This window comes from Littorina saxatilis, linkage group LG8, assembly GCF_037325665.1.
Source record: "Littorina saxatilis isolate snail1 linkage group LG8, US_GU_Lsax_2.0, whole genome shotgun sequence".
Lineage (NCBI taxonomy): Eukaryota > Metazoa > Mollusca > Gastropoda > Littorinimorpha > Littorinidae > Littorina > Littorina saxatilis.
The window spans coordinates 36,390,806-36,462,894 of NC_090252.1; the positions used below are offsets into that span (position 1 = coordinate 36,390,806).

At 41.8% G+C, this 72,089-nt stretch overlaps 2 long non-coding RNA genes across 2 annotated transcripts in view; one reads left to right on the top strand and one right to left on the bottom strand.

Annotated features, from left to right (window-relative positions):
• Positions 1-34,580: 34,580 nt before the first annotated feature.
• Positions 34,581-41,401, bottom strand: LOC138972291 (uncharacterized). The gene is made up of 3 exons (XR_011457537.1): positions 41,257-41,401; positions 36,254-36,287; positions 34,581-34,663 (listed from the first exon to the last, which is right to left on the bottom strand). It is a non-coding gene; the product is annotated as an uncharacterized lncRNA (long non-coding RNA).
• Positions 41,402-60,725: 19,324 nt separating this feature from the next.
• Positions 60,726-72,089, top strand: part of LOC138973422 (uncharacterized) — a 13,780-nt gene continuing 2,416 nt past the window's right edge. Inside the window, exons 1-6 of the long non-coding RNA XR_011458016.1 lie at positions 60,726-61,002; positions 61,761-61,907; positions 65,635-65,811; positions 67,036-67,161; positions 69,203-69,291; positions 69,820-72,089. The exon at positions 69,820-72,089 is cut by the window's right edge and continues 2,416 nt beyond it. This is a non-coding gene — a long non-coding RNA (uncharacterized lncRNA). The remainder of the gene's footprint in view (positions 61,003-61,760; positions 61,908-65,634; positions 65,812-67,035; positions 67,162-69,202; positions 69,292-69,819) is intronic.

The window sequence follows — 72,089 nt, forward strand, 5'->3', positions numbered from 1 at the left end:
CCACTTGTTAAGTGTTTCTTGTTCACAAAAGCACTAATCAAAAAATTGCTCCAGGGGCTTGCAACGTAGTACAATATATGACCTTACTGGGAGAATGCAAGTTTCCAGTACAAAGGACTAAACATTTCTTACATACTGCTTGACTAAAATCTTTACAAACATTGACTATATTCTATACAAGAACCACTTAACAAGGGTTAAAGGAGAAACAGAATCCGTTAGTCGCCTCATACGACATGCGGGGTGCAGAGAAATAAGGATGTGGAAAAGAAGACTTTTGGTAAGTGAAATAAAGGTGATGGATCCAGTCAGGTAGAAATAAGACAACAAGAAAAGAATTGGAAAACTGCAGGGAATAGTAGGGAGAGTTTTCTTGGAAGGAAATATAGGTGAAAGGACTGGTAAGGCAGAAATAAGACAAAAGAAGAGAAGAAACAGAACCGTTAGTCGCCTCTTACGACATGCTGGTTAGCATCGGGTAAATTCTTTCTAGTCCCAACCAATATGGGACTCCCCCTAACCCGCGGGGGGTAGTCGAAGACAGAAAAAATGACTTTTTATACAGTTCAGTTCGAGAGTGGGGAGTCTGTTTGTCAAGTGGTCTTCGTCTATGGTAAGGGTTTACAGAAGCAACGAGAGGAGGCAGACGTTCTAGTAAGTATGGTGACACGCGTGCTAAGAGCTAGAGCAGCTAGAGCAGCCTTTCTTGGACATTCACCAAAAGTCAACAGCGTGTATATAGTAGCTAGGACACTTTTGTGAATTATTTCCGCAGTCTGACTTTGGTGTCAATTACAAAAACAAACACAAACTTCAGTAAAAATGGGTGAAATAAAATCCCATTGTACACGCTGTAAATGTTTGCTGTCTTCACATTGAATAATAAACTTGGCCAAAATATTATTGCAAAACATTTCGCACCCAAATTAAAGCATTTAGTTCCCGTGTAATTTCATTAAAAGGTTAAGTTAAGGCCGTTAACTTGACTATCATGATCACTTTTGGGATTAAAGATATCTTTTACAGGTATCACGTGACCGCCGCTCAAATAAGGGTACCCTCAAAATCGACCAGACAAAAACGGAAGGGCCCAATTAAAAATCGACAAAAAAATCACAATTAGCAAAACTCTGCAACTTTTACATATTAGAAGAAAGTCCAATCAATTATCTAACCTGAACAGGTTGCTTTGTTTAGCTACCTTGCGTATTTCGTGTGCTATGCTATTCCTACTGATGCAGGTGTCGATCTCAAGAGCGGTCAAAAACAGGACTTTTTGTGTCATTTTTCAGGGGTGTCATAACAAAAGCACTAATCAAAAAAAAAATGTTTGTGCGTCTGCCTCCTCTCGTTGCTTCTGTACTTTAGCAATCACTCTGAGGATTGTTTTGAAACGTTCAGAATAATTTATTAACATACTAGAGATACTTCGAGCGACATTTTGGATCGTTACAGATATCTTGTCAGATGTGACGCAATGTTTCAGAAAAAAGTTGTTAAACTCGTCATAGCATAGTTCACTTATGTCCCAAACATTCTTGACTTTGCATGTCTACAGATAAATGATTCATACCGATACTGTGGAAGTTTCATTGTACGTAAACTACCCGACAGAGAAAGAATTCTCCCTCTCGCCGAGAGTAATAGACTTCCATGAAGGCTTAATTTTGACGTAATTGATTCACATGCGGGACCTGATGTGAGCCTGATCGAGAGCCACGCTTCCCTGCCCGAACAATGATGATTTTTTTTTAAACTGCAGTTTTGGATTCCTTGCAAGAGGGTCGATACAACTTGGTATAATCTCAAATGGATATAATTATGCCTGAGGCATGACTGAAAAGCCCTGAGACCTGCGCGTATGTTGAAATGTCAAGGACAGTACCTTTAACATAGTTACACGAGGATCTACACAACAAGGAAGGTACCTTTGACTGGCACTTGCAAAAATGGCGGGTGACCTTGCATTCGTGCACGATCTCGAAAGGGCATTCACAAAGGGTGTTTTAGGTCTAGCCCTCACGTGAAGAACAGGACACACTGGAAACGTTTAGTATGGAATCAATTTCCACCTCAGAAGATAACTTCCTGGTCAACAAGGTAGTTGGAATGACTCCAAAACTCATGATTTACAGGTTTCTATTGAGAGTTGAGCCGTCACACAGAAAAGTAGCTGCCATTGTCAATGTTGAGGAGGCACAATGATGACATCGATCGTATTAATTGTTATGGGGGCGAGGACGCCCCCATTCTATACGGATAGTTTCGAGGTTGACCATGGGCAGCGCCATTTTGTTGTGAAATACGTCATCAGTTTGTGTACACAGGAAGTTGTGACATCCGTCACCCTATGGGAGGGGTGGAGGCAACATTGTTCATCTGTAGAAAGTTGTGAAATCCGTCACCCTATGGGAGGAGTGAAGGCAAATTTGGTCATCACAGAGTTTGTGTAACACAGGAAGTTGTGAAATACGTCACCCTATGGGAGGGGTGACGGCAAAATCGCAAAAACATGATAGGTCGCATTGTGCAGGGTCAACTGCAATTCATATCTAATTGTATTTGAGCGACTTATATACCGACATTTTTATTTCTTATTTTCAGCACAGGTGTAGGAAAAATCATGAACCAAAATGTTATTTATTTTCTAATTTAACATTTTTTTTACAAATATGACCATGGTCTTTTAAACATACAGTGACATTAAACATTGTTATGTTAAAAAAAAAGAAAAAAGAAAAAAAGCTTTTGTGCACAAATCAGAAAATACATTGTACATTTTACCTACAGGCCAAACAGTGTCTGTTGGCGGCAAAGGACCCAGCAAGTTGCTATTTTTAGATCGATTAAAAGTTGTCAAGAACAGGCGCTTACATTTGGATGTGTCCACTGATAGTAGGTTTGGTTGTGATCAATCAGAATGATGTGGGAATAAAAATGTATGACAGTTTGGTATGATGACATGTAATTCAAATATGCTGAAATGTAATATTATACATGATATAATATTATTATGGCTGTTGCCATGACCATGAACCCCAAGAAAGGTTTAATGCTATGTAAAATCAAAATACCAAAATCAAGCACCTACTAATCTGGTCTACGGTGCGGGAAGATTGAGGCCAACTTCGCCGCGTCGCGCTCATTGGCTCAGTATTGAACTTGCGTCAAGGCCGATGCGCGTAGATTCCCAGAATGTTTACTTTCGGTTAGATTCTTCGACAGCATTCGCAGAGGTGACTGCCGTTACAGAGGTGAGTAAAACTGACCATCGAAAGGAAAATAAGATTCATATTGGTAATACTAATAACATACTTGCACAAGCATGTATCTACCAAAACTGCATGGGAGCACATAGTTGGAAAGGCGTGGTGAAGCGATCAAATCGAATCGTCCGTCAGTCAGTGCACTGATCAGCCACCACGATTGAACGTCACTGTCTGTATTTTGTATGTAAGCAGAGCTTCCAAACTAGTTAAATCCTGATGTAGTTTACAAAAACAAAACAAAATCTCATTCCTGTTCCATTGTTATTCTTGTAGTTGTGATATATTCTAGTGAAACTGAAAGTAAGTGTTAAAAGCAGAAAAGCCGGACTGAATCAGGTAATTGGGTTGGGAAAGTTTTGCTAAGAAATCCTGTTATTTCCCTGGGTTAATAAGCATCTCTTTGTCCAACTATTTACACAATTTATTTGACTAGTTTGTGGTTTCAATTGAAATTATTGTTGTATTTATTTCTAGACTGCACGAACTTGCATTGATTGCATTTCATTGAGACGGGCAAAGTTAGCTACATTGGTGCTCAGTGATTTACAAGCATGTTTTCTGTTGCTATGTAAATTCTCCTGTCTTATGTAGAACACACACACTTTGTATTACATTTTTTTTTTTACAATAATCTCTCTTGGTGCTGGGTACAAATATTTTAAAAGTTTTCAGGTTCATGTTATTCTCTAGTTTCACTTTTTGTTTTACGCTCGACACGTGTTTGAATCTGTATCTGTCTGCAACTGTGAGTAAGTACACCTGAATCCAACATACTAAAGAGAAATAGAGAGCTTCAGTATTTAGTCTGTACTTTAAAAAAATTGTTATTGCTTGCATTTTTCTTCCGTTGTATTTTTTATGTCTTGAAAATAATAAAAATTGCTTTGAAAATGTATTGTGTACCGCAGTCAGAAGTAATTTATTACTTTTGGGAGTTTAGTAACGTGATATCAGCTTTCAATTACTTGTTCGTTCACTTATATTGCTTTCAGATTTAACACACAAGAAACAGCAGCACGGTTTTCGTTGCGAAAAAGGGCATTGGCAGTGCTACGCGATCGAATTGTGTATTATGTACACGCGGTGTTCTTCTGGAAAAGACCGAAGCGACATGTGACGTCAGTCGTTCAGCCCGCGAGCGGTGGGAGGGGGGGGGGGGGGGTTCACATGGTTTGTTTGTTTGTTTGTTTGTTTCAGACCCACACCCATATACACACATTTCACATGTAAACCATTTGTCCGCCCCCTGTCGATATTTATCGACTAAGTTCCTTGTTATGCTAATGCTGTTTGTTTGAATGAATCACAGCATTCACATTTTTATGGCACAGAAGCAATAAGGAACAGAGGCGTGTGTGTGTGTGTGTGTGTGTGTGTGTGTGTGTGTGTTTGTGTGTGTATGTGTGCGTGTATGTGTGTCTGTGTGTGTGTGTGTGTGTGTGTGTGATTGTGTGTGTGTAGGTGTGTGTGCGTGTGTGTGTGTGTGTGTGTGCATATGTGTGGGTGTATGTGTGTGTCTGAGTGTGTGTGTGTATGTGTATGTGTGTGTGTGTGGATGTGTGCGCGTGTGTGTGTGGATGTGTGTGTGTGTGTGTGTGTGTGTGTGTGTGTGTGTGTGTGTGTGTGTGTGTGTGTGCATTTGGGGAGGAAGGTGCATGGGAGGGGAGATTATTGACATCTTATCATGAAACTAATAAACCAATCAATAAATGAAAAAAACACCTCACCAATCTTTTAACCAATTAATCAATCGATAAATCGGTCAATGCAAATCGGCTAATAAATGAATTAATCAATCAGTCAAAACACCAATTCAATAAATACATCACAAGATCATTGGGCCATTCCTTTCTATACATCTATTGTTTTTAAGAACGACAGAAGCAAACAAATACACCATTTTGCGTAATAGTCGGATTGAACGGAGGACCAACAAGTCTGACAGACGACGTAGTACGGACAGCAGTGAAAGGCAATACTCTGCTACGGTTACCTGTTACAACAACTCCAAACCCCAGCAGCAGAGTTCGGGACATTATTTAATCAAGGGACACAACACCTCGCTGACAATTTATTACGGATAGTTTTTCCGGAGTATCGAATCCTTGCTGCTCACACACAAAAACACCACATGACACTTAATCTTGCCTCTATGTATAGTGCCTTTTCGCCCAAATTATCACATACAAAAGCTTGTGACTTACTTACTTTGGGGCGACGTTAGGGATTCATTTCACGACTGTCTCATTGAAACATGTACCTGCAATTATATATGTGGTGGGTTTTTGTGTTTGTTTGTTTGTTTATCATATATATAACCATATAATAAACAGTATTGAAGAGTTGGCAGTTGTGTTACTCAAACAATGCAGTCATCATGGGTGCAAACAGTCTCATTGTACAACATTCACATGGAATATTATACTGAATACAGAATACAGAATACAGTATTTATTGAGCCAAGTGACATTAAAAAAACATTTAAAGCACAAGGAATTTAGCGTAGTGTTGGTAAAATCACGCACACACACACACCCATACACACACTGACACACACACACACACGCCCACACAATCACTGACATACACACCAACATACACACGCCCACACTACAGCAGTCACGATCACACCATCACACGCAGGGCAGACATGAGGTAAAACAAATGACAATCATCTATTAAAAGAAAAGGTACAAAGAGTGGTCTAAGATGCTGGAGGAAGGGTCTACACAGAATACAATTTTATAATCTAATGCATAGTTAGAACTAGCCCATCCCCTCCACCCACCCACTCATGAATGACTAAAATAATGCAGCTAAAAATATAGAAAAAAAAATAAAAATCACGCATCAAAGTCCCACTCAACCCCCCCCCCCCCCCCCCTCCCCACCACCACCACCACCACCACCTAACACTGAGTCACAGGATGTGGTGAGCTCACCGCCAGCAGGATCACCGACTGCGAAGCTGCCCAACTGAGGGATGGGATGCGTTAAGGGAGGAAACAGCTTGGGGGAAGAAAGAGGACTGGAGACGTCGAGTGCGTGCCCCTAGGGATCGGAATCGACGACCTGAGGGCAGGCGCTCGAAGAGGGGATGGCCAGGGTGGGACTCGTCGGCCACAATTTTCTGGGCTCTGGACAGCATGCGCTTGGCATAGAGGGATGCTAGGGAGGGCAGCTCACAGCCGACGATCCTGCTAGCAGTGCGCACCACACGCTCCAGCTTGTTCTTGAGCAGCTGGGAGGTGTTGCCGTACCACACTGTGATGGAGAATGTCAAGATGCTCTCCACCACGGCCCTGTAGAACTGGACCAGGATGACCTGGCTGAGGCGGAACTTCTTGAGCTGGCGCAAGAAGTAGAGGCGTTGCCGCGCTCGCTTGACGATGGCGTCAACGTTATCATCCCAGCACAGGTCGTTGGAGATGGTGGTGCCTAAGAACTTGAAAAAGTCCACCATCTCGATGGGATCGCCGTTGATGATCAGTGGAGCCACAGGGCCTTTTTTCCTGCGAAAGTCCACCACCATCTCCTTGGTCTTGGTGGCGTTCAGCAGGAGATTGTTGTTGTCGCACCACGACACCAGACAGTCGACCTCCTGGCGGTACACGGTCTCATCACCGCCGGTGATGAGACCTTCGGCTGTGGTGTCGTCAGCGAACTTCACCAGCTGAACTGAGTCATGAGAGGCGACGCAGTCGTTGGTGAAGAGGCAGTAGAGCAGCGGTGAGAGGACGCACCCCTGGGGTGCTCCAGTGCTCAGGACCAGCGTCTTGGAGAGGAGGCCGTTGACCTTGACTGTCTGGGGGCGCTGAAGGAGGAAGTCAAGGAGCCACAGGCAGAGGGAAGGGGCAAGGTCAAAGAGGAGGAGCTTGTCATAGAGTTTTTGGGGGATAATGGTGTTAAAGGCCGAGGAGTAGTCCACAAAGAGGAGGCGGGCATAGGAGTTGGGGGTCTCGAGGTGCTGGAGGATGAAGTGGAGGGCAACGGCGACAGCGTCGTCCACAGACCGGTTGGCCTGGTAGGCGAACTGGAGGGGATCGAGCCTACCGCTGATGACGGACTGGAGGTGCTTGAGGACCAGGCGCTCAAGCACTTTCATCACCAGGGAGGTAAGGGCCACCGGTCTGTAGTCGTTCATGGCCGACGCTGTGGGCTTCTTGGGGACGGGGATGATGGTTGAGGCCTTGAAGCAGTGGGGAACAGTACAGAGCTGGAGGGAGGAGTTAAAGAGGTCAGTGAGAACAGGTGTCAGCTGATCCCCACAATGCCGTAGGGTAGGGCCTGAGACGCCGTCTGGGCCAGCCGCTTTCCTGCTTTTCTGTTTGCGGAGAAGCAGCCGGACATCCCGCTCACGGACAGTGAAGGGGGGAGGCAGGGGGGACGAGGGGTCGGGGAATGACGCCGTCACAGGGGTGTGGTTGTCGCGGTCAAAACGAGCGTAAAACTCGTTAAGTTTGTCAGGGAGGGTGGGGTCGTCGGCTACTGGGGGGCTCTTCTTCTTGTAGTTCGTGACCGCCTGGAGCCCGTGCCACACAGCACGAGAGTTGCCGGACTGGAATTGCTCCTCCAGTTTGCACTTGTAGTCCCACCTCGCCTTACGCATCTCCCGCTGGAGGTCGTACTTGGCCCGCTTGAACTGCGCCTCGTCACCGCTCTTGTGGGCGTCGTCCTTGGCCTTCAGCTGCTTCTTCAGGCCGCCGTTGAACCACGGCTTGTCGTTGGGCCAGGACCTCACCTCCTTGGTCGGGATACAGACGTCTTCGCAGAATGCGATGTAGGACGTCAAGACGTCGGCCTGCTCGTGAACGTCGACGCATGGCTGTGTGAGCGCCGCCCAGTCTGTACAGTCAAAACAGCCTTGCAGCTGCTCGATGGAATCTGAGTTCCAGCGTTTAATTGTTCTGACGTGGGACTTGGCTGTCTTCAGCCGCTGACGGTAGGCAGGGAGGAGGTAGACCATGACGTGGTCGGAGCGACCGAGAGGGGGGCGACTGATGGCGCGGTACGCACCACTGATAGTACTGTAGCAGTGGTCGAGTGTAGCCTTGTTACGCGTGCCAACCTTGACGTGTTGTTTGTACCTGGGGAGTTCCTTGTTCAGCTTCGTATGGTTAAAGTCCCCCATCACCAGCACCCGACAGTCAGGAAACCTATTCTCCATTGCAGACACTTGCCTAGAGAGTTCTTGAATGGCTGTAGCTGCGTGTGCCTGTGGGTGAATATACACGCCGACCAAGACAAGGGAGGTAAACTCTCTCGGCAAGTAGAAAGGCTTGCACTGTAGAGTTATCGTTTCTTTCAATCAGCATACAACTTGCAAACAACAGTCCAAACATCACCAACACCGAGTCGCCCTTGCTGTGCGGCGCCATTTTGTAATACTCTTATCCCAAGTAAAGACCTTAAAAGGCAAGAATCCGTTTCGATGAGACCAAGCCTAGTTATAGCAAAAGGCCACGAAGCTTAATTTAGAGTTTTCAGCACGAACAACTAGAGCTACTTCTGCCGCGCGCCAATGTTGGCCTTTAACAGATCTGTGTGAGGGTTAAAAGAGTACTCTGAACGAGAAGGAACTAACATCAGACTGGCACTTGTGTGCCTGGTCTTGCATTCGTGCACGGTCTCGTAAGGTGTCTAGCCTTCACGTGAAGAGCAGGGCACATTGATAAAATCTATTATGGAAATAATTTAAATTGGAAAAGATAGCTTCCTGGTCAACAAGGTAGTTGGAGTGTCTCTAAAATCCTTGAATTTTAAGTTTTGATTGGATTTGTGCTGCGACATAGAACAATGTTGAGTAGGCTGCTTGTTAGAATGAGTCACACCATTCACATAATACTGGCACTGAAGAAAACAGGAACAGAGGTTTGTGTGTGTGTGTGTGTGTGTGTGTGTGTGTGTGTGTGTGTGTGTGCGTGTGTGTGTATGTGTGTGTGTCTGTGTGCGTGTGTGCGTCTCTGGGAGTGAGGTTGTTTGTGTGCGTGTGTGTGTATGTATGTGTGTGTGTGTGTGTGTGTGTGTGTGTGTGTGTGTGTGTGTGTGTTGGCTTTTAACAGATCTGTAGGGAGTTACAAGAGGATCTGAACATGAAGGAAAGAATATTTAATTGGCACTTGCAACATGGGCGCCTGGTCTCGCATTCGTGCACAAGTTATCTAGATCTTTCAAAATAAATGACTGTCCCTGTACTTAGTTACACCTATTTTCTTGTCAAAACAAATTTTAAAAAACACAAAAACTTTACATTTATCAACAATTAGTTTCTTCAAAAAACACTATGAAATGTAACTAGAACAATAGGTAAATCAAAACAACAACAGCAAAATTTCAACCCGTCCCAATATGAAACACAGGAGAGGTAGAAAAACAGGAAAAAAATCATATCTACTTTAGATCTAAAAATAACCTACACAATACCAAAGAAACTACAATGGGAAGAAGGATAACTTCCTCATTGGGCATGCTTGGAAATGAGAATGGCTAAATACGAGTTATTCCCCTTTGCTACATGCTGACCAGGCTGTCTCCTGCTTTGTCATGACTCGTACAGTCGATCTTTCTCATGCTGTGACTTGCTTTCTTTTCCCATTTTCGGTATTTAAAACAGCAACAACAACAACAAAAAACACACACACACACACACACACACACACACACACACTGAAGAAGTTTCCATTCTGAATCGGTTATTTTATTTGGTGCTATATGTTTGCTTCACATTGTTTCTTCTTTTACATTGCTTTAGGTATCCCAATTCGCTAAACACATCCATAATGCATGCATGGCTCATTCGAAAGAGGGCAACTGAACAACTGATGCCCAATAGCAATAAATACTGAACAACTGAACAATAAATAGCAATAAATGATGAAAGCGCCAAGTTTTTAAGTTCAAAGTAAAACCATGTGACTGGACAAAGGCACAATTACAAAATACAAATAAAAAAATCGAGGCCCATTTTAAATTAAGTTCTCAGCTCATGGGGAAGCATAAGGTGACCCTAGAAACCAAAATTAGGAGACCTCCCGCCCCCAGGGCAGACTAAAAAAAAAGGGGGCGGGGGGGGGGGGGGGTGGGCGGCTAATTTGTGAAATAGTATAAAAGGAATCAAAAAGTGTATAAAAAAATCGTATAGTATATACAATGTCAGACCCTAAAGAAAGTTAGTTAGTCATTGCTTGGGCAAAACAAAACAAAATAGTCTGTTTACGGTATCCCGACCAACCCTATTTTTTCTCCGCCGACCCTAGACTTCTTTTTGGCATTTGGAGAAAAAGAAAAAGAAGGTTGCTGTCATCACGGATGAAGCGAGGGATTGCTCGTTCTAGAGGACGACAAGATTCAGAAGATTCGGGAGGCGGAGCCACCGCGCACGAAGAAAGAAGTCAGGTCTTTCCTGGGCCTTGCCAGCTTCTACAGACGCTTCATCCCGCACTTCGCCGAAATCGCACTTACACAGACCAACCTTACCAAGAAACTACAACCGACCGTTGTAGTGTGGACTGATGAATGCAGCTCCGCATTCAACACATTGAAGAGGTGGCTCACCAGTCAGCCTATACTCCGGCTACCAGACTTAGAGGACTTCGTGTTGAGGACAGACGCTTCAGGGAAAGGTCTTGGGGCAGTGTTGCTTCAGGAGACTGAGGGGTTTTTGCACCCTGTTTGCTTCGCCAGCCGTAAGCTGACCTCGGCCGAGGCAGAATATGCAACGGTAGAGAACGAGTGTCTCGCCATCGTCTTGGGCATACAGAAGTTCGAGGCGTACCATAACGGACGACCTTTCTGTCTGGAGACGGACCATCAACCTCTGCAATATCTTCAGGTTGCAAGGTTGGCAAACGCCAGACTTATGCGCTGGGCGTTGATCCTCCAACCGTACCAATTCACGGTACGCGTCATTCCGGGCGCCAACAATGTTAGAGCGGATTTTCTCTCTCGCCCTGTGGAGGAGAACATGGCCGGGAGCGACACCGAGCTTTCGTCTTGAAGAGGGGAGGTGTGTCACGAATTCGTGACAGGGATCGAGAAAGGAACACTCTGTGGGGTGCCTTTCTCAAATTGCGACGAAAAGCGCCTGTGCTTGTACGGGCTATTTTCTGCTGACCGAGCTTAGCACTGGAAATACGTTTTCTTCCACGCCTGGCTGGCATGCGAGGGGTGATATTTTGATACAGGCGTTCCACGTGCGTGATTTTGCTTGCTTGGCGAAATCGACTGTGACTGAACTGGATACGGGACACGTGGAGTCACGTGATGTTTTTTCCAAGGTTGTTTGGGGAAGACATGAAAGGACACTCGAAGACAGGGCAGCGACAGAGAAGGATCGTTTTCCTCCATCCTAAAGTTAGATGGTCTTCTACACGTTGTGATATATTATTTTAAGTCAGCGTGCCGTTCTGCATGGTACAGTAGGGCTTTACGGAACTACAAAGGAGAAAACACTTTTCGCTGTTTTACCTGTGCTGACGACAGGGTTGTCAGGTTTTGATTCTTGGCTGAGCGGGGGGACTTTTCCTACGCATAAAGTAATTCAGCAAGAAGGGGATGGCGGTATTTTCGTTGACGGACGGAAGTCATTCAAAAGGGAGCGGATTCGCTTAAAGGAGAGCTACTTACATTAGGCTGATGAGGTAATAAATCATTATTTAACGCTGTTGACGAGTCTGTGTTTGTGGAATGAAATACTCTCTGTTGTTCTTTCCAGGTTAGCGCATACTTTGCTCTTTGTGACGCTAAAATAATAATAATGTTTTTTTGCAGATATGGAGAGAAGGAAGGAAAATGGTTGATTTGTTGTTTTAAAAGTTCGTTTGTGCAGGCCCACGTGCTCTATGAAATATGTAAAGGTGACATATTTGAAGGTGGAGGGTGAAGGGTTGCGTGGCATGTTTAGTGCACCAATGCTTTTTGTTCCTACTTATTTCTTACCTACTTATCGGCGGGATGCTGTAACCGGAACGTCCGCTGTAACCTGGTGTTCTGGTGTACTGGTGGTTGCTGTCGCTGTCGTCATCCTACCATTCTACATGTCTGCTATTTTCTGGTAGACTACGGGGAGGATCTTCAGCGACTGAGTGAGGCGCCTGATATCTCCACTATTCCCTGCTGTTTCTACGCCAGCCGGCACTATAATACTACAGCCGGCGTGATAATATATAAACAGGCGTCTGAAACTTATACTTTTGTTGATTCTATCTATTTGTATGACTGCGAGAATGGATCGTGGTGTTGTTAGTTAGTTAGTAGTAACTAACCGTTCATAATCACCTTTTGTGATATATTGAAACGTGACACACACACACACACATACACACACACACACACAAACACACACACACACAAACACACACAAACACACTCACGCATACACACGTGATCACCTCACAGTGACGTAAACACTGGTTCTGATACAAACACATTTATTGAAGCATAGCAAAACGAAATAGCATATAATCAGATGATAATACCTACAACATGAACAACTAATAGAAGCATTATCTTAAAATAACGTGAAGAAAAGATGTGTTGCTTATATGTAAACAAGTCGCGTAAGGCGAAATCACTACATTTAGTCAAGCTGTCGAACTCACGGAATGAAACTGAACGCGGCACTGCATTTTTTTCTTCAAGACAATACAGCTTCGTCAATCCCCGCGAGAAGGAAATCCCTCACATTCTACGTGCAAAACAACGTGAAATTGACACGCCAGAATAGCGCGGTAGCGTATTGCGCTACGCGGAAAAGCGCGCTTTTCTGTATGCTTGTTAACTTTCTGAGCTTGTTTTGAATACAACATATCATATTTACATGTTTTTGAAATCAGGAAATGATAAATAATCAGATGACATCATTTGTGGATCGATTTCTTAAATTTTGATCGTAGCTCTAAGTAACCTGTTTTTGTTAATTGTGATAACATTTTAAGAGTATACATGGCATATGTATATATTTTTAGATTCAGAATTTGATAAAGAATACGATGCAATCAATTTTAAATATGTTTGCTCAAATGCAATACCAAAGTCCGGGCTTTGTGGAAGATTACTTAACCAAAATTGCAACCAATTTGGTTGAAAAATGAGAGCGTGACAGTGCCGCCTTAAGTTTTACAAAAAGCCGGATATAACGTCATCAATCATTTATAATAAAAAAATGAAAAATACCCCAGGAACTCGCATGTTAAGTTTCTTGAAGATCGGTCCAGTAGTTTCTCTGAATCGCTCTATACACGCACACGCACACACACACACACACACACACACACACACACACACACACACACACACACACACACACACACAGACACACACACACTCACACAAACACACACACACACACACACACACACATACACACACACACACATACATACACATACATACACCACGAACCTCATCTCGATTATCCCCTTCTATGTTAAAACATTTAGTCAAAACTTGACTAAAATGTAAAAAGCAATAGAACAGTTGGTTTGCCGTGTACATGCAGTAACATATCTCCCATTCCCCATGTAAAGCTATTTCTTAAGTAGGTTTGTCTGCAGCATGTCTGTGCACTTTTTATATGTATCAGCACTTTAAAAACTATGGCAATTACTTCATTAGGACTCGTTAGGCCATTTTTTGAATAACGGTTTTTTACTTACGATATCAGGGTGCTTTACTAATTTAATATATAACTATACACATGTGTTCACCTGGTCATAACGAGCACCTTTTCAAACACAATATACAAACGTATGTACAACAAAAGAATCTTCCCATTCCATCAACAGCCACTTACAATAAAAAGCGAAAAACTAAGCTTACTACGAACTTAAGAAAACTCTCTTTGTGAATACCTGCATGTGCACTGAAACATATTTTTTGTCTCACATTTATGTTAGTTTTTCCCCCAAAAAGTTGTGATATATAGCTCAAATAATGAAACAGGTAAACTCAAGCATGCATGTACACATTACTACGAATGGGGGTAGGAACAATGCATATACGTTATCGCGACAGTCGTAGAGTACAAACATACAATAATTATGTATACATAATCCTTACCTGCTGTATTTGGGAAACTGAGTAATCTGTACTCGTGGCAAAAATTAAAGCTATATGCGCTTTGACCAGAAAACGCAATTATTTGACGCCATCACGGAAAACGTACTATTTTCTCGTTATCTTCAAGGGATGTAATTTTGAATATATATAGGTTACACACTCCGAGTCCTGAATATCTTGGATATTTTCCCGAGGGTCGATTTTCAGGTATTACCAAACCTTTGGCAAGGTAATACCTGAAAATCGACCCGAGGGAAAATATGCAAGATATTCAGGACGAGGTGTGTAAGCTATTTATCCCATTACTCCGACGTTTTCATTAAAAACACTAACTTTTTCCACTAATACCTGCCCGTGCCTGTTTTCAGCTTGCCAAAAGCCTCCGCAGTCGAAATTCATGTCAATGAATTCATGCGCAAAGCTAGTTCCCATTTGTCAGCATAATGGACGGCGTCATTCGACTTGTATGTTGACATTCAGTCATTCATATTGCTTATAAAAAGGTCTGCTATCTGCTTTTACATTTTGAAAGTCATTTTAAAATACCCCTGTGTATATTTGACATCGGCTTTCGTTATACTCAATTCGGCATACCGGGTTTATATTTTTACCAGAATTGCGCACGATAATGGCAGCGCAACAAATTCAGTTCGGGCCGTGCTGGTTTGATCGTTGACCCAAGTCAGTTCGCATGCAGTGTTACCGTGTTACAGTGTTTGTCAGTCGGGGATAGAAATGTTGGCTGTCATCGCGCTGTTCTGTTTTCACACGTGGATCATAGTCGGTCGCGGTACATCGCTTTCTACTTTGTCCCGGTGTAGGATCCGGTCCGGTCCCCCCTCTGAAGTAGTCCCCCGGGGGACCAATTCGTGGCAAAAACTGCTCTATAATGGTCCCCCCTTAGACATCCAGCCTCGTTTTTCATGTTACAATGTTAGTAATGTTACCAGCAATTTTAGAGAAAAGAAAGGAAAGAATCAGAGACTGGTTTCATTTCTTCTTATCAGTATTTATTTATTATTCATTTTATTTCATGTCATTTTTCTTTTGAACGGCATTATAAATCAGATCTATTTTATTTTCTGCAAAATATAGTCAAACAAAGAGATTGCTGTCTGTGCACTACATAATACCGGACGAAGATATAGATTGAAAATGGCTTGAATGCCTAAGAAAAACGAGGCTGGATGTCTAAGGGGGGACCATTATAGAGCAGTTTTTGCCACGAATTGGTCCCCCGGGGGACTACTTCAGAGGGGGGACCGGACCGGATCCTACACCGGTCTTGAGTTTGAACACCTAAGGTTGGCTACATCTAACGCCTCACATCCTCTTCTCTTTCCCATATAGTTTAACTGTATCTCCAACTTCTTTTCGTCTTCTTCTTTTCATTTTGATGCCACTCCCTCATTTGTCGCTGAACCCCGCAGTTTACTCAACTCGGATTCACACAAGCCCGTCTAGCAGACGACAGTTTGAACAGTCTTGAACAGCACGGTTGCAAGCAGATTCAGCTATCAATCGAAGCAATACACTTAAAGCCAAAGCAAATAACCAAATGAGAAAACCTAACGTTTGATTTGACTTCATGGTGACTCTTCTGATTATTTTTTTGGCGTTGGAATGGATCTCAACGGGTTCCTAGCTACGACAACCTTTCCAGAGTTATGCACCGCAGGCATGCCTTCGACAATCGATGTCAGTTTCAGATTGAGTTTTCGAACTACCAGGTGACTGGGTTGTGTTTTGATTGCTTGCTCTCTCTCTCTCTCTCTGTCTCTCTCTGTCTCTCTCTGTCTCTCTGTCTCTGTCTCTGTCTCTCTCTCTCTCTCTCTCTCTCTCTCTCTCTCTCTCTCTCTCTCTCATTAATTTTTAAGCCACCAAGCTGAAATGCAATACCGAAGTCCGGGCTTCGTCGAAGATTACTTGACCAAAATTGCAGCCAATTTGGTTAAAAAATGAGAGCGTGACAGTGCCGCCTCAACTTTCACGAAAAGCCAAATATGACGTCATCAAAGACATTTATCCAAAAAATGAAAAACACGTCTGGGGATATACCCAGAAACTCTCATGTCAAATGTCATAAAGATCGGTCCAGTAGTTTAGTCTGAATCGCTCTACACACACACACACACACACACACACACACACACACACAGACACACACAGACAGACACACACACATACACACATATACACAGACAGACAAACAGACAGACGCACACACACACACACACATACACCACGACCCTCGTCTCGATTCCCCCCTCTACGTTAAAACATTTAGTCAAAACTTGACAAAATGTAAAAAGATTTAACTTTATATTATGAAGCCACAATGTGCACATTGAGTTTCCTTTCATCGTTAACAGAAAGTCTTTGGGGGGATATTTGCAGAGTGACACGATTAACAATGCCATTGCCAAGAACTTTCATTTTAACCCAACCATTCTCAGCAATGTTTTTTTAATTCAAAGAACAATTTAAACGGCAGTTCAAGGGGGGCATTGTCCACACCTGCTGTAGACTAAAAACGCAAATGTGTGTGTGTGTGTGTGTGTGTGTGTGTGTGTGTGTGTGTGTGTGTGTGTGTGTGTGTGTGTGTAAGAATATGTATGAATGTGTATGTGTGTGTGTGTATGTGTGTGTGTAAGTGTTTTCCAGGGGGGGGGGGGGGGGGGGGGTGCTGCCCAGAGGATAAGATAGAGAGTGAGTGTGGGATATCAAATTTGATTTTTTTTCGCAGATCTCATCTACAATAAAACACATTCACCAATGATGTGTTCAGTTCAAGTTAAAAAGCATGCTATTAATATGATTTGAACGGTTAAGAAACGTTCATTGATCGTACGTTCGTAGAAACCAGAACAGTCTCTCGGCCATGGTTCAGCATGAGTCTTGCAAATAGACAAATTACAAAAGTAACTCCGTCGGGATTGTAGGTATTGTGGGAGAGTGACCTTTTGACCCACGTGTTTCCGATAAACCCCTCGCAAAGGATTGTTCCATCCTTTGTTTGTCGGAGGTTTTGCAAGAAAAGAGCACTCTTCTATACCACCTACAAACCCGAAGAAATTATTTTTAAAAAAATTTGTCTATTCAGCGTTTTGTGTTTTTGCCCGCTGTGGTTGTGCCTGCAAAAAGTTCAACAAAACAACTGTCAAGAAAAGGTAACATGTAATGTGTGATTTCTGGAAGGATCGTCAGCTCTTCCGGGAATATCAAAGTGGGTAAGTAATATGTCGTCTTTGATCCCTGTGTATTTCTGTCTCCGTTTGTCTGCCGCCTGTCACTGTCCTTCTTTTTAACATGATGGGAAGAAAAGGTACATTTTTCAAAACATGTTTTCAATAGTTTCCTGCCCTGTTCAGAGTGTGTGTGTGTGTGTGTGTGTGTGTGTGTGTGTGTGTGTGTGTGTGTGTGTGTGTGAGTGTGTGTGTGTGTGTGTGTGTGTGTGTGTTTGTGTATGTGTGTGTGTGTATGTGTGTGTGTGTGTGTGTGTGTTTGTGTGTGTGTTTGTGCGTGTCTGTGTGTATGTGCACGCGCGAACATGCGTGTGTGTGTGTGTATGCGTGTGACAACACGGTTATCATTATGTGTGATTGGGTTTTACTACTGTAGCCAAGTGGCGTACCCCGTCTGTTTGTGTGTGTTATCTCCTGCCCGACCCAGTTGCCTCCCCTGTCCATCGCTATTCCCTCTGTGTGTGTGTGTGTGTGTGTGTGTGTGTGTGTGTGTGTGTCTGTTTGTGTGTGTGTGTGTGTTAGTTACTTTGGGTTTACCTTTAAATATTGCCCTTTGTGCTAGGACATCCCTAACTTAAAATGGTGAGAAGCAGCAGAGTAACCTCTAACCATCAGTGCCTACAGAGTGACTAAATAATACCTGGTTGTCGTTATGCACTGTACTTTATTGTTGTAAACCGGTCGAAGAAGTGTGTTTACTATCGTAGAGTACACTCTTAACCGGATTCATTTCTAATCTACCTTACCTCAGATTTAGGTGGTAGGATCCCATAACTTTCCCATTTTAGCTGGTATTTGAGTATTATTTATCAGCTTTGTAACTGCTTGTAATAAGCCTTATTATGTGTGTAACAGACAGGGCTCTCTGCATCTTTAACGATCCCTATCATTGGGCAGGAATTTTAAGTACAACACCCCCCGTTGGCTTAGACCGGGTAGCCTCCCTGTTGGCTTATCGCCACAGGGAGTCGGAGTGACCACTGTCTTTAAAAGGGTGAACATTGGGCTAGATCAGAAAACGCGATTAGTGACACTGAGCGAGCTGTGTGGTGCTTCTTTTGTGTTGTTGTCGTGAACGTGTCGAAGCTCTGCCCAAATTTGTCGTGAACTGGTCTAGCTGTGTAGTTTGGCGCGAAGTTTGTAAGCGGTCGACTTGTGGTTTTAAATTCCGAGACCTATGCTATTGTGTTTCACGACTTAGGCGTCAGCAGCAGATTTGGTGTTTACGTTTCAAGTGTGCTCACTGAGAAGAATCTGTAAGTAACTAAATGCTTTATTCATTGCTTATGGTTTATTCTTATGTTTCATTTTATGCTATGATGTTTGTGTGGTGAATGTCGATTTCCCTGTTAGGCTAAGGGAGACGACTCCATTAGATTCCCCCTGTACCGGAAGTGTAAAGCCACGCAGTGGCGGGTAAGAGGAGCAGAACGAAGCGAGACACAGACCAGACAACACCAGACAACACGGAATTCTTCGACCTTCTTCGAGACTGAGGAAGTTCGAGTTGCAGCCTATAACGGTAAGTCCGTTAGAGGCGCTTCAGCTTAGTTTCCCCCGGGGAAGCTCAGCACTATGAGTTATAGGGCAGCTGTCGGGTTGCCTGGTCTCAAAAATGCGCGGAGTCGCGTGCAAAAACGCGTTTAAGAGTTTTCCGAGTTGATTCAACTAAAGACTGTTGATTTGGTCAAAGAAGAAGACACTTTCATCATTAGTTTGAAACCATTAAAATGCGTGAAACTTTCTGCTAGTTCTCACAATCCGCAAAAAAACGAAGCAGTTGGCAGGCCGAAAGACTCAAAATCCGCGACCGACAACTCTGTCAGCACAAGAAAAGACGCCGCAGCGTTAGCCTTGCTGTGACGTCACTCGAGGAAGCCGATAAGGCCGCTGTGAAGTTTACAGTACAATGTAGACTACAGCTGGACATCTGTAATGCTGTACGCGTGATTGATTCTTGCACAAAGTAAAGTATTTGGATGGTGGTATCTTCTCAAGACCCACGTTCCCATTTTCTCTTCTTTGATCTGACCGACTGCAACCTTTACAAGTCATTTCTTAAGTGGTTCACATGCTGTTGCTACTCCTCCAGTCCACCCGGTTAAACCATAAAGTTGCTCAACCACAGACCCTCGTGTCCCTGGTCAGCAGACACTGTACACTTATGAAGAAGGTCCGCTTGAGGTGTCACACCAATTACCGTGTACGTGTGAGGTACTGAATTCAAGACAAAAGCCAACTCTGTCGGTGGGAAAATCTAGGAAAGAGATGATGATAATACATCTTCAGTTACTCACTCAAGTAGATAGACGAGATAAGATAAAGGGAAGAGAGACGGAGACAAAGATGAAACAGTGGATCTAGTGTGGAAAATGGGGGAGGGGGGTTCGGCCGCAAAAAATCAAAGATGAATTTGTCAAACTGTGTTTGTGATGGTTATCGTGTGTGTGTGTGTGTGTGTGTGTGTGTGTTTGTGTGTGTGTGTGTGTGTGTGATAACACGTATGTGTGTGTGTCTGTGTATATGTGTGATAACATGTGTGTGTGTGTGTGTGTGTGTGTATGTGTGTGTGTGTGTGTCTGTGTGTGAGATAACACGTATGTGTGTGTGTGTCTGTGTATATGTGTGATAACACGTGTGTGTGTGTGTGTGTGTGTGTGTGTGTGTGTGTTTCAGTGTGTGAGTGTGTTTGTGTCTGTGTGTTTGTGTTCCTCGACGCGTGACAATATCTGCCAATAAGTTGAACACAAGTCGCGTAAGGCGAAAATACAATATTTAGTCAAGTAGCTGTCGAACTCACAGAATGAAACTGAACGCAATGCAATGTTTCAGCAAGACCGTATACTCGTAGCATCGTCAGTCCACCGCTCATGCTCATGGCAAAGGCAGTGAAATTGACAAGAAGAGCGGTTTAGTAGTTGCGCTGAGAAGGATAGCACGCTTTTCTGTACCTCTCTTCGTTTTAACTTTCTGAGCGTGTTTTTAATCCAAACATATCATATCTATATGTTTTTGGAATCAGGAACCGACAAGGATAAAGATGAAAGTGTTTTTAAATTGATTTGGAAAATTTAATTTCGATAATAATTTTTATATTTTTAATTTTCAGAGCTTGTTTTTAATCCAAATATAACATATTTATATGTTTTTGGAATAAAAAAATGATGGAGAATAAGTCAAACGTAAATTTGGATCGTTTTATAAAAAAAATATTTTTTTTACAATTTTCAGATTTTTAATGACCAAAGTCATTAATTAATTTTTAAGCCACCAAGCTGAAATGCAATACCGAAGTCCGGGCTTCGTCGAAGACTACTTGACCAACATTTCAACCAATTTGGTTGAAAAATGAGGGCGTGACAGTGCCGCCTCAACTTTCACGAAAAGCCGGATATGACGTCATCAAAGACATTTATCGAAAAAATGAAAAACAACTCTGGGGATATCATACCCAGGAACTCTCATGTCAAATTTCATAAAGATCGGTACAGTAGTTTAGTCTGAATCGCTCTACACACACACACACACACACACACACACACACACGCACAGACACACACACACACACACACACACATACACCACAACCCTCGTTTCGATTCCCCCTCTATGTTAAGACATTTAGTCAAAACTTGACTAAATGTAAAAAACAGGGTTCAAGTGGAACAAAAGCAGGAGGGGGGCGGAAGACATGTTATGAACTCCGTTTTTTACTGCGAAATTTTGGCCTGGGAGAATCACCCCATCCTAAGTTTCTCTTCACCTACCCGTGAAGTATGCTTGAGGGCTTGACTAGACAACCCGATTGCGCCCATTACCTGTTCTCACTGACCTCTTTAACTCCTCCCTCCAGCTCTGTACTGTTCCCCACTGCTTCAAGGCCTCAACCATCATCCCCGTCCCCAAGAAGCCCACAGCGTCGGCCATGAACGACTACAGACCGGTGGCCCTTACCTCCCTGGTGATGAAAGTGCTTGAGCGCCTGGTCCTCAAGCACCTCCAGTCCGTCATCAGCGGTAGGCTCGATCCCCTCCAGTTCGCCTACCAGGCCAACCGGTCTGTGGACGACGCTGTCGCCGTTGCCCTCCACTTCATCCTCCAGCACCTCGAGACCCCCAACTCCTATGCCCGCCTCCTCTTTGTGGACTACTCCTCGGCCTTTAACACCATTATCCCCCAAAAACTCTATGACAAGCTCCTCCTCTTTGACCTTGCCCCTTCCCTCTGCCTGTGGCTCCTTGACTTCCTCCTTCAGCGCCCCCAGACAGTCAAGGTCAACGGCCTCCTCTCCAAGACGCTGGTCCTGAGCACCGGAGCACCCCAGGGGTGCGTCCTCTCACCGCTGCTCTACTGCCTCTTCACCAACGACTGCGTCGCCTTTCATGACTCAGTTCAGCTGGTGAAGTTCGCTGACGACACCACAGCCGAAGGTCTCATCACCGGCGGTGATGAGACCGTGTACCGCCAGGAGGTCGACTGTCTGGTGTCGTGGTGCGACAACAACAATCTCCTGCTGAACGCCACCAAGACCAAGGAGATGGTGGTGGACTTTCGCAGGAAAAAAGGCACTGTGGCTCCACTGATCATCAACGGCGATCCCATCGAGATGGTGGACTTTTTCAAGTTCTTAGGCACCACCATCTCCAACGACCTGTGCTGGGATGATAACGTTGACGCCATCGTCAAGCGAGCGCGGCAACGCCTCTACTTCTTGCGCCAGCTCAAGAAGTTCCGCCTCAGCCAGGTCATCCTGGTCCAGTTCTACAGGGCCGTGGTGGAGAGCATCTTGACATTCTCCATCACAGTGTGGTACGGCAACACCTCCCAGCTGCTCAAGAACAAGCTGGAGCGTGTGGTGCGCACTGCTAGCAGGATCGTCGGCTGTGAGCTGCCCTCCCTAGCATCCCTCTATGCCAAGCGCATGCTGTCCAGAGCCCAGAAAATTGTGGCTGACGAGTCCCACCCTGGCCATCCCCTCTTCGAGCGCCTGCCCTCAGGTCGTCGATTCCGATCCCTGGGGGCACGCACTCGACGTCTCCAGACCTCTTTCTTCCCCCAAGCTGTTTCCTCCCTTAACGCATCCCATCCCTCAGTTGGGCAGCTTCGCAGTCGGTGATCCTGCTGGCGGTGAGCTCACCACATCCTGTGACTCAGTGTTAGGTGGTGGTGGTGGTGGTGGGGAGGGGGGGGGGGTTGAGTGGGACTTTGATGTGTGATTTTTATTTTTTTCTATATTTTTATCTGCATTATTTTAGTCATTCATGAGTGGGTGGGTGGAGGGGATGGGCTAGTTCTAACTATGCATTAGATTATAAAATTGTATTCTGTGTAGACCCTTCCACCAGCATCTTAGACCACTCTTTGTACTTTTTCTTTTAATAGATGATTGTCATTTGTTTTACCTCATGTCTGCCCTGCGTGTGATGGTGTGATCGTGACTGCTGTAGTGTGGGCGTGTGTGTGTTGGTGTGTATGTCAGTGAATGTGTGGGCGTGTGTGTGTGTGTGTCAGTGTGTGTGTGGGTGTGTGTGTGTGCGTGATTTTACCAACACTACGCTAAATTCCTTGTGCTTAAAATGTTTTTTTAATGTCACTTGGCTCAATAAATACTGTATTCTGTATTCTGTAATAAAGAGAGCACCGTTCAACCCGGCCGATTCCGCGGCTGACGTCATGCGTCCAAGGGAAGTAATTTTCGAGCAGGCTGCATTGACTCGGCCAAGAATGCAAACTTTCTTCGATTAAAGACATTGTAGCATGTCTAAAGTCTTCGGACTTGTGTTATCAAGCTGTCAAAATCACCAAGTAACTTTTAAGTATAGTTTCAGTTACATGATAACTCATTCTAATGAACAGATTTTGAGAGCCACAACCCAACAGCTGCCCTTTAATGTAGCAAGCGCAAGGCGGCTGGGTAAACCCCAGCCGCAGTGCGTGTTTACATGTTATGTATTGCGTGCGTACCGTCCTGTCAACCGTCTTGTCATTTATGTAAAGCTCGGCTTTCACCACAATGGTGTCAGAAGTGGGATGATAAGCGTGAGCCGGCGTAAGTGTAGCTGTGTTAATTTTTTTTTTGCTGAGTTTCTGCGGGAGGGAATGCCCTAACGGACACTATAGGAGTCCCTGACACGAATTACTATCTGGGTGGGCGTGTCAGTCGTCAGTTTCTGTCGTATGTTTCAGAAACATACATGCGTGTACGTCTTGTCTATTTTGTTCCTGCTACAACACTGGGTCACCCCGGCGTGATTTGTTTAGTATTGCACATGCAGTGGTCTTTTACCGGTGCTTTGGTTTTTTGTTGTTCCTTATTTTTGCCCTTATATCAGTATACACAGAGCGAAAGTTTAAGATGGCGACCGGACACTACAACCATGCATGATTTTTGAATAATGTAAGGGTTGAAATGTTGTGCCGAGGACGCCCCTTGTGTGTATCATAATTAAGAACATGGGGGAAGATATATGGGTTCTGTTTTTTCATTTCGGAATCTTACTTTGATTTTTTTCAAATTTCTGTCAGGGTGACCACTACTCGTTTATTCTTTTTGCACTGTCATGTTGTGTCAGAGTTAATGGGTGTAGGCAATAAAATTGTGTTTATACATTTTTTACTAGTGACTAACTGCACTATATACTGGCCACACTGGCGGGTCAACAGCTTCTCTGTGCCCGTCCATGGGTTTTATTTTTCTTCCCCATGGTCGACAGGTATGTAGGATATGATTTTTTCGTAGTCGATAGGCAGCCCATTTTTCCAAAATAGTTTTTGTTGGTAGGCTGACAGCCACCACACCGCCGTTGTGGGCCAAGCTCAGGATGGAGGCGTGTGTACTGCAAATTTTTATATCACATTTTAGGTGATTACTGTTCTGTGATTCCCACTATCACTGGCGGGTTAACAGCTTCTCTGTGCCCGTCCATGGGTTTATTTTTGTCTATCCCATGGCTTTGATAGTTGTTAGAATGCAGTTAGGTTATTGGAATATGTCCGAAACCCACACTATTTCACAATATGACACCACAGCTCTGGCGGGAGGCACTATATCGAGCCTACTGGTTTTTTTTACCCTATTATAGAGTGTTGATTGTTTGTACTTGTTCTATACATGTTACTAGGTTACTTTTTACAGCACTGTTATTCGCATCCCTGCTGGCGGGATAACAGCTTTTCTGTGCCCGTCCATTCAGACACATGGCAGAGGGGGATGATTATGAATACATGATTTATTTAATGAGATCACTTGTATTTTATGTTTTGTCTTCCGGTCATTAACGTGTACTATTTGTTCATATCCATGGGTAACACAAGGGTGAACTCTAAGAAAGACTCCTTCTCCCAAAGACCCAGCCGTCCTCCTAATATCAAAACGGGGTGGGGAACCAAGATGGGGACAGGGTGACACCATACCCCCCCCCCCCCCCATTCCTGCAGTCCTTTTAAATTAACAGGGAGGGGAGTTAAGAGGCAAGGGTCGATGGGATGGAATAAGAAGGGAGTGCCCCTACAAACTTGATTAGGGGAAGAGGTACCTGAGTACACGCCTGCATAGTTAGTTTCTGAATGGCGACAAAAAGTTGCTCCAAGTCCAACCACACGCTTATCGATGGTATAGCTGTGTTAAGTTATGCCGCTGTGCACTGATTTCCCCTGTTGGGCAGGGAGAGGTTATCATCCGAACTGTCAGGACGAGAAGTTCATAGAGCTAAAATGGCAGATCAGGTACAGGTGGTGGACAAGGTGTCAGAGAAAGACGGGGTAAGATTACTGTTAGGTCCAGTTAGTGGGGCTGGGACTGACCTTTTCCCCCAAATAGTAATAGTATAGTCCCAAGGACCTCCCCCATCGCAAATTCTTGGGATGATGACACAGGCAGAGTGGTTCCTCTGAGACAGGGGATGGTAGTGGGAATGATTTCCATATTTAGTGAGCATTTATGTTTTTGAGAGCCCCCTTCATCAGACAGAGTGATGTCCCCTGAGGCAGGGCGTGGTGTTTGGTGAGGTTTCCAGTTTTAAAGGGAAATTCATTATGTGTGGCAACAACACAGGGGGAAGGGAAGAGGCAGGCTAGCACTACAATCACTCCAAGCAGGCTGGGTATTCTGGAGCGCCCAGGTATTGACAGTCCCTTTGAGTTGACTCTGATCGCGGCAGTCCTCCATGGAGGCGTTCTGGTAGGTCTCAGGTGCAGGCCAGCTGCTCATCCCGGAGGAATGAACTTTTGCCGGCGTCTTGGCGATCACCTCGGTGTCTCTCTGCCCAGCCACCTCTCGCTCGCCCCCACGAACAGCCTGGTAGCACTAGCGTACTAGGCCGTGTTTATCCGGGTCCTCTGCACCTCAGGGACTACGGTAACAGCTGGGACGGCAGCCAAGTAAGGCAGAAGTTGCGACATGCAAGGGAGGAACCGTGACGGAGGACATTTCCCCCATACTGGATCCCCACTTAAATGCACCATCAACGGGACCCCCGGCAGTACGCTGAGCAGCGACGCCAAGTCACCACCACATGCGAGAACCAGCACCCACTGTGGAAGCCTCCGTGGAACCCCTCTCCCTGACGTAGCGTTCCCCTAGGGAAAACCATCCACAGAACCCCAGGCAGTACGCTGGACAGCGACGCCAAGAGCGGAACGTGGAAATTTAGAAGAAAAGTGAGTGTACCTTTGTATGTTGCAGCTGGAGTACACTCCGCACAGTTTTTTGGTTATTTAGTAGGGGGAGGGGGTAATCATGTTTTTGTTTGTTTCTTGAGGTGGGGGGGAGGTTAGTAGAAATATTGGGACGACCCATCGAAGGGAACCTTAGGAATAGGGCAGGGGAAGCGCCATTTTAGCACCAGTTGTCATGGCTACTTTCAACGGGAAAGAAATGGAAGAGTCCTCGGTCGTCCAGATGGAAGAGATCACCGTAGCTGGAATCTGCGGCACTCTAAACTGTAAGGTGAAGGTCGCAAGGCAGTTGGCCGTCTACCTCATTGACCCAACAATGGACTACGCAGCGTCTGTGTCCTGCGCACCCCTTTCAGGAAGAGTCAAAAGGGACGTTAGAGAGTTTATTGTCTATTGGCACGGTCGTTGCAGGGTCGTTGGAAATGAGGAAAACGAATCGGAGGTGGAAGACGGTCCCCACGAAACATCCTCGGAAAATGATGCTAGCGAACACCTTTTCCCCAAATAACAGTTAGAACGTCAGGAAGAGGCTCAGGCTCACCGTGAAGTCAGGATCGCCAGTTAGAACGTCAGGAAGAGGCTAAGGCCCACCATGACGACAGGCAGGATCTCCAATTGGAACGTCAGGAAGAGGCTAAGGCCCACCATGACGACAGGCAGGATCTCCACTTAGAACGTCAGGAAGAGGCTAAGGCCCACCATGACGACAGGCAGGATCTCCACTTAGAACGTCAGGAAGAGGCTAAGGCCCACCATGCCGACAGGCAGGATAAAGAGGTAGCTAGCCCTTCCAGAGTACAGCTCCTGCTCCGGCTCTCCCCACAAGGACCCAAGTCTCAAGTCACAATAGGAACGAGTTCCGGTGTAGGCCGGGAGCACAAGCGGCTGCGACATGCGGAGGGAGAGCCGCAAGGGAGGGACTACCCCTGGGACTGGACCCCCTCGGTGACATGCGCGCCTCTCAGTTGCACAAGAAACCCTCCCCCGGGAGTCAGGGTTGAAGACCCCCAGTGCGACATTCCCCTGACAAACCCAGAGTGTCCACAACGGTGGGAAGTGGAGTGTACCTTCCAGCAGTCCGCTGAGCAGCGACGCCGAGGGAAGACCCACACCCCAACGACAGAAACATGCATGACCCCCCGACCGCAATACTCGGGGAAAGCGACACAGGTGACCCCCCGGCAGTCCACTGAGCAGCGACGCCGAGGGAAGGTCCACACCCCAACGACAGAAACATGTGTGACCCCCCGACCGCAATACTCGGGGAAAGCGACACAGGTGACCCCCCGGCAGTCCACTGAGCAGCGACGCCGAGGGGAAGACCCACACCCCAACGACAGAAACATGTGTGACCCCCCGACCGCAATACTCGGGGAAAGCGACACAGGTGACCCCCCGGCAGTCCACTGAGCAGCGACGCCGAAGGGAAGACCCACACCCCAACGACAGAAACATGCGTGACCCCCCGACCGCAATACTCGGGGAAAGCGACACAGGTGACCCCCCCGGCAGTCCGCTGAGCAGCGACGCCGAGGGGAATTTTCACACGCCCACAACAAGAACACGGGTGACCCCCCGACCGAAACACTTAGGGGAAGGTCAGAATAGAACTCGGCGGCTCGAGAAGCGCCGATACATCGGGAATCTACAGGGTGGGCCATAAAAAGTGTCCACATTTAATTTGTTAATATTTTTCCTGTAAAGTGATATTTTCTTTTCTGTTTCAGATAGAATTTGAGACAAGCATCTTAGAATTCTTTTAAAGCCTGAATGGATCACATTCCAGTACAGGAAAGGACCAAAATCGTTGAACTTTACTTTGCTACCAATTCTGTGGTTCTCGCCCAGCGCGCTTTTTGGAGAGAGTTACCTGGCACACACTGTCCATGTGCGAGAACTGTGAAGCGCCTCGTGGATAAATTCAGGGTTATGTCCTTTATTGTTATCTGCGAGACTACCAGTGTTCCTGAATTTATCCACGAGGCGCTTCACAGTTCTCGCACTTGGACAGTGTGTGCTAGGGAACTCTCTCCGAAAAGCGCATAACAGACTTTCAATTTAAAGCGATATGATTTAGTCGCGCTTCCCTGTAAAGTAATAGACTGTTGTCTAACGCTTCATTTCAAAGCATGGGAGCTTGCTCTTACCCCATGCCTGAGTTATCTTTCTTATTCTTGTCGTTATTATTCAACTCGATGAAGATGTGTCTTCATGGCGATGGACATGCTTAATAATAACTTAAATTATTTTGCAGTTGCGGTTCATGCAGTTGGTTATTTTATGTAAAGCATTTTCCTATGCAATGCGTAGGCCTAAGGGAAGATGTTGGTTACTTCCCTTGACATTAGCTGTTGTGGAGTTGTTTAACTCACTGTGGATTCTCTTTCAGAGAATGCTGTGTCTGCAGGATTTTGGCTGTATTGTTACTTGTCTATATTTGTCATGATTATTTTGTACAATGTTACATTCATTGGTTTGTGCTTTGTATTATGTCATGTGTGACTTAGAAGGCATGTTGTTTATAATTGTATTTTCTTTTCTTTTTAGTGCCTTCTTTACACTGCTTTCTGGTTGCTACCAGAATAATAACCTTTTTTTTCACTGCTTTCTGGTTTAATTGCACCAGAAATACATATATTGTTTCTGGTTCTGGTACTGGTAGATACCAGAATTCCTAGTTTCTATTTCTGGTTGCTACCAGAATAATAACCTTTTTTTTCACTGCTTTCTGGTTTAATTGCACCAGAAATACATATATTGTTTCTGGTTCTATTATTGTTTCTAGCTGATGCTGGTACTGGTAGATATCAGAATTCATAATTGCTATTTCTGGTTTTATGTAAGCATTGCTATTTCTTGTATTAGAGTTCTATTAATTGTTTCTAAATTATAACTTATAGCATCGTCTCTGGTTGCTACCAGATTTTGCTAAACTGTTTAGCTGTTTCGGAACATTTCTGATTTAGATAAGCTAACTGAGTGGTTATTTTTAATTACATCTTGCTTTAAATAAAAGATAAGTTAAAGCAACCTCTGTCTTCGGTGTCTTAAGTGTATGCTCCTCTGCCTGTGCTATATATCCTTTTCCTTCCACCCGACCTTCCCACACTACACCAACTCGTTGATGGCGAGAGTCCTTAAAGATGATGTGTATGTATGACTATGCGGGGCGAAGGTTTAACAAAGAGGGTGAGGGGATGGGGGTGGGCGCAACCACTTCATCATCATGCTGTACCTACACAATAAGCGCACGCCAGAGCGTTACTTACTTTCGGTGTTCCGTCCTCGCCACGTTAAGCTGAATAAACTCTAATACACAAAAAACCACCATTAACACAGAACAAAAACCTTTCCTGCACCGGGTCACCGCAAAGCGATCTTAAGCTTATTTAGGATTGAAGTACATTGCCCAGTACATAGGCACCTTATTATCACAGTGTTATTACCATTTTCGCGTTGTAAAACATTCAAATTACGTTTGAAAATCCACGTTATTTTGCAATAACGTTTCACAAAATGCGCAGCTCGTTAGTTTTCGACGACATTAAATATTACTCGACATTCGGGTCATGTGATCGCGATCGAGGGCTACAATATCTCTGCTTTCAACAAACAAGTGTAATAGAATAACTGACTCTGTCCAGTAACAAACAGCTATCAAAGAAATTGGTATGCAAGCAATAGACGGAGAAAGGTATACATGGGCTGCATCAAGAAAATCATAGAATAAAACTGTTACAAATTGTACGCAATATTCAAATGACCAGTACAAGTACTTTACCTGTTAGTTAGGAGGTGGGAACTAAAATCTTGAGGATCTGAATTCGAATCCAGGTCAACGAGCTCCTTTTTGTTAATAATAATAATTGTCAGTAAGTACTGGTGTCACATGACTGATGTGAACCAGTTGATTGGCTAATGGCGATGCGCTAAAACTGTTAGCGCACTCTTGGAGTGCGCTAACTTTTCCACAGAGCGTATTCTTGCGCCCTTTGCCTAAGCAAGACTGTGCTCTCATCCTCAGAATTAATTAATGACATGTAGCTTATATTCTCCACAATACCAAATGACCATAAATTCCCTGCTTCTCAATTAAAGCAGAAGTGGGTTTTTTTCTGACAGATTGCATGTGCCTGTGCCAGTGCCAGTGATCTAAAAAAATAGAAGCCGCTGTGTTTCATCTAATTTTCGCCGACTTGCATAGATTCTTCTCATATGCCGTGTTAGTGGCATGTAGCTTATCATCCACATTACCAAATGATGAGTTAGTATACAATTCCCAGCGGCTAACAGAAAACACAAGTGTTATTCCGATAACGTACCAGCCAGACCAGTTTGGAAGACTGACTCGATCGACTCTGTAGCAGACAACACAGAAATACGACTACATCAGTTCAGTAAATGAATGGTTTCAGAATTATTATTTCAAAGCAAGAACAATCGTAATCGAAAACGTGTAAGGTTCAGAACGTTCTTACCATATATAAGATTTATTAGCAGCCTGCCTCATGCGTACAGACTCAGTGCAGACTGCAGTCGTTCCATTGCCCAGGTTGGCAGGTAGCCTAGCAGACGACATTAACCCCGCTCAGCAAATTAACATGTTGGGCAAATGTGAACGAAAAAACGATGGGGATATAATACGTGTAGGGTTCAGAGCATTCTTACCGTTCATGTTTAGTATCAGACTCCCCGATGAGCGAAGATAGAACACGAGAAATGTGCCACATTTGTTTTGAAAATGTGCGAACCGTCGAGTCCCGCTTTGAGTCAATTCAAGGGGAGTCACTCCGCATAGTCAATCCGTCGAAGCTCGACTGGAGGTTTCGAATCGCAAATAATGAAGAGCCTTTCTCCGAGTTCAAATGAGGTCTCTCTGAAAGATCATCACTGTTCAGATTAACGCTACACTGGAATTTACTAACAGAAATTAAAATGCGTGTGACGAAAGCACGACACACTTGAGACACCCCACACAAAAGTAGATCTTTACTGTGCACGACCTGACCACACAGTTATGCCTATTCAAATGCGCATTGCAAAATGTGCGTTTGGAATCTTCTTTTTTCTATGGCGGTACTGACAATATCGTTATTGAAACAATCCCAGTGCACTAAGGGATTTATAGAGCAAATCTCGAAAATAATTATTGAACTCAGCGCTATGCGCTTCGTTCAATAATGAATTTTCTCGATTTGCTCTATAAATCCCTTAGTGCACTGGGATGTCTCAATAACTTAAATAATAATAACGATTACTTATATAGCGCGTAAACCTCGTGGTGACAAGCCCAGAGCGCTTTACACTCACATAATCATAATACAAACAAGGAAAGAGAACTAAATCCGAATAAATTCAAACATAGTCACACACACCCACACACGCACGTGCGCGTGCACACACACACACACACAATCTTTCTTTCGTCATTGTCAGTGTTCAGGTAACCCCGCAATCCTTCTTGAAAATAAAGTGTACTTCGCCGTGAGAGAGAACGATAGTTACCAGCGCAAAAGTCGAGCGTGGAATGAAGCTGTCAAGGTGCACAGCAAATGAAGGTCTAGTTTTAAGCCACCTTTGCTGTGCAGATTTCGGTACAATATTCCCAGTTCTTATTGGTTGAATACCTCGAAGAGCCATACATGAACTTCAGCGTTAAAGACTCTTAAACATGCAGTTAATTTAACCAAAAGAAAGACGCACGTTCAAGTGACATATAAAGGACACAACAAACGCTAGGCTTTGCTCACCAGAAACGTCAGACGAGCCGATGCAAGAATACGTTGACGCCAAGCCAACTTCGGACATCTCTAGACTGCAGTAAACTCCTTTAGATGAATGGACATACAATTATCATACCAAACAGAATACATAGCTGCCTGTTTAAACGATTATAATTGTATATAAGGTAGCGTACACTCTCACACATACACACACACACACACACACATACACACACACACACACACACACACACATACAAACACACACACACACACATACACACACATATGCACACACACACACACACACACACACACACACACACACACACACACACACACACACACGTTAAATCGCTGTGTCTCATCAATAAACAATAGACACTTGTAACCGTTTAATCACTTTTTTAATTCACTCATTAACAGCTCCAAGCGCTTTACAGATACACAACTAAAAATGCATAACTAAGTAAATAAATACACTAATGAAATGAAAAGAAACAAAGGAAGAAAGAAGGAAAGAAAGAAAGAAAGAAAGAAAGACAGAAAGAAAGAAATAAAGAAAGAAAGATAGAAGCAAACAAATAAACAAACAAACAATAAATACATAAATAACACAAGCGCAGATAAAACCAAATAAAAACAAATACATATAAATAAAATAGAAATCAAGTGGGCGGTATGGCCTCCAGCAAAATATGATACACAGGGTGCTTGTCTTCCTGGTACATTAATATTAATATACATATATATTGTTTCCTCATTTTTGGGATACTTGTCTTTGATTTCGTTATATCCAGCTTTTAGTTAAAGTTGAGGCAGCACTGTCACCCCTTCATTTATCCATCAGATTGATTGGCATTTTGGTCAAGATATCTCTGACGACTTTGGGATTGCACTTCTGCTTAGAACCTCAAACATTCATTAATGAATTTGGGCATTTAAAATCTCAACATTACTTAAAAACATGATACTGTCAGTAATCGATCAAAACATAATGTCATCTTATTCTTTCGCATTTTCTGAATCAAAAAATAATATTGATGAATATCATGTTTGGATTATTAAAGGCACAGTAAGCCTCGTGTAAACCATCACAGATATATTGTCACGCTTTTACACACAGTACAAACACCCTTTCATTTAAACACTCACCGATTGAGAACATCCTAGGTGCCCTCCGTAAAGAGCGAACAATTTTCAAAGAATTTATTTTTGCGTGGTTTATCTTACCCCTGAGCCATCGTGAACCCGTTTCCCTTATTCACAATGTAGTCGTCAGTTAGTCGTTTGAATGCGACTCGATGTGAGCTTATCTACAATAACACTTTTTTATGCACGAAACAAACGGCTGTGGTTCACAGGAACTCTAGCAATGGCTTTTGACTGTTGAGAGGAACGGCGATATGCATAAACCGTCGTCTGCTACGACCCTTGCGTGACCCTGCTTCCGGACTTTTCTCTTTTCAAACTTTCTCAACTTCGAATTGTACTGATCTTGTCTTGATGAAAAAAGAATTCTTTTATGATTAAAGACTGTTTTTGTAAATTTAGATTTTAAAAGTTAGGTCTAGCGCAAAAACGCACCACGGTCCAAAAACATTCTGATAATCATCGATCCACGGCTATCGCCAGTTTACATCGAAAGAATAAGACCCGAAGGGAAGTAACACATTTTTGAACTGAGTTCAGGATGGGTCCAAACAGTGTTCGAGACAATCTGCAAAATTAATTCTTTAAAAATTGCTCGCTCTTTACGTAGGGCACCTAGGATGTTCCCGTTTGGCGAGCGTTCAAATGGAAGGGTGTTTGTACTGTGTGTAAAAGCCTGACAGTATCTGTGATGGTTTACGGAAGGCTTACTGTCCGGGCGTGATTTCCGGTATTGAATATTCATAACAGCCGTCCAACACCAAAACGAGGCGCCATTGTTGTAGAGGACCAAGTCCACGAAAATAAATTCTTTGAACAGTTCTCACGCTCGACAGAAAGCAGCCAGGATGTTCCCGTTCGGTGAGCGTTCAACTGGAAGTATGCTTATACTGTATGTAGACGCTCGGGGAGCTCTGTGATGGTTTACGGGAGGCTTACAGTGCCTTTAACACGCTTATTAATGTTAACACGAATAAAGAAAAGTGTGCTTTCCTATTAAAAGCAAGTGCTACTGCGCAATACTAGCGTGGCAATTGATGTACGTTTGTTTGTGATTTTTCCCGAGCTGTCTTGGTAGCGGGTTATCGACAAAGCTATATCGTTTTGGTGAGAAAAAAAGCAGTGTTTTTCAATTCATTCTGTGCGTTTGACAGATTGATTAAATGTAGTCATTTCTCTTTATATGTTTAAATTCGGAATTCATGATACAACTTAGAAATACTCAAAAAACTCCACATGATCAACAAAAACAACAACAACAATACTAACAACAACAACAACAACAACAACAACAACAACAACAACAATACTAACAACGACAGCAATAACAACAACAACAACAACAACAACAACAACAGCAACAACACACACAAAAACACATTGATTGAAAAATCACAATACTAAATGGTACAACACATTGTTGCAAACATGTTTTACGAAGTTTAAATTCGCACTGTCTGACATGTATGATGGTTTAATATGCTGAGATTTCTTACCTGATGTCGAAAATACGGCCACCGTATCATTTTCAGTTTGGGAACTGAACACAGAAAGACAAACAGATCATGATAGTAGCGAGTGCAAACGCATTCTGTAGAATTAACACGTGCATGCTTAAAATAGTCATACCTGTAAACTGTTCTTACACTACTCGTCATAACAAAAACTTTACAGATGCGGCACGGTTTGAGGGCAGATCTTTCTGATGAGGCCGTTTATCGTAAAACCAATTATATGACTGGAAAGGCCTTTTATTTCCCTAACTTATTCAGAAAACAGATTGAGTTTACATGACGTAGTGTCAATACAGTGGAACCTACAACACAGACACCCCCCAAAATCAAATTCGCAAAATCAAGGTTTCCGCATTTAAATTGACAAAATAATCAGAATTGCTATAACGAAACATGTTTAGCATGTCCGTAGATAGAACAATCAAATATGCATCCAAATCAGTCAGTGTTGTTCACATAATCATGTCTAACATGGAGCTGAGCGGTGTAGGTGTCAATCCTCTCAGAAGGCATAAAAGGCCGTTTTTGAAGCCGTTTTAGCGGATAATGAATGGTACATTTGAATAACTAACTAACGCATTGTCTTCAAACTTTCGGAGTTTGTGCTAACACCTGTTGTAAAGTGCATACGGAATTTCAAGGTGAGAGGATTGACACCTACACCATTACGAATACTGTAACAATTCATGTTTTGCTAAGTTTATGTTGGAAAGAACACATTCTTCGCAGAACTTGTACTGGCAACACTGTGAATTAGAACCCCTCCTTGAGGTCACGTCTTGCACACTTGTAATTTGCTGAGTAGTTTATTAATGCTGTGGAACATATTTCTCTTAACTATGAAACAAACGATACAATTGCATTTTTTTGGCTGGCTATGACTGAAAAAAACACATGTGCAAAAAAATGATTATTTAATCTGCTGATCATTGGACTTCTTTTACTGGAAAGGTGAAGAATCACTTGCTCTAATACGGCTTAGTATGAAAAAGTGAACCTACTTTTACTTAAAAATGGTTGAAACATATGAAAGAACGTGACATTTTTACTCGCGGATCAAAAAAAGATTGTCCAAGAGCAATTGTAATGCTCTTTTCTTTTTTGTTCCTTTTCATCAAAACAAGCAATACAACGTCTTCCATGGGTTTTTTTAAACGCAACATAGACAAGAAATCGCATAACACGAAACATATGCACTACTTGTGTTACTGCCAAAAACAATTTTTGCAACATCTACTGTCTGAGTTTGACGCTCCTGTGTGCTCAGTCTTTCAACTTCAGCTTATAACGCAAAGATTTGATCCTTATGATTGCTTTGCTAGATGTAGTATCCAGAAAAAAACCCTCATCCTAAAGCTTCATTTAAGTTATTGTCTTAATTGTTTTCATCATCTGCTGTGTGTGTGTGTGTGTGTGTGTGTGTGTGTGTGTGTGTGTGTGTGAGTGGGTGTGTGTGTGTGTGTGCGTGCGTGCGGGCGGGCGTGCGTGCGTGCGTGTATGTGTGTGTGTGTGTGTGTGTGTGTGTGTGTGTGTGTGTGTGTGTGTGTGTGTGAAGTTGGATAAAAAGAAATAATTGAAATTGCATGTCGTTGTTATATCTTTTTGGGACAACTTACCCGAGTGTTCTTTCTTGATCTTGCTGTTGTGTTTCTGTTGCAAACACACAAACTGTAATTAAATCCTTGCTTGAACAGAAATATTACATACAATACTACATACACTTTATAAACGATATGTGTATGTTTATGTTTACCATTGAAAAGTGTGGGGGGGGGGGGGATTTGGGTCTGGGGATTGGTGTCTTTGACAACTGACAGTGGACAAAGGTGAGGGAGGTGATGATGAAAACACTCATTGGTGTGCGTTCCTGTTTACATGTATACATTGTCAAGAAAAGGCCCGGCCAGCAGGTAGGTTATGCACATTATGATATTGTTGGTGTGCAACAAACCTGTAACTCACGAGTAAATAAATAACATGATGACACAAACACAAACACACAAAAAGAGTATGACAACAAAATAATCAACAATGAAGCACAATTCAGGATTGAAGAGCAAGGTAAATGTAGTAAATGTAGGTTAATTAGGTTAGTTTTGCTGAACTTCCCTAACATGTATGTATTAGGTACAGGGACCTACATTATTAACAGGTGCGCATAATGCGATCAAGATACATCTTTAATAACAGACATTGTGTTTTCATCGTAGCAATAGGGCCCGATATTTAGACGAGACAAGTATAATGCCGACGAGTCGAAGACGAGTCGCGTTATAGGTATTCGAGTCTTAAATATCGGACCCTATTGCTACGATGAAAACACAATAGCGTTTATATACGGTTTTGAGACGAGCATTTGGCTCTGCCTTAGGCGCCAGGGTCGGTGTAACTTACACCTCTGACTTGTAGGTGAGGACAGTTGTCTAGAACAGCGCGGTGCATTTTCCTTGAATGAGGGTGCAGTGTTCGGTATAGAACTGAGGCGCGTCCGCCGCGACGGTGCCTGAGCTAAACATTGGCGGGTACTGCTCACAGCCCGGCACACGGCACTGTAAACATTCCCCCTCCCTTCACCTCTCTCGCCACCATTGGTCTCATAGCTATATAGCTATTCTGACATTAAATTATGTGTTAAAATCATGTTTTTGTCAGCAACAAGTACCAGAATGGTCCATGTCGTTGATTGCAGACGACGGTTCCCTTTCCGCATGAAGCCACGGAAATAACCGAACATTGAAAAACCCACGGACATTATCCAAGCGGAGCGCGGGCGGAGCCCGCGCGTAGCGAGGTAGTTTTTTTTTTCATCTCCCAGCACTGAAAATTTTTTTGCCAAGTGGTGTCTGTCTGGACATTGTTCTAGAATTCATCTTTTAGCACAATATTAGCGACACTGTTTGGACAATTCTATTAGAATTAGGCGTACAAACTGATTTTGTTTCGGGGAATCCTCTCAGAGGATCAGAATTTTCATATAATATCATCGGAAGCTGTTACAACGGGAAAATGTGAAACTTTTGTCACTTTTTAACATGGAATTTCATCTTTGAGCGTTTCAAGCGGACTTTAATAAAATAGTTATTTGCGAATTAAGCAGCGGAAGACACTCACCGGTTCAACATGTGTATGGTCATTAAACCTCAAAACATTTCAGTAAGTGGTTTAGACAAACACCTCGGACATGTGAGGGTGACTGGTTTGTAGCTGAAGAGTTTTTTTCTAAAGTGTGTTCTAAATACAAATGACGTACTGGTAATGATGTAATGAGTTGTTCTAATCTTGTTCTTGGAACTCTTGCTGTTCCAAGCTTGTTCTTAGCAAGTCTTGGTGACGAGAACAAAGACTATCAATGAAATCTTTAGAAATAACCTCTGACAACGACGACGATGACGACGACGACGACGATAACAACAACAACAACAAATGACATCGACGACGACGACAACAACAACAACAACAACAACAACAACAACAACAACAACAAAAACAACAACACGAGAACAACAACAATCACGACAACGAACATGACAACAACAACACCAACAACTACGACGACAACTACAACGACTGGGTTATGATGACATCACCAATGATTTAAAGGCCGTTAAAAAATCGTTAAATCCTATTTCTTCACTGATTCTTATGAAATTTTAAAGGTAGGTTTGTTGTCCCCAACTTATTTTCACTCCATACTTTTCCAGAAGAAAAACATAATTTTGGCAGTTAAAAACCGTTACATTTCAATTCTTCACCGATATTTATGAAATTTTGTGGGTAGGTTCGTTGTCCCCAACTGATTTTCACTCTATACTTTTCCAGAAGAAAGACATAATTTTGGCAGTTAAAAAACGTTAAATTTCAATTCTTCACCTATCTTTATGAAATTTAGTGGGTGGGTCCGTTGTCCCAAACTGAATTTTAAGACATACTTTTCCAGACAAAAAACCTTATTTTTGGCAGTTAAAAACCGTTAAATCTCAATTCTTCATCGATATTTATGAAATTTTGTGGGTAGGTTCGTTGTCCCCAAATGATTTTCACTCCATACTTTTCCAGAAGAAAAACATAATTTTGGCAGTTAAAAACCGTTACATTTAAATTTTCACCTATCTTTATGAAATTTAGTGGGTGGGTCCGTTGTCCCAAACTGAATTTCAAGACAAACTATTCCAGTCAAAAAAACTTATTTTTGGCAGTTAAAAACCGTTAAGTCTCAATTCTACACCGATATTTATGACATTTTGTGGGTAGGTTTGTTGTCAGATTTGACATGATGGCAGAATTGAAAGTGTGAGATATCCTGATGTTTCACAATTTATGCTGCATAATTCAGCCCCATAGGCGCTTGAATTTTAGGTGGAGTTGGGGTTTTTTTCAGCCCAAACCAGTAACCCCCACATGGTTTTCATGTCCCTTTCTGAGAGACTTCAAGAAGTTTCAATTTGACGTCATGATTAGCCTGCCGCATTAGCAAGTATGAAAACACGTCATCGATGACACATTTTAAGAGAGAGAGAGAGAGAGAGAGAGAGAGAGAGAGAGAGAGAGAGAGAGAGAGAGAGAGAGAGAGAGAGAGAGAGAGAGAGAGAGAGAGAGAATCATGTACACACAGATGGACGACTTCGCTTGGGGTATGTACTGCCCGGCAGTACACATCTACTTAATTTTATTACGGAGAAAACTCGAGATAACCGGAACGGTAAGCATTACGTCAATATGCTAGGAATCATATGACGTCATGACGTTGTCGTATCATGCTTGCCTACCCAGATTGTATGTTTGAAAGTCTGACTTCTGTTGGGAATTCGCGTGGTGAAGACTGCGGTAAATCTGTATAATTATGATAAGAGAGCAAGGATTGTCTCAGAAGAAACGACTAAATGTTTCAGACCGATAACTTCATTTCAACATTGCACTACACAATAGACGTTCTATGTGACAGGAGAGTTTGCTGATTTTGTGTTAAACATTGGAGAGATCGTCTGCTAGAATCAGAGATAGGTCGCTTCAGATTGCAGCTTCTGGAAATTTGCTTTTTTTTGTTGCCTGTTAAAGAACAGGATTTTACACGTAATGTATGTCGTGTACATTAAGCAACAACAAAAACACACACAAAGTAAATGGCATCGTCTGTCGAATTGTCACATAAACAAACCTGGCGAGGTATGCGTGTACTTTATACACGTGGAAGTAACCGGAACCATGCGTATTTGTTATTGTCAATATGCTTTTGGATATTGGCAAAATTGGCCGACTTCCGTAGCATTATGCTTTGATGATAGGAAAAGGGATGTGTGAGACCATCCAACCACAGCCCCCGAATTCCCCTACGTGCCCATCAGAATAGCTATATTAGGTTTTATTGTTTCTCTCTAAATCAAGTTGTGGAGACCACATAACGTGTTTTGGATCCTTAAAACAGCGCTGAAGACTTGTTTAAACTGTGTTAAAAGTAATTAGAAAAGTATACACCAGTTTGTGTTTTGATAATTTTTTTTATTCTCTTTATTTATATAGCGCCTTATCCGAAGTTCAAAGCGCTTTATGCCGTGTGAGATGGAATTTTTTTACACAATATATCACGCATTCACATCGACCAGCAAACCTCAAGCCTGTTAGGCGAATGTTCACCTTTCGCGGCCTTTTATTCCAAGTCACACGGGTATTTGATGGACATTTTTATCTATGCCTATACAATTTTGCCAGGAGAGACCCTTTTGTCAATCGTGGGATCTTTAACGTGCACACCCCAATATAGTGTACACGAAGGGACCTCGGTTTTTCGTCTCATCCGAAAGACTACCACTTGAACCCACCATCTAGGTTAGGAAAGGGGGGGAGAAAATAGCGGCCCGACCCAGGGTCGAACACGCAACCTCTCGATTCCGAGCGCAAGTGCGTTACCACTCGGCCACCCAGTCCTGCTCGAGACAATGAGAAAAAGAGATAGTTTTTTGCATCAAAAGCTGCAAAACATACAAAATAAGGCTTTTCGTGTCATTGCCAGTATTACAGGAGAATCAAAGAAATATCATGATATATTTCAATTGCTCATTACTAGAATTAATTATACTAAAATGACAAGATGAATACAAGCTAATGTTTTTGGGTGGTTTAACAATAAAGACCAATCGTTTTATGTGGGATTATTCGAGAACAAACACACCCGCACACGCACACGCACACGAACAAACATACAAACAAGCACACACAGATAAACACACACACATAAACACACTCACAAAGACACACACAAACAAACCCACACACACACATATACACACACAGACACAGACAAAGACACACACACACACACTCACACTCACACACAAACAAAGACACACACACACACACACAAAGACACACACACACTTACACACACACACACACACACACACACACACACACACACACACACACACACACACGCCTGAACAAAAATCACTGTCAGTCAGAAAGAAACATGTTTGCCCTTGAAGTATGATTGCCCCAAACTCTGTGTTTGAGAGACATTATACATTTATTTTATTATTGGGATTTTACAAAGTATAACAAGAAAGACACGTTGGTACATTATTAAAAGGGGGTTTAAAATATTGACAAAACACAGGTGACTCACTTGCCCACGGAAGGTTCCATTGTCGTCTCTTTAGCCAGACGACAACCACAACATTGCCGTTCACCAACAGCACCAACACAACACCCAGTCCCACAGCAACATACTTATACAACGCTGCTTCTCCACACTCGATCTGAACTTCAGATTCTGCAGCACCTGTGCGAAAGCATCCTGTTTTACAATATTTTTGTTTCACTTGTTTGCCAAAGTTGGGCTTTACCAATTCTGTTTTTTTTAAGCAGAGGTGACGTATTTCTTTTGCTTAATTTTAAAGAAATGAATAAGTTATAATGAAACCAAAAAGTGTAAACATTACATTGACCACTATGATGACATTATTGTGTTATACCTTTTGCCTGTTCATGCGAGTATTCCACCAACCTTACTGACAAGGAAAAAAGACAAGCAAGTCTGAATTCACTTGCCCTTCGAAATTTGAGTAATTCTGACAACCCAGGTAAAAACATGTCCAGAGTATTTGGAAACAATCCATTCTATTCCACTTTGTTTCGCTGGGTAAGGACCACAACTTTTCTAAATTCTTCTTTGTGCCGAATTGTTTTGCATGTTCCGGCACTTTGTTACGCATTTTTCCGATAAAGTATTTCGTTATTTTCCACAAACACGGTAGAATGTGGAAAAGGGATGGTCTCTTATAGTCTCTTATAGTTAGTAGTATTGACGGCGAGGTACCGACTCGCCGCCGCCTATCTCGCCGCCGCTTTGTAGTCGCCGACTTCACGGTCTACTTGCTTTCCAACTGTCAAAGGCGCCATCTTGCCCCCCCCCCCCCCCCCCCCCAAGCAGTGCCATCTCGCCCCCGTGTATTTCATGCGATGAATTTGACGTTTCTCGTACAAACAGATTATAAAAAAAATAACATGTTTACCTGAGTTTTACCTGAGTTTACCGTATCCCATGCGATGAAGTTTACTTTTGACGTTTCTCTTGCAAATCAGGTTAAAAAAAATTGACACGTTTACCTGAGTTTTTCTTGAGTTTTATGGGGTTTTTCTGTTCTGTGAAAGTCACTTCACAACCATGGCTCTCCGGGTCGCGACCACCAGTCGGGGAGGAAAATGTATTTTTTACAACCAGTTTAGAATTGACAACAAGATCGGAGAAAAAATGCATTGGAAATGCGTAAACAAAGGATGTTCGTCGCGATGTTCGACAACACATGACATGACGACCATGGTCAAGGTACACTTTCTCCCTGTTTGTATGTGTGTGTGTCTGCGAGCGTGTGTGCCTGCGAGCGTGCGTGTGTGGCAACGTCATAAACTGGCAAAGCCATACACTGTTTTTGTTCTGTACTGGATTGTGTGCGTACGTGTGTGTGTATGTGTGTGCGTGCGTGTGTATGTGCGTGCGTGTGACAGACGAATCGCCTCTCTTGCAAAACTCAAAATAATTGGCGGCGAGATGGGAAGCGGCGAGTTCGGAAGCGGCGAGATGGGAAGCGGCGAGTTCGGAAGCGGCGAATGGGGACGTCGCCGTATTGACTATTCATAACTAACACGTTGCGGAAAGAATAGGCAACAGCAGAACAATGTGAAACAAAGTATCCTACACAGCGACGCTTACAGGCAGTGTTATGATCTTTCTGGCTAGGGGAATACATGTACAATTTTCGTCCAAGGGCTGCCTGACCAAAATGCTTCAGTTATTTGTACAGCATCAGTCATGAAGACATTGACATTCTTTGCTTTGCTGAAGTTTGCCATGGTAGTTTTTTACATTTAGTCAAGTTTTGACTAAATGTTTTAACATAGAGGGGGAATCGAGCCGAGGGTCGTGGTGTATGTGTGTGTGTGTGTGTGTGTGTGTGTGTGTGTGTGTGTGTGTGTGTGTGTGTGTGTGTGTGTGTGTATGTCTGTCTGTCTGTGCGTGTGTGTGTGTAGAACGATTCAGACCAAACTACTGAACTGATCTTTATGACATTTGACATGAGAGTTCCTGGGAATGATATCCCCGGACATTTGTTTTCTTTTTTTCGATAAATACCATATCCGGCTTTTTGTAAAAGTTGAGGCGGCACTGTCACACCCTCATTTTTCAATCAAACTGATTGAATTTTTTGTAAAGCAATCTTCGACGAAGGCCGGACTTCGGTATTGCATTTCAGCTTGGTGGCTTAACAATTAATTAATGACTTGGTCATTAAAAATCTGAAAATTGTAATAAATTTGTTTTATATATGTGAACAGCTCAGATCATGAGTCAATAAAGTGTTACACAGATGGTCAAAATTAAAGTACAAGATATTGCACTGGAAGTGGAACTACACTGTTGCTTAGTGTCTGTATGAAGCTACAAGGTGAAAATAGAAAAAGAAAAACACGATTCTTGACTTTGATGGGCTTTTTCTGCTCGTAAGCACACATTCTTCTACTCATCCCAGCATGCCCCATTATTGAGTTTAAAACACCAATTAAATTTGTTTTGAATAAAACTCACAATTTTACAATAAGAATTTAGAGACCTGAATCAATTAGGTATAGTTTGACTTTTGCAAAACTAAGTAATTACACATTTAATTGAATCAGTCAGACAGACGGAGACATAGAGAGACAGACAGAGGGCAAACAGAAATCTGAGAAAGAAACCCCTTTAAAAATGTTACCATGTTTGAAATGAAACATCGCAAGGTGAAGCCATAATTCATCACCTTTCAGTATGACGTCATGAGCGTGTTCCACACTTGAAATGACGTGTTTTTATCATGTTGTCAGCTGCACGGAGCTTGGAAGTATAATTTCCATTCAACGATCCGAGTTTGTTAAGTTTTAGCCTATTTTCAACGTCAAACACCATGAAACTATATATATTTGGAATCAGAAAATGGTAAGGAATAGATAGAAGTTGTTTTTAAGTGTCTTTTTTCATAAATAAAGATAGTGGTTATTTATCGGTTTTCTTCATTTTTAAGCATAATTATCAATACAAAACAACAAAACTATATAGTTTTAGATACAGGACGCAATAGGGAATACACCAATATAAATGTTTTGTTTCAAATATTAGTTTTTAAAAATTTGAAAAAATGACATATTTCGAACAAACATTTCAATAACAAAACTTTAAGTGACCAAACTGAAATGCAATCCCATAATCCGGCCTAGATCTGAGATTGTGTGATAAGAAATTCGATCAAATTGATGAAAAACTGTAACTGTGAAAGTGCTGCCTCGACCTTTTGGCAAACGGTAAAATATGACGTCATCAAACTGTCCTATCAATAAACGGAACAACCTTCTATGAGAAAATCCAGTCAAAAATATCCATATCAAATTTCATTAAGATCCACTCCGTAGTTTTTGAGATATGATCTGCAGTGTGAAAAAACGCCCATAACGCCCAAAACGCAAACTCATTTGTCATGATTTGGTCGTGTTCTGCTGATACTATAATGTTTTTCTTTCCTAAAACACACTATAATAGTAGCCTTTCCCAATGTCTATGCTAAAACTGACTTGTCTGTGTTGTCAATGATTTTGCTATGTACAGTGTGAGAACACAATCTCACGCCCATAACGCTGTGACACGAAAACTCATTTGGTCGTGTTCTGCCGATACTGTAATGTTTTTCTTTCTTAAAACACACTATAATAGTAGCCCTTCCCAAATGCAATGCTAAAAATGACTGGTCTGTGTTGTCGATGATTTTCTGCGAGAATGCGATCTATCTGTTTGTCGCAAAGACTGTGTGACACGAAAGTTATGAGCGGAAGACAAATCTGCTGAGTGCAATTACGTTTCAGAAGATAGTTGGTTAAAACAGTTTATCACTCGGACACGCAAAGGAACACTATAACTTTATTATTCAGGCCATATTTGCTTTCCTTTGTCATGTATGAAAGTACTGGCCTTGGTTGAAGAAAGTGACCTGTCGCTGTGCAACAAATTTGTCGCCATTTTCCGCCGTGTTTTGTAAATAAAACGTGTTTACTACCCACACATACAAAACGATGCTGTTGGTTCTTTTTATTTTCTTATTGTTTGATTCATGCTTAGCAGTTTAGTATGCTTTGTTTTCTTCTCAATTCAATGGATGGCTATAAAATAAGCATTTAAATGTGAAGGTGTTAAAATTACCCATGATCTGAGCTGTTCACATATAAAACGATCCAAATTTACGTTCATCTTATTCTACATCATTTCCTGATTCCGAAAACATATACATATGTTATATTTGGATTAAAAACAAACTCTGAAAATTAAAAATATAAAAATTATGATCAAAATTAAATTTTCGAAATCGATTAAAAAACAATTTCATCTTATTCCTTGTCGGTTCCTGATTTCAAAAAAACCACATATAGATATGATATGTTTGGATTAAAAACACGCTCAGAAAGTTAAAACGAAGAGAGGTACAGAAAAGCGTGCTATGCAGCACAGCGAAACCACTACTGCGGTGAACAGGCTCGTCAGTTTCCCTCCGTTATGCACAAGCGGCGGACTACGGTCAATGTGAAAAAAATGCAGTGCGTTCAGTTTCATTTTGTGAGTTCCACAGCTTGACTAAATGTAGTAATTTCGCCTTACGCGACTTGTTCATTATTTGATATCGATCATAATTTGTAAGCGATTTCAAACCCATACTTACTGTCTTCCTTTCTTTTGTTTTCTTTTCTTTTTCCAAGCTATCAAAACCGACTGACGAAATAATGAGCGCGAGTCATTAGGGTTTTGCCTTTCTTGTTTTAGGCTTCTTGTTTAATTATGGTGCATTGGGTACCCTTAAAGTTCAAAAACACGGGAAAGCCGCGCCCATCGCGACTTACAAAAAAGCTGCATACTTGTACTATATGATTTTGCCTTGAAACCACATGAAGGCAACCTAAATGGCGGTAACGGGAGGATGCTTGTAATTCAACTCATAACCTGTTGTCACTCGCCTGCTCTGATTTCATTTGTGGACAGTATGCCGCCCGTCGATGCAGACACAATATTAACAGGTATTGTGCTTTCAGAGTAGCAACAGGGTCCGATATTCAGACGAGACAAGTATAATGCCGACGAGTCGAAGACGAGTCGCATTATACTTGTTCGAGTCTAAATATCGTACCCTATTGCTACGCTGAAAATACAATAGCGATTATATAGGCCTAGCTGTTCTGACCTTGATTTGTTGTTCCAAACTTACAAAATGACAGTGTTTGCGTCGATGCGTTGATCTCAGGTTTTGATAGCAGGCGCTGTTTCTCAAGCGCATTAGTTTTGCGCAGGCGCCACACCGAATTTGGAAAAAAAAACTCGATTTGACAACACAGCTGTTAAATAGCGTTTTATTAGTTCATTCGTATACAACACAAAGACGTTTGAGCTTTTTTAATTTTGAACAAGACTACTTATGAAGAAGACCAAAACACAACATCAACGGAAAACTAGAAACAACTGAAAAACTAGGATGCAACAAGGGGAGGAGAAGAGAACAGCTAATCCATACAACGCGAGCAGAGTCGGCACGAAGTTTTCAGTTTGGGTGAATGGCATTCATACTTGTCTCGTCATGAAGCGATTTTTCAACCTCAGTTATAAACGACTACATGAATGTTAGAGCCATGGGTTGTACATCAATACTTCAGAGGGGAAGTGGGGTATTTAGTGTGGAGTTACGAGATAAGAAAAGACGAATGCAAAAGTTTGTGTTAGTTGGCATCAATGCTCACACAGGCACACACAAATGGCTGTTCCATTTTACTCCCCTGTTTGTACATCTTTCGACTTTGGGCATTTTGTGGTGTTTAGGGACAGAAAATAATTGGTTTAGTCCTGTTTCATCGGGAAGTTAGCAGAAAAGGGTATGCTATCGACATTTGTAAAGCTGAAAAACATTTCCGAGAAGAATTTCAAGTTGTCAGTGTATGCTGTTGTCGATTGTTAACATCGTGTGGTACAAATAGGTAAACCGGAAACATGCGTCTTTGTTATTGCCAATATGCTTTTGGATATTGGCAAAAATGGCCGACTTCCGTAGCATTATGCTTTGATGATGATGTTGAGACCATCCAATCACAGCCCCCGAATTCCCCCACGTGTCCATCAGAATAGCTATATTGTAGTACAATACAGCCCTCAACATAAAATTAGAACATCATTCTTTTCTCTAAGTTATGTCATAGTACAACCCATAACATTTCATTTTGGAAATGTATGTTGTGCCTAAGGTATTTACGCAGAAAACAAAATATTTTCACAAATAATTATGAAGAAACTGCTTTGTCGTTGCAAGAGTAAGAATAAGAGTAAAGTAAAACATACTACAAAAGTCTATATTGTGTTTGTTTTCTGGTAGATGGATGTGTCCAAAAATCGACAATATGTATCCCCAAAATGTAAAAAAATACAACACGTCTATTTTGACCCATAGATAATCCAGATATCACTTATTGGGACACAAATCAAAATACTTTTTCTGAGTATGCTAAAACTTGATCAAGAACCTTGCATTATCAATTCAAAAGCTTGCCAAAGAACCACATTTTAATGTCCATGCCATATGACTGCCTTTAATCAAATGAATTTAAACAAACTCCATTCAGACAAAACTCATCTTGACAAAATATTCATCCGCTTGCAGGGAGACACAAGAGAATCACGCGTGTGTGTGTGTGTGTGTGTGTGTGTGTGTGTGTGTGTGTGTGTGTGTGTGTTTGTGTGTGTGTGCGTGTGCGTGCGTATGTGTGTTTGTGTGTGTGTGTGTGTGTGTGTATGTGTGTGTGTGTGTGTGTGTGTGTGTGTGTGTGTGTGTTGATGTCTGAAAACACTTTCAGATGAAGTCAAAAATACCTTGAAGACAGGGTGAGCAGCGGAAAGAAGCTGGACTCTGCATTGTGATTAGCCATTCTTCTTTAACCTTCGCCCGACCGGGTTATCGCCTACACTCGGAAGACATCGTGGGGCCGTGCGGACCCATGCTTCTCAAAGAAGGACACATATTCATACCCTTCCTTATATAGTGCATCGCCCAGCTATAGTCAAGGGTCAACCCGACGGGGTTGGGTTAGAGATGATGTTTTGCAGAAAGTTTATTCAATTTACAGCCGATGTCTGGTAACGAAAAATGGCTCCGTTGTACCGCTTTTGAGTGAGGAGCGTCTTTGTAACCTAACCCCTATTCTACCAAAAACGCAGTTTTGGCGCAGGGGGTATGTTACAAATAAACGTCGTATACTTTGTTTCGGCAAACAGACTTGTGTAAATAATACACTAAACACACGCTAATGCTTTATTCTATCAGGCAATCTACAAACAACATTCTTCCCATGGATACTTTTAGACATTAACCTGCAAGTACAACATCGCGTTGAGAAAATCAAATTATGTCATTCTTCCAAACGATAAGTGAAGATAATTCAGTCCCAGGTTAATATTGCAATCATACATACACACACAAGTCGATTTTTCTTATAGATGGACTAACTTGGCATCCATATTGGTTAGTTCCATTTGGCAGACACCAGCCATATGAAACAAAATTGAGTCAATGTGCATCAGCTTAAAAAAATAGAAAAAGATCGACTGGGGATAAAACCTGACATAAACACAGCCCTGGAAGAAGATAGTTTTGTCTTGCCAGATGTCATTTGATGCAGCATACGAAAGATGAAACTGTTATAAGGAAATACGAGTTTGTTTAAACGGATATTGTCGTTTTCTAATTTTTCACTTCCGGTTTTGCCTATTTGTCTAAAAAAAAGTATTTTTCATTTTATAAAACTCGCATTTAATATATATTGAATTTTTTTTAAACAAAAGTAATCTTTTATGAAGCTTTATGCATCTGATTATTAAAGGTAACCGTTTTAGACTTTTGACATGCAGTTTTGTTATGTACAAAATGTCTTTTTGCTCCCTACCCGCCTTGAAAACATGACCGAAAAAGATGTATATATCATCAGAAAGAGACTCATTCACTGCAATGAAGACCATTGAATGTGAAATTCTATGCTCAAAATGTAATTAGAGTAAATGATAAGTGATTGTAGCATTGGTTATATTTGGCATACCTGTTGTTCATTGCGTCAGCTTCAAATTTCAGAAAACGTTCATACATGTCTCAATGTCTTCATTTACTATGACAAAACAAGCTAAACTCCCCACAGCATGCCCCCAAAGGGTATGCAAGCAAATTACATTACACTAAAGTAAGCTAGGATATTTCTTTCTTCTTAATTTGCCTAGAAATGGACTTCTTATTAAGTGCAGCCCTCAGTCTGGGGGTAACGGTTGCTAAAAACATTATTTATTTTAAATTAATCCTAGACGTATCCCGGTTTCTTCAAAAAGTGCAAGTCTTCTGTTCGTAGTAGGCACTGCCATTGTTAAGTTAGTTACATTGTACGTTGAAGTGCAGGCAGGTTTCACGGTAATCAGACTCTTTGATGTGTGTAAACTTTGCCTTCAAATTACTTGCTTACTGTGTTGATTTTCATAATTTTTTCTGCTTGGCATGAGTAAGTATGGTATTTGCAATACAAAAAAATAAATAAAAGCTAAAATGTTTGTGTTTGAGCAATTATTTGAGCGAGTTTTTTTAAGCGAACGTGTGAATCCTGACAGACACCATTTCCTTCTGTCACATGACCCCATCTCAAAGTGTGATTCAAGCAGACATGAAAATAACACACACAACTTATGATAATGGGGTTATCAATTCAATTAATACGCAAGGTTAGTCTCTGACTAGATAAAATAGGGAAAAAATATCAAATGGGAGCATAAAACCGTTTCTGGAAAAATTTTCAATCGCCACCGAAAGTGTCTGTCAGTAAAAAAAAACACGTGCTTTGTTTGAAAAGCAAAGCCTAATTTTACACATCGCGTGCTTTTGTCTGTTATTCTTGCTTGTGAACATCATTTTATTGATGTTCTTCACTGGAAAGCAGGTGTATCATCAACAGTATCACAAAATCGCAAAGAATGAACATTTTTGTTGTGATCCGACCTGTGTCTGTAGACTGAATCACACGTTCGGCAAACTTCGTTTTTAACGGAAATAACCGAGCCTTTCATCGGAAACGACGTTTCAACCGCTTCATATCGTCTGCAGGAAGAAAAAGAGGAATGTGATACCCAGTGAGTAAAACATTTAATCGTTTTTAGTGCCTTTTGATCAAGTTTTGTTGCGTCTGTCAGCAACGTTCGTCAACCCAACGTTCGACACAGCGACGCACGCATACGGATTTGCAGCGTTTGCATTCGGAAAGTGAGGGATTTGTGAGTTCGTTTGCATAATTTCAATCGCTAGTAGGTTTTCCCTTCGTCTCCCATTGTTGTGTTTGCATGTTATTGGCATTTCATTGTGTAAATTGAAAGTTTGTGAGTAACAGTAGTACAATCTGTCGAACGTTGGCGACGCTGACAGACGGAAATATCGAACGTTGCCTTCAATGACAGAAGGGCTTGGCGATCGTACTTTCGATTCGTAGGAACACAATATGGAGACAGCAATGTGCGCTCGTTACCACAACGGTCATGAACTGGTGTAACACGAAATTTTTACTCCACGAAAAATTGACTCCGGAGTAAACTTCCAGTAAAAATCTTGTACGAAAAAAGAACTCCACAAGGAACTAAATTTTTACTCCCCAAATATTTACTCCCAGTAAACATCTCGTACGAGAAACTTAGCCTCAGGGCCTACTCCTTCGTTTATAATTCGCGCAATATCCCATTTACGTGCAATCCCGTTTTGCCGCCGTCCCATTTTGGCGACATTTCACAAGCAAAGCGTCATCTTACTACCGCATCCCATTTTGGCGCAATCCCGTTTCGCCGCTATCCCATTTTTTTATTTTTATTTTATTTTTACATTTAGTCAAGTTTTGACTAAATGTTTTAACGTAGAGGGGGAATCGAGACGAGGGTCGTGGTGTATGTGTGTGTGTGTCTGTCTGTGCGTGTGTGTGTGTGTAGAGCGATTCAGACCAAACTACTGGACCGATCTTTATGAAATTTGACATGAGAGTTCCTGGGAATAATATCCCCGGATTTTGTTTTGATTTTTTTCGATAAATACCTTTGATGACGTCATATCCGGCTTTTTGTAAAAGTTGAGGCGGCACTGTCACACCCTCATTTTTCAATCAAATTGATTGAAATTTTGGCCAAGCAATCTCTGACGAAGGCCGGACTTCGGTATTGCATTTCAATTTGGTGGCTTAAAAATTAATTAATAACTTTGGTCATTGAAAACCTGAAAATTGTAACAAAAAATTTTTTTTTTTTAAAACGATACAAATTTACGTTCATCTTATTTTTCATCATTTTCTGATTCCAAAAACATATAAATATGTTATATTTGGATTAAAAACAAGCTCTGAAAATTAAAAATATAAAAATTATTATTAAAACAAAATTTCCGAAATCGATTTAAAAACAATTTCATCTTATTCCTTGTGGGTTCCTGATTCCAAAAACATATAGATGTGATATGTTTGGATTAAAAACACGCTCAGAAAGTTAAAAAGAATAGAGATAAAGAAAAGCGTGCTATCCTTCTCAGCGCAACTACTACCCCGCTCTTCTTGTCAATTTCACTGCCTTTGCATCGAGCGGTGAACTGACGATGTAAAAATGCAGTGAGTTCAGTTTCATTCTGTTAGTTCGACAGCTTGACTAAATATTGTACATGAACAAAGTATACAAACCAGATGATCCAGCGACGTCCTTCCCAATTTATGTCCAATGGACGTCTACCCACAACACGCCACTGGATGCCGCGTGGTCAGCCAACCATGTGGTGCCAGTCGTGAAAACCAGGTTCTTTGTCCCACAGTGAGACATTCAAGTTGGGGACTTTGTGACCGCTGACTTTGTCAGCATGGATGGAAAGGTGGAGAGATACAGGGCGGTGATCATCCCCAAGTCAACCCATTTCCCCGATGGGCCAGATCGAGAGGAGATCTGTGTGAAGTGTTTGCGCGCAAAAGACAATGGGAGATACTATGTCTTTCCTAATGTTGATGACATTTCATGCTTGCCAATGGCTCAGATAAAAAAAATCCCACCAACCAACCATGAACAACAGGGGGGATTACTTTTTTTGACATGTGACCAATTATCATTTGAGCGTTCACAGTGTTACCTGAGAATAGCACACCCCCTTGAATGGGAACCAAAGAAAAAGCGTTGTATATATGCATTTTTGAATGCTTTTCTAAAGTCATAAGTTCATTTGTGAAAAAAAAATTTTTAGGGATTGTTTTGCTGAATGCATGCAGTTAAGAAATTGACCCCATTTTCAAATTTAGGGGGTAGGGTTGCCCCATAGCCCACGTATGTCTGTGTGACTGTGTCAAATATCAATCTACTTTGCGTAAAAGATGTATAGATGTTTGTTTTTCGATTTTAGAATGATTTCTTAAGCTGGCTAGGACTTCTGAGGTCTACAGGAAACGATAAAGATAAAAATTTACAAAATATAAGTAGCGTCCTTTATCTTACCATTGTTCTGATCAATGATGTCCCTTTATTTGCAAGTTAACCATTTTTCTTAATGTGTTCATGGAGCATGTTGAAAATTATTATCAATGGTTTCTTTAAACAGCACCTTTGAGCAGTTATTATGCACTGAAGTTGTAAAAGCATGTTTTTGGGTTTTTGAGGATATAGCGTCTTTGAACGCCAATCATCTTGGAAATACGAATGTTCATATATATTGTTTCACTGTTTTGGATAGATAAAAAGTTGAACTCTTGGTGCAAACTGTTTTTTGGCCCCTGTTTGACTATTTATTATTTTGGAATATTGTGTGTGAGGGGGAAACTGCAATCCTCAATATCATGAAACGTGCCTGTATGCATTTGAAATTGCCGAAAACGCTGGATAAAAGTTATGTTGGATTAAATCGAAACCTACCCTTTACTGTAAATTACGTCCTATGATTAGGGGGTATAGTTAAAGATTAAGGCATATGAACTCTCCTTTGCCACTTATCTCATCAACAAATATACATATCCCGCGTAGGTAAGCCATTGGAAATAAAAACCAGGAACTCTCATAACGGTGTCACATTAGCATTTTATTCAACTTCCGGTTATCTACTGGCTGATGCGCTATTTTCAGCTGTTCACACGTTATTTCAGGAAAAGCCTTTTCCAACAAAAGTGCATAATTTATTATGATTATGAAAAAAAAGTACATTTTGTTTTTGAATCTTATGTAATGCATCGTCAATTCATTTAGGTTTGAATTTGCCGAAAATGTTATTGTCAGGGTTTTATGTATCTGAAATGTTGTTGCATAGTGTTCGTAGAACGTGTAAGACATCATTGTACGCTCAAAAGTAAATGTTTTACTGATCACAAAAAAGTTTAAGAATGCTTTAACAGCAATAAGGTACCGTATATATATGATTGCAAACAATGATTGAGTTATACTTCCGGTTTCTTGAGTCTTCCTATCTTTTTTCGATTTTTTTCTAAGACTGGCACTTAGTAAAGGCGTGTTTTCAAAGAAATTCAAAATAATGTAATCCCTGTATCATACTGACGTGTTTGTCTTTTTATTCGGCATCAAAAGATATTCATTTCATGTGGCAGAAAATCCTAGTGTACGCGATACGCTCGTTACTGTGACCCTACCCTGCAAAATCACACGTCAACACAGGAGTTGGTAGCTTTAAGTGCTTGTATACACCAATGGTTTTCACCAAGTGCAATTTTTTTATCATTAATAAAGAAATAAACATATTTTGTACATCATTACAACATCCAATTTGACTTTGAGAAAATGTTATTTCCGTCCTTCGCTTTTCTAAGCAGTCAAAAGAGACATACGTTTCAGCAGAATTAGGTCGTGTCAATGGATGTCCGTGGACTTAGTAATTTTCCAATGATGTTTCGTTGAACATTTTGTAACACGAGCGGATATCACATGTAACAGGTTAATCACACTTTTTACATGAAGAAACGGAGACGGATATCTGAAACGATATGTACATGCGTAAGATGTGGTTGGGTGAGTGTGAGTGTGTTTGTGTGTGTGTTTGTGTGTGTGTGTGTGTGTGTGTGTGTGTGTGTGTGTGTGTGTGTGTGTGTGTGTGTGTGTGTGTTTTGGGGGGTCCCTCTCTCTCGCTTTCTCTTTCTTATTGCTGTTGGAGACAAACCAGACTTATCTTTGAATGTTTTAGATCTAACATAGTTTGGATTCAGCTTAAAGGCTCAATGCTTCTATTGAAAAGAAGGCGCACCTTGTAAGATCGGGGCAGGCTTGTACGTGAAATAAGAACATCCCTCCACTCTGTCACATACCAAAGAAACAAATAGTCTAAATGCTACCTGTGTACAGTAGTAATTATTTTGATGAATGAAGTGTTTAAATGCAACAAGTAACATTTGAAATGTAGTCACAATAACAATAAAACTCACCGCAAAAAGCAGCCAGAGTGCTGTGTTTTGGCATGAGACAAATTGAAGGAATGGTCTTACCCCAAATAAAAGCCTGGTCAGATCTAAGATTATAAGCCAAACTGTTTTGATGAGATCATTAGTGTGCCTTGTAAGACGGTAAATTGTACTATTTCATGGCTGGGTTTTTTCGGAGATGAGTGATCTAAAAGAAGTAGACTTTTGGCGTCTTTGGTGTTGGTTTCTTCTCTGTTGTTCTAAGAACGTGTGTCTGATGACACGCCCCTTCAGCTCCGACCCTTCCTAATTATGTATACTCGTGTAAATATGCCACAGAAAAACCATAAAAACTGTCATCACTCACAGTATTATTTTTAGACTCGCTATCCACTGATTTCCAAAGAACTGCTTCTGCACACACTGACTGCATGACGATTGTGAAATAACTTGATTCACACCTTTGTGTGTATATTATACATTTTAAACCTTCACGTCAACTTAATACTTACAAAGGAACAAACCTGGGGGAACATCAAAATAAACTGGCTGTGGTGTGATAATAGCGTTGAAACACGTCACAACTTGAATCATTTGTCATTTTATCTAACTTAAATAACAATTAAGGTACCTCTGATGATTTGCATTCGGCATGTGTGCTTCCAATAATCACATTGCTGAACAGAAGAAAGGAGTAAAAGAATGAGGGACAATTGTATTCGTCCCAAAGAATTTCCCCTAATAACTCACAATCCAAACATTAGGTGTTTTTGTGGATAAAATGCCGACAACCATTGCTAAAATATTGATTTCCCGAGATGAACTTTTAGCAGACCTTCCATAGCACCAGTGCAGTCAAGATTAAGAAGGTGTGTATGTTTGTGACGTCACATGTACACGTGCAAATTATAGCGGAAGGGCCTCCTAAATATGGACTGGGTCCTAATATGGACCACCTTTCGTTCTGACAAACTAATGGTACCAGAGCGCTCAGAACAGTGTTATTCGCTGAATGCATCCTCTCTTGATAACTTGCACATGTCGAAAAAGTTGTGGACGCACAAAACCGTTAGGTTTTTTCTCCCTTTTGTTTTTTTTCACACTTTTAGCTTCGTTCACTCTAAATCTGACGCTTAAAATGGACCAATTTCTCTCCAAAGACAAAGCTATAAACACACAACAATTGCATTATAGGACAGCTAAGGCTGTATTCGCTACACTTTAGCAGTGTTGGCCCCGAGTTTCTGTCACAAACAAAAAATTATAGCAAAAACTCGAACTATGGACCACCTTCAACAAATAGAAGAAAAGAAAAGATAAAGGGCGGTTTCAGTCATTCTCAAGAAGCTTGCTGAAAATGACCTATAACTAGCCCTCGAGATTTAAAAAAATTACACTTTTTTTTAATTTTATTTTTTAATTTTTTTAATTTTTTTTTTTTTTTTTTTTTACCTCAGTTGCATGCAAGGCTGCTTCAACCCATCTTTTTTGCCTCTTTCGTCTTTTAAAAAAAAAAAAATTTTTTTGGCGATGAGCATATCCTTCTTCATTGGTCTTTTTTTTTTTAATGAAATTTTAATATGATGGACAATTTTTTTCATTACAGTTACTCTATCGTTACAGCTAATTCATTCACCTTTGCTATGTCTAGTAGTTTGTGCGTTTGTTTGCGTGTATGTGCGTGTGTGTGTGTGTGTGTGTGTGTGTGTGTGCGTGTGTGTGTGTGTGTGTGTTGTTGTTGTTCCCATAATTCTGTTAAATAATACCATTTTCAGCGGGACAATACATAACAAGTTAATTAATCCAACGCTCGATAGACAAAAGGCGAGAATTTACAAATTACCAATTACAGTACTAGTTTTCAGCACAGCATCATCAATCAATCAATCAATCAATGAGGCTTATATCGCGCATATTCCGTGGGTACAGTTCTAGGCGCTCTGCAGTGATGCCGTGTGAGATGAAATTTTATACGGCCAGTAATTGCAGTCATTTCGGCGCATATTTACCTTTCACGGCCTATTATTCCAAGTCACACGGGTATAGGTAGACAATTATTAACTGTGCCTAAGCAATTTTGCCAGGAAAGACCCTTTTGTCAATCGTGGGATCTTTAACGTGCACACCCAATGTAGTGTACACGGGGGGAGAGTTCGGACACCGAAGAGAGTCTGCACACAAAGTTGACTCTGAAATAAATTTCCGCCGAACCTGGGATCGAACTCACGCTGACAGCGGCCAACTGAATACAAATCCAGCGCGCTACCAACTGAGCTATATCCCCGCCCATACAGCGCATATATACATAACTTTACATTAACAGCACTATACTATATTCTTATACACAGTTCAATTTTACTAGAAATTTCGAAGTCGAGCTTGGTTCTGAAATAAGACCTTCATGTTAGTTTTTGGATTTCCGTACTTAAACTGGCTTATGCACATTTTCGATATCAATATAAGGTGATTAATTATGAAGGTTTTCTCTCTGGGGATATCACGTGTGAAATACCCAACAAGAGCCTCTTCGCAGCTTAACTTTATATTTTTGCCTGTACATTTAAATATGTACCCTTGACATTCCTGCCATATGGGTTGCACTGCTCTACACTGCCAAAAAAAGTGCTCGATGAAGTCGGTTTCGTTACAATACTGACAAAGATTTGTTTGACGAATTCCCATCTTATGTAGCAAAATATTGGTGGGATATATATTGTGTAAAATGTTCCAATGCAATAGACGAAGACGGGTTTCTGTCGAGCATTCGTTAGCTAATTTCCAGTGTTTATCTTCTAATGTAATATTTAATTTGTTCGACCAAAATCCAGCTGAGCTTGGCTCCTTTATCTCATAATTTAACATCTTTAGGCGAATTTGGCGTGGAGATAATTGTATAAATGGCATATGATCAGAACGGGTCTGACCAGTATCACGCAATAATAGAGCTTTAATGGCAGGCTGTATTGCATTATATTCAAATAGGCGAGACTGTTTATATCCAGTTCGTTCACATATTTCTTCAAAAGAGCACATGTCGTTATCGTTAAAAACATCTTTAACAACGCATATTTTAGCCTTTATCCAGTCATTCATGTATAGCGTTTGCTTCCTGTACCTTATATTTGTATTATTCCATAAGGTTTGATTGCGTACACTTATCTTTTGTTCATTACTGCTTATTTCTTTGATCTTGTGTTTATTGTTTAGCCAGGTGATAAAAGCTTGTTTCCAGAAATATTGCTTTATGGCACCTAGTCCTTTAAAATTTTCTGCACTCACATTTGAGCGCAGACAGCATAAGCGTTCGCCCAGATTTAAAAAGGATGCTAATGGAATCTGTTGCCACTTTGCGTTACTTCCGTCCAGCAGCCTCATAATCCATGAAATCAGAAATGATGTTTGTACATCTTTGACATTAATCATTTTCAGACCTCCAAGATTTGTCTCTTGGCACATTACTTTTCTATTAACTTTTTCATAAGCTCTTTTGTTTGAATATTTTTTCTTCCAGATAAATCAGAATAGAGATGAATTTAGCTTATTGAGGAAGTTTTCTGTGGCACATAGAGATTGCAGTACGTAAGTAAACTGTGACAACATTAATGTTTTGACTATACAAATTTTCCCCATTATACTTAGGTTCCTTTTCGACCATGTTGCTAGTAATAAATTTACTTTATGTAGTTTAGGTTCCCAGTTTTCTTCTAGGTTGGAGGCTGGGACAGAGTTGTTGAAATGAATTCCTAAGATTTTGATTTGTTTTTTTCCAAATAATATTACATGGTCGGTCAGCAGACAAAAATTATACTTCTTTACGTAAAAGTTGATCATTTCAATAATTTTCTCTCTGTTTTTGATTTGTTTTAAACAGTTTCCTCTTGTGTTTCAAATACAGTTCTCGTCGAATCCAAACCTGTAAATCTGAAGCATATTTCAATTAGGCTGACTTGCATGGTAAGTTGCAGGTTGTATCCTGTTATTTTGAAGAAAACAGGGCTTTTAACAGTGATTCTCGAAGGTCTCATCACTGGTCCATATTAAGTGCCCAGGCCCCTAATATGGACCAGTTGTGATTTTTTTCTGTATTTTATTTTTAGCAAATGACTGTAAAAGCTAGTTCTCTCTAATTAGTCTTCAAGATTTACGAAAGAGAGAACAACTACCAAACACAAAATGAAACAGCTTTGCAAAAAAACAAGCTAGTTAGCAGCGTGAAACAAAAAGTGGTCCATATTAGGGGCCCTTCCCCTATTAGGATGCACCATAACATGTTTTACTTACTTCCGATTAAAACTTGTAGTTGTATTTTATGTCTTGCATATTTTCAAATGATTTAAATGAAACACCCAAATAGCTGCGACTTTGCTGGTATCCATATTTTAAAGAAACAAAAATACGTCATCACTACATAAATACGAACACCGTGACGTCATTTTAATTGACGTCAAAATCTGTATGATTACCTTACCTTTCCAATGATATGCCGTTAAAGAATGTCAGATAAACGGTTCAACTTCTATGCCCGCTTAATGAACCCAACCCTCTAAACGGGAATAGTAAGCACAAAGAAGGAAAATACGCACACAAAACCACGTTTTTCTCAAAAGCGGTATAACGAAAAGCCCCAAGACTCTAGATTTAGAATACTATCGTTAAAATCTGTCAAAAAAGTGTGGTAGCAACCCCAACCCCGTCGGGTTGACCCAAGTGGTCACTGGCCGACAGACTAATAGTACACTCTTTGACTGCAATTTATGTTCCTTATATAGTCAAACGCATCTTTTTTTTAATTTCCATTATGAGGTAAAAGGTGGTGTAAAGCTGTGGAAAAACCCAGGAAACCGTTGTGTAAATACCTGAGGATGCGCTTTGAAGTCCTAAAACGTTGTGTAAATATCTGAGCATGCGCACTCGTGGTGAAAACTTGTCAAAATTCACTGTACGTCTAATTTTAGCTGCGCACGAATCTTCCAACGCTTGGCTTGGAAACAACAATGGCGCTCCAAGGAAAAGGAGATTTTTCACCGTTTCGAAACAAAATCTCCAGTCCTGTAACATTGGAATAATGTCATATCACCTATATTTATCATCACGGATCTGGAAAGGACATTGCTTAAATTGCGTCTACGTACAACTATAATTCACCTGAGCAATGAAAGCTTGCACGCTGTGACATTTCTGTTGGCTGCAGAGTGTTTCTGCTTGTGAGATCTAAAAGCGACAAGCAATAATGATTGTGAACGTTAAACAATGAGCGATTACGACAATTCCTACAACAGACATGTAGTTTCTGTAGCCTTATGAGTATATGCTGCAAGAACATTTCTTTTTATTTTACGCCAGGCCACCGTAAACTATCTCTAGAACGTTGTGAACGACAGCACACTGAAATGTCGCGCGACACACATTTGCCAGCAGACCGACTTTGGAACTCATGACGTCAAATGTTCAAAACAAATTGCAACATTTGTTTCCAAAATACGTCATGTCTGGCCGATGTTTTGATTCTCCAGAGTGTTGCAGTCTTGCAAGAGTAAACAAAATCTTCTTGTTTGTTTTGTTCTCCAGAGTATGGCAATCCGTTTGTAAAGAAATTACGTTTTTTCCTGTTGATCTAAATAATGAATTATTTAACTAAATAATGCATTATATAGCTAAATAATGCATTTTTTTAGCTAAATAATTCATTATTTACACAAAAGTAAAAAGTGTGATTGTTGTAATTAAATAAATCTTTTATTTACTAAACAATTCATTATTTAATAAAAAAATCCATTATTTACTATATAATGCATTCTATATTATAGAATGCATTCTATATTATAGAATGCATTCTATATTATAGAATGCATTCTATATTATAGAATGCATTCTATAGTATAGAATGCATTCTATAATACAGAATAATAGAATGCATTCTATATTATAGAATGCATGATATAGTATAGAATGCATTCTATAATATAGAATGAATTCTATATTATAGAATGCATTCTATAGTATAGAATGCATTCTATATTATAGAATGCATTCTATAATATAGAATGCATTCTATACTATAGAATGCATTCTATACTATATAATGCATTCTATTACGAAACTACTACAGGACAGCTCCGCATGGCTCGGTCAGTAAAAGAGGGATTTTTGGCAAATATCTGTACAATTTCTTGTTGAAATCGGCTCCCGACACATTTCAAACAACTAATACATCTGAATTTACCTGTTAGTACCTGTTAGATGCAAGAATATTGACAAAAGAAATTAATAATCATTTACATGTTTTTTTATCGAGTACCTTCGTCTTCCAAACCTGGCCGCCATTTGTAACGGGTGGATTTCTCTTCACTTCAAGTTCAACTACAGTATAACCACTAAAGTGTATAAGGTAGGTGAACGTAATTCGGTCTTATTTCATCAGTATGTTGTTGAAGATCGATAACAGATGTTTGTTTAGTCAACTGTCAGTAGCTATAGGAGAAGTTTGTGAATCGGAATCTGACTCACACTGCAGTACTCGTCACGTGCTTGACGGCTTTTTGCTCTTCATCGGCAATGTTCATCTCACCAGAGCCATAGATCACAAACTCCATACTGTCTTTACTGACTAACTCCCTCCCGTCTACGTATTTTGGACCCCGTATTCCACTCATGTAGTCGAATTCGTGAGTACAAATTATGCTGTGACGCAGAAATTTGGTTCATTGCAAAAAATCATTTTTTCTTGTCCAAGGGCAAGGGACGTAACCACTCGGAGCGTTTTGGGGTAAAATCTATCGGATTCCCCGAAGTCTCTCTCTCTCTCTCTCTCTCTCTCTCTCTCTCTCTCTCTCTCTCTCTCTCTCTCTCTCTCTCTCTGAGTCTCTCTCTCTCTCTCTCTCTCTTTACAATATTATTATTAGGTGTTACTGTTGATCAAGAAATAAATTGGCAAACTCATTTGACTTTGAGTGATAAAAATTAGTATTTTAGAATTTGTATTTATCCTACAAACTGAGATGAAAAAATCTAACTAATTAAATTAAATTGGCAAACTCACTTGAGTAAAATTTGCAAATTAGTATTTGTAAGAATTTGTATTTATCCTTCAAAACTGAATTTTCATAAACACGTGTATTTCACTCTTTGAACCACTTCTGCTTACAGTTTTTACAACCACAGGGGAACATTATGGACACAGGTGCAACAAACCTAGATGCAGATTTGATTATCGACGCTGTGGCAACATGTGTGCAGCGGGTTTTGGAGTCTCCTGATAATGAAGAGCATCTTCAACTTCTAGCAGTCCAAGAAGTATGTGGTCAAAAAAGAATGACTTTCTTTACCTGGCATATTGATTTTATATGCATGTCAACTGAGCTTGATCAAAACAAAAGTCATAGTCATGAATTATATCAAATCGTTTGTCTTTTGTCCAGGATATTTTGACCTGGGGACAGGTTGACAATTGGTAAGAGGGACAAGCTGACCAGTGCCAGTGGTAACCAGGCCAACCCCCTCCTAGTTATCTGCTTATAATTCAGCTGTGGACAATTGAACGCAGGACAGCCAACCATAGCTGCTAGATCGTAATTCTTCTACTGTGCAGAAAATGTTGTTAAAAATTGTCCAGTCGCAGTTCTACGACTATGACACATTGATAGGCTACTATTTCACACTTGGAGGTTTTGTTCCACTCTCGTCCAAAATATGGAAGGTTAAAGCTGATTGTCATAATTTTCACGAGTTTTACGAATACGAATACTTTATTATCTCATACAGAGAAATTTCAGTGTGGTGCACATTAAAAGACAAAACAAATAATAAGACACCTGGTATCAGTGGTAAATAAATCTCATGTTCCCCATGCAATAACTCGAGGTGGTGAATGGGTTTGAGCTTTCATGTGAAACGTGGATTGTCAAAGTAAAAGCCAATCAGGCTGATTGTTTGATGTGTGGAACCATCGTGGCTTTGGATTTGTGTTTCCGAGGACAACGATTGTAAGCATTACCCCCCGCGGGTTAGGGGGAGTCCCATATATACTGTTCAAAAAAAGAAACGCATAGTTGCTACTTGCCAAATTTGTTTTATTTTTCGAAAAAATTAACAGAAAATCCAATATTTAGATTATTTGTTTGAAATTTGGTATGGACACAGTTGAATGCACACACAGTTCATTTGCATCTTCAAATCAATCAGTCAATCAATACGATTGGGTGCCGAGGCTGTCAAGTCAGTAGGGGGTGTGACTGCCTTGAGCAGCAACAACTGCCCGGCACCTTCTGGGCATGGACTGGATCAGATGCCGGATATCTTGCTGTGGGATGGTGTCCCACTCCTCCTGAAGTGCCTGCAATAGATCGCGGTGATTTGCCGGCGCTTCTTCTCGCCTGCGCACACGTCTGTCCAATTCATCCCAGAGGTGTTCTATCGGGTTCATGTCTGGCGACATGGATGGCCAGGGAAGCACCTGGACATGGTGGTCGGTGAGGAACTGGGTGGTGAGTCGTGCTGTGTGCGGGCGAGCGTTGTCCTGCTGGAATATGGCATCCTGGTCAGCCAGAAGAGGAAGGGCGTGTGGGCGCAGAATTTCCTCCACGTATCGCTGGGCAGTTATGCGCCCTTGGACGTGCACCAGGGTGCTCCTTCCAGCGGTATTGATCGCCCCCCACACCATGACGCCTCCACCACCATGAACGGGTGCCTCATCCACACAGTTGGGCGCGTAACGTTCGTTTACTCTCCGGTAGACCCTCCTCCGACCATCATGTCGCTGGAGCAGGAAGTAGGACTCGTCGCTGAACCACACGTGTCTCCAGTGATTCCGGACGGTCCAGCGAAGGTGCTGGTTGCCCCACTGCACTCGGTTCTGGCGATGGCGGCGGGTGAGGACAGCTCCTCTGTGAGGTCTGCGAGCTCTCAAACCAGCTTCATGCAGGCGGTTCCGCACGGTCTGGTCCGATAATCGGTGTGGCCCGGGGAGAGCCTGGACAGAAGATGAGGCCGACAGGAAACGATCCCGGAGGTGGCGGAGCCGTATGAAGCGGTCGTGAGCAGCAGTTGTCGCCCTTAGTCTTCCCGCTCGTGGCAAGTCAGCAACGGAGCCAGTGCTAGTGGCTTGAAACCTGACCCACAGTCTACTGATGGTGCTCTGGGACACGTGGAAGTGCCTGGCGATTGCACTTTGACTTTGGCCTGCTTGTAAACGACCCAATGCAATTTGGCGGTCTTCTCTGCTCAATCGGGCCATCTTTCGTCGCTGAATTGTCGTCTGATTTCTTTGTGGCGAACAATCCGCTTTTATGGGTTTTGGAAGACATGGTGAGAGCTCAATATTCCCCGAGTTTCACGAGATTACACTGAAGCATGACGAGTGGTCATGCCAAATGAGCAATTTTGACATTGTAGCCACTGATAACGCATGCGTCACGTGCAGAGCTCACTTGTGGCAATGGACGAAAGGTCGACGACCAGATAAACATTTTCTGCAGTTTGGTGGATATCCTTGTAGCCATATAACTAAATTAACCAAATATTACAAGCTATGCGTTTCTTTTTTTGAACAGTATATATTGGTTGGGACGAGAAAGAATTTACTCGATGCTCCCCAGCATGTCGTAAGAGGCGACTAACGGATTCTGTTTCTACTTTTACCCTTGTTAAGTGTTTCTTGTATAGAATATAGTCAATTTTTGTAAAGATTTTAGTCAAGCAGTATGTAAGAAATGTTAAGTCCTTTGTACTGGAAACTTGCATTCTCCCAGTAAGGTAATATATTGTACTACATTGCAAGCCCCTGGAGCAAATTTTTGATTAGTGCTTTTGTGAACAAGAAACAATTGACAAGTGGCTCTATCCCATCTCCCCCCTTCCCCCGTCGCGATATAACCTTCGTGGTTGAAAACGACGTTAAACACCAAATAAAGAAAGAAAAGAATTGTAAGCATTCACTCTCAAAGATCCAATCAATGTTGATAATTACCGCGGCGACTCATGGTCAATTTGCAACTTATCTCTGTAATCGCAAAATCCACAACGAAAAGTCATAAACACTTAAAAGAAAAGAAATATGCTCAACACTTACTGAATTCACAGGTATGATGGCAGCTCTGTACATTTTCAGACTGGAAGAAAAGCGTCAACAAGCTACGTTTGACGTCACATACAAGTTTAACGTGTTATCTCGTGCTACTGTGACGATGCTTTGTGGCCCGGAGTTGGATTCTAAAAATTCGTCTCCCTGTGGGTTATTGTGCATTTTGTTGCACAACCAAAATGATGACAAAAACGATGTTTGGTGGCTTGTTTTCAGACCAGCACTTTGTTGTTGGTTCTCAGGGAGCATATCGCCTTTTGTCTCATATTTATTAAGGGCGGGGATATAGCTCAGTTGGTAGCGCGCTGGATTTGTATTCAGTTGGCCGCTGTCAGCGTGAGTTCGATCCCAGGTTCGGCGGAAATTTATTTCAGAGTCAACTTTGTGTGCAGACTCTCTTCGGTGTCCGAACCCTCCCCCCGTGTACACTACATTGGGTGTGCACGTTAAAGATCCCACGATTGACAAAAGGGTCTTTCCTGGCAAAATTGCTTAGGCACAGTTAATAATTGTCTACCTATACCCGTGTGACTTGGAATAATAGGCCGTGAAAGGTAAATATGCGCCGAAATGGCTGCAATCTACTGGCCGTATAAAATTTCATCTCACACGGCATCACTGCAGAGCGCCTAGAACTGTACCCACGGAATATGCGCGATATAAGCGTCATTGATTGATTGATTAACCGCGGCCTTCGGCCTTGGTCGATAAAGATGAAACAAAAGACGATATGGTCCATTTGGACCAACAAAAAAGCTGGTCTGTCAACAAGCCACCAAACATCTTATAATGTTCAATTGTCAGATTATTGTCGGCTGTATGAGCCTATAAGCTACGCTTACTGGTTCAAGTCATGTACTGATGTAACCAATGGTTTTTTGTTTTAGAGGCTTTTCCCTTCAATCTTCATAAATTAATGTTTAACAATCTTGTTTTCTCCAGCAACCAGCAGTTCCTCTTCATGGAGCCGAAGGCCAAACCAGTTACCGACCAGTTGGCAGAATGAAAAAGGACATCGATATGGACTTTGTATGTGACCTGCTTTTTCAGCTGCACATGCCTTTGCAGCTCTGTGTCAAGTTAGTCGACCAACTCTCCACAAACGCCTAAGAGATGAAGGTATCTTTTTTTCATCATTATCAATGTGTGTGATTGATCATGCGTTTGCTCCCCCATTATTAATATTATTATGTTTATTTATTTTTGTCATTTGTCCGATTGGTTTAGTACTTTTGTTTCAAACAGGACACACCCGAAAAAGAAAAAAACAAACTAAATAGCAATCAAACGTCAGCACTTTTACTTTGATTGGCACACAAACTGCATGATTTCCTGACAGAGCTTTTTGCTTGACAGGTTGAACTAAACAGTTTGCCAGTTTCTCAGTGTCAGCCATAAATAGTTAACCTTATTAAAAGACCGTGAATTTCCTGCTGTACCGACACCATCTACAAGTTAGTGATGAAACTTTACTTTCCGTGATTGTGGAGGTTTGTGGCGACATTCAAAGCAAATTAAAGCAGACGCGAGACTTAGTCAGTTGGAGTTGTCTTCCATACTCCTTACTTTAGTGTGCTGTAGACGGGTGTACACAAACGGCTCATACCGCAAACGGTTTGGAAAACGCAAGATCTGCACTGTTTGAAGATTTATATCTTGACTTACTTGACTTATTCCTGTAGACTCCCTGTGGAGCATAGGGCCGCAACAACTCCTCGCCAACGCACTCGGTTCTGGGCAGCTCCTTTCAGTCGGGGCCATGTCGTGCCAGCTGCCGAAGATTTATACCAGGAAAGGAAAATTATCAAATAACGTGCTGTCCGAAGGAATGGAGTTCTTGATAGGACATTTGACCACCATGTGGTTATGTGAATCGGACACTTGAGCCTTTTAATCGGTCTATGTGTAATGTCCGATGCCTAACGACATCCCTGCAATTACACATTAACATGCTTCCATTTGAAACTTCAAGGTCATCGTGGATTGGCGCCCGACGAAAGCTAATTGAAGCCCGACGGAGCGAAGCGACAGAGGGCTTCAATTAGATTTTGGGAGGGTGTTAAATGTTATTGTAATTAAATCTGACGACGATCTCTTTCCTACTTGTAAACTGACGCTCAAAGCTAACCGAAACTAGTAGAGGTTGTATCAATGCGCCCCGCCAGCAGGTTGTTAATGGCTTTTTTAGTGAATGTACAACGACAAGTAATGACCAGTAAAATTTATTGAGTTGGGGCATTCTAACCAATTACAGGATCTGTTTCATTAAAACAGCAACTTGATTGAAGTACATTATTAATTAAACTTTAATCCAATAATAATATTACCTTTGTTTATTTGCAGGGATTGACACCTCGTGCAACAGATTCACGGACATTTCTGAGGAGGACTTGGAACGCCATGTCAGGGAGATCAAGGGTCATGACGGGCCATCTCCGCTCTAGAGGCGTTTTCGTCCAACAACAAAAGGTAATTGACATGCTGCTCAGAGTGGATCCTGTGGGAGTCGCAGAGAGATTGAAAGTTGCGATTGCTCGCAGGGTCTACTCTGTGCCATGTCCACATTTCTTGTGGCACCTGGATGGCCATCACAAGCTCATAAACTGGAAACTGGTAATCCATGCCTGTGTTGATGGGTTTTCAAGGACAATTATATATTTGTACTGTGCTCATAACAACAGGTCAGATACTGTAGAGAAGCTATTTTGCGAGTCCACTCAACACTTTGGCTGGCCCTTCCATGTGAGAATTGATTACGTTGGTGAGAATGTGAAGGTGTGGGCTGCAATGGAGAACCACAGGCAGCAGGAAAGGTCTGTTATTGTTGGCTCTTCTGTGCACAACTCTAGGGTTGAACGTATGCACTTGGATGTGAAAATCCAAGTGCTGGAAACCTTCAAGTCTGTGTTCCTGGACATGGAGGAAAAAAGGCATCTTGTGCAGAGACAATGATGTTGACCTGTTTTGTCTTCATTATGTCTTCTTGCCAAAGATCAACAAAGCATTGCAGGAGTTCCGTGCAGGTCACAACAACCATTTTTTTGCGCACAGAACACAATCAAATTCCTCTGTTCTATGCCAACGAAGATCTTATTGCCTAGCACATTCCGTAAATTCATCTAATGTCGGTTCGCGAATGTACTCTTTTTATACACATTGAAATTTCTATAATTCCATAGCCGTGGTAACCGGCACGGTTGGCCTAGTGGTAAGGCGTCCGCCCCGTGATCGGGAGGTCGTGGGTTCGAACCCCGGCCGGGTCATACCTAAGACTTTAAAATTGGCAACCTAGTGGCTGCTCCGTCTGGCGTCTGGCATTATGGGGTTAGTGCTAGGACTGGTTGGTCCGGTGTCAGAATAATGTGACTGGGTGAGACATGAAGCCTGTGCTGCGACTTCTGTCCTGTGTGGCGCACGTTATATATGTCAAAGCAGCACCACCCTGATATGGCCCTTCATGGTCGGCTGGGCGTTAAGCAAACAAACAAATAGCCGTAGTATTCTCATTTCTTCTGACAAAGTACACACGTACACAATAGCGGCGTCAGCGAATTACAAACAATTACTCAGTTACCTATTAGCCTGACACAGTTCAGTTATGGTAAAGTACAGCAGTCCCTCTCATGAACGAACACCCTTGGGCCATAGCAAAACTGTCCGTACATTGCAGGTGGCCGGTCACGCCACCCCCTCCCCCATACACTCACACAGAGATACACAAACAACAGGATTGAGTCTATGCTAACCACTTCTTGTGGCTACTAAACAATAACAACAAACTCCTAACGCCTGATGGGTACACGTGCACCCAATTTATCAGTGACTGTCATCACGCCTTTGCGGCTGTGACCTTTGTACCAAGAGCTGGACTGCTCTGTTATCGATTTTCTTGTGGTGAAAATTTGACGATGGTCTGTCCGTACATTGGAGGTATGACCTGCTGTTGGGACCGAAAATGAGTGTTCGCGTCCACGTTGTGCAGGTGGCCGTTTAGGGGGGGGCAGTTATAGAAGGAAAACACTCTGTGCCAAGTTAATGTGTCCGTACATGTCAGGTGGCCGCTCACGCCGGGGGTGCGTACATTGCAGGGACTGCTGTAAAACACTATATTTTGATGAATAATACAAATTGTATGCAGCACCATAATAGTGGGAGTTTATTAAAAAGAATAAGTTAAAAACGTCATTTAGTTGTAAAGTACAGGAAAGTTACATAATGGATCAAGGTTGGTTTACAATGAATAAAACCAGGAGGACTGTAAGAGGAGATTTGATTTGTAATTTAATTTTTAATGGAAAAGGGTCTCTAATAAAATGGGGAGGAATGTAAGAGACATGTAAGATTTGGGTTGGAATATAATCATTCGTAATTAAAAGGGGTCCTCGATGAAAAGGGGAGGAAGGTTAGAGACACTGATCAAGACAACTAAGAGGGTTGGGTATACCAAGACAGTAGCAGACTAGATGTAAGTTATATAGGGTATGAATGACACAATGGTAATGATGTGCAGATTCTCGACTGACAAAAGAGCGCAGTTGATTTAGACCATACCAGAGACGCAGACGTATTGCCTGCATCAGTGCATGGGAGCACTTGCACGTGAGTAAACTCGGCAGAACATTGTCGCCAGTAACTAAGTTTGCCGTCTCCAGTAGAGAATTGGCGCTAGAGTCACACTCCTTGCAGACGTAGCGCAGTGTAAAATTATATGTTGTAACATGACTCGTGTTGTAGTTTATGAGGCCGATGTCTTAACACTACGCCACTGCACCCTTCCTTGTAGAAATGAATACATAAACTTCCCCCACATTCAAACAGAAAGAAAATCTTGGTAGATTGGCATACCTTTGCCTGAACTAGTAAAATCTCTGATGTCGAAGGCACTCACACACACACATGGTTAGCTGGTGTAACAATCTTTATTTACTCCTGTGACATGTTAACTTTCTCACTATTCTTCATATATTTTAGTGTTTTCATGTTTATGGTTGTTATCGTGTTATTTGGTTGTTTTAAGAGCAGATGAACCACACTTCTCCATCCATTGTTTAATTGTATGGACTACAGATTGTCTTATAGTTATATATCTACATGACTTTTTTTTCTCTCTTTTTTTCTTCTGTTCAGCGGACATACGACTTTGAGCAGAGCAAAGCGGTAAAATAAACAACTCTTCTTGCTGCTGGAGAAAGTTCCACAGGAGCAGATGGACCCGATGCATCTAATTCAGTAATTGGTCGCCGAAGAAACATGGTGGAGCCAGACTTTTTGCTATTGCTAGATTAAGTTGTCTTTTTACTGGCGAGCGTGGAAACTGTGGAAGGCACCGGTCACCTGATGGATCTTTAGAACTAGAAGGTGTGATCAGTTATAAGTGACTATGAATGTTATTGGTAAAGCAGAGCCAGTGCTATTTTCCCTAAGTTACTGCAGCAAGATCTTGTGAGTCTGAGTGTGACATGACATAGTTAAAGCTCTTTAGCCTTTGAATGTTACCTAGAGGGTGTGCTGTTACCCATTATTCATGGAATTCATGCAAGGTTTATGAGTATTGGACACTTTTGTGAATTTAACCAACATATTTTGATGTACAACAGGGATGGCCAAATCTCAAAATGTTCACCTGCCAGCCGGGCGAGTAACTTCAAGAAAGTCACTAGCCAGCCAGAAATTTTGCTGGCCTGGTACATACCACAAAACAAATTATGTGTGTTAGACTTCTTTACACAATTAAAATGGCGTCGACACACACAGGATCCTCATTTTTGTTTGACAAGAACATGGCGATGATTTTGCAGACCACAGAATTTCCTGCATCTGCAGTGCTTTTATGGCTTTAAAACTCAATATAATAGTATAGCCGATTAATCAACAAACAAGAAAGTTAATTCTTGGAAATTGTCCGCTGGAAGTACTCAATAATTGTGCAACTTTTTGATCATTCTGATTCATTACATCATCCAAAACGTTTGGAATGAAGAAAATGGATGAAATACAAGAATTAAAAGTTCCGACATTATTTTAAAAAGTTTTTTTGTGTGTTAAATGCAGCTGAAGAGCGTCGAACCCGTGACCAACAATGTAAGGAAAAGCAATCCGGCACTTTACCAACTGAGCTAATAGTCTATCTCATGGTTAGCGAGGGAGATTTAGGGTAAGGGTATCTAATTCCGACCGATTGAGATTATTGTTTTATTCTCAAGGCTCTAAATCGTAAAATTTAGCAAATATGTCTTGTCTGGTAAGACCAGCGTTTTCCGTACGCAAGTCTTGTTTTAGATAGGTGCCCGTGTTGTTTCTTTCCGTTATTAAAGAAGCGTTTGTCGGTAAACATTGGAGGTAGGTGTGGGAACCTAAATCCGACTGGGGGGTATCTAATTCCGACCGAAATCTACTCGGAACTAAATGACAGTAAAGCAATGTTTCTCTGCGGCTTGTGTTGATCGTGTAGTTGGAGTATTGATCGTCCAGGATGAGGTGTTTGTGAATATCAAATCTCTTCTGTCCTTTTTCTGTCATCCCAACAAATATTGCTTGTTCCTAGATCTATCTATACAATGGATCAAGGTCATATGTGATAAAGGCTAAATACGATTCTGTCAATTTTCTCTTACACCGAGAGTGGGCACACACACATACTAACGCACACACAAACGCACACACCACACACACAAACACAACTTCGTGATTTTCGTTGAGCGAAACACTCTATTCGCTTACTGAGGCTTACATGCTCGCAAACACTGATAAGCACCCATCCACGCACTTGCGATGTTGGTGTCGATTCATCAGTTTAGAAGACAAGAGCGGGCGCACCTGTCATGAAGTGGTTGCGGCATTTACTTTATCAAAACAAGATTCATTGGTCATCTATATATATATACTACTAGTGTCTGTGTGTCTGTGCGCGATGCACGGCCAAAGTTCTCGATGGATCTGCTTCAAATTTGGTGGGCATATTCAGGTACACCCGGGACACAACCTGGTCGATGAGATATTTCAACACGTGCTCCCAGCGCGCACAGCGCTAAACCGATTTTGTTTTTTGTGCTGAACCGATTTTTTTTTTCTGGATCCACTACCAGTAACTCTTCCTTATCTTCTCCAGTGTTTTTAGCCGCGATTATCTCCCTTCCTCCGTGCGGTGCGCCGGCAAAGCCGGTGTACACCCGGCATAGCCGGGTCCCCGGCACAGCCGGGTATTCGGATCGACTTCTTCCCGGCGCAGCCGTACCCGGCGAAGCGGGTATTCATCTAGTTATAAATACCGGCACGGTTGGCCTAGTGGTAAGGCGTCCGCCCCGTGATCGGGAGGTCGTGGGTTCGAACCCCGACCGGGTCATACCTAAGACTTTAAAATTGGCAATCTAGTGGTTGCTCCGCCTGGCGTCTGGCAT